The sequence below is a fragment of the Gossypium hirsutum genome, chromosome D06 (genome assembly GCF_007990345.1).
Source record: "Gossypium hirsutum isolate 1008001.06 chromosome D06, Gossypium_hirsutum_v2.1, whole genome shotgun sequence".
Taxonomy (NCBI): domain Eukaryota; kingdom Viridiplantae; phylum Streptophyta; class Magnoliopsida; order Malvales; family Malvaceae; genus Gossypium; species Gossypium hirsutum.
In genome coordinates, this window is record NC_053442.1 from 56,397,108 (window position 1) to 56,469,196 (window position 72,089).

The window sequence follows — 72,089 nt, forward strand, 5'->3', positions numbered from 1 at the left end:
AAACTCACTAGCTAAAGCTGAGATTTAGTGTCTTGCATTTTTTCAATGAATATGGGTTCATTCATCCACCATGTGGATGATTGTGATATTATATGATTTTGGTAGATGCATCTATAAAATAATCACATGTGTTATCAACTCGCAACCTGTCACTTGCGAGATTGCTTGTTTAAATGATTAATTTTAGATTATGCAATTGAAACAATTCATCTTGCTAATTCTAGTGAATTTACGTCCCAAACTTTCAATAATTATTATATGTCAATTGGGATAAAAGTTGAACATTCTGTAGCCCATGTTCATATATAAAATGGTTTAGTTGAATCGTTTATCAAACGCCTCCAACTAATAGCTAAACCATTATTTATGATAACAAAGCATCTTATTTCAAAATGAGGTTATGTTGATTTACGTGTTGTAAAAATCAAGCCAATAAACTATAAATATTCCCCTTTACAATTGACTTTTGGTCATGAGCTAAATACTTCATATCTTAGAATTTTTGGATGTGCGATATATGTTTCAATTGCTCCACCACAACACACAAAGATGGGTCCTCAAAAGAGATTCGGAATATATGTTGGGTATGAACCTCCTTCTATAATTAAGTATGTTGAACCATTAACTGGAGATTTATTTACTACACGATTTTTTTATTGTCACTTTGATGAAACAACATTCCCAACATTAGGGGGAGAGAATAAAAAACTGGATGAATAAAGTACTTGAAATGAATTATCATTGTCTAAGATCCTTATACAAAGCAATATGAACCAGAAGTTCACTAGATAATTCATTTTACAAATCAACTGTCACATTCATTTACTGACCTAAAGAGAATTACAAAATCTCACATACCAGTTGAAAATGCTCCAACACGGATTGATGTCCCAATAAGGCAAACTCTTAGTACAAAAGAAAGTAACCCATGCTTAAAGCATGGAAAACCAGTCGGTTTCAAAAATAAAAACCCTCGTAGAAGGAAATGAGTAAACATTCAAGGTGGTCATATAGTGGAGGCAGGGGTTCCTGAAGAGACCTATGAGATAACTAATTATAAAAATTAAGAAGAGATTCAAGTACCTGAAAGTGAAAATAAAAATGATGAAACTAAAGAAATCTCGATAAGTTAAGTCAATACGAGAAAAATATGGAATCGAAAAAATATAGTTGCCAACAACAATTTTGCTTATAATGTTTCTGTTGAAATAGGAAAAAAATGAGGATCCTGAGGCTAAATCTTTTGAGGAATGTAAAAATAGAAAAGATTGGCCAAAATGGAAAGAAGCAATTCAAGCAGAATTGAATTTTCTAAACTTGAGGTTTTTGGGTTTATAGTCCAAACACCTAAAGATTTAAATCCAATGGGATATAAATGGACATTTATGTGAAAACGAAATAAGAAAAATAAAGTCATAAGATATAAAACACGACTTATAGCATAAGGATTTTCTTAAAAGTCTGACATTAATTAGTAAGAGGCATATTCTCACGTGGTGGATGTAATCACGTTTAGATATCTTATTAGTCTGACAGATTGATGCTATTACAACCTATTTGTATGGCTCACTTAATACTGAAATTTATATAAAAATCCTTGACTGATTTAAAATCCTAGAAGGATATAGAGTTCCTCATAAAAATTATTCGATGAAAATTTATCCAATTTGTCCATGTATCTTTATAAAAAGGTCTGGATCAAATTTTGTGGTCATTTCTTTTTATGTTAATGATCTAAATATTATTAGAACTCTTGAAGAGCTTCAAAATGCATTAAATTGTTTAAACAAAGAATTTGAGATGAAATATCATGGAAAAATGTTTTTTTTTCTTGGCCTATAGCTCGAACATTTAAAAGATGGAATTCATGTCCATCAGTCAACTTATACGGAAAAGATCTTAAAGAAATTTTACATGGATAAAACGCATCCATTAAGTATCCTGATGGTTGTATGATCGTTAGACGTAAGTAAAGATTAATTTTGTCCTTGCAAGAATAATGAAAAATTTCTTGGTCCTGAGTATCATATCTACGTGCCATAAGGGCATTAGTGTATCTTGCAAACAACATAAGACCTGATATAGCTTTTGATGTAAACTTGTTAGCAAGATTTAGTTCTTCTCGAACATGTAGACATTGGAATGAAATTAAACATGTATTCAGATATCTCATAAGGACCATTGATATAGGATTATTTTATTCAAATGATTTAAAATCTCTATTAGTCAGCTATGTTGATGCTAGATATTTATCTGATCCACATAAAGGTCGATCTCAAATGGGATATTTATTTTCATGTGGAGGTACTGTCATATCATCGCATTCAATAAAGCAAACATTAACTATTGCCTATTCAAATCATACAAAAATAATTTCAATGCATAAGGCAAGCCAAGAATGTGTTTGGCTAACGTTATTGACCCATCATATCCAGAAGATATGTAATTTGTCTGTACAGGAAAGATGTCAATTATCGTATATGAAGATAATACATGTATAGCTCAATTGGAAGGTGGTTACATCAAAGGCATTGCCAACCACAACATTTGAAAGACTAGTATACAAGATTGAATGTGTCGACTCAAAGATGTAATGTGATGTTGCCATTAGGGGGAGTCTAAAACAAATTGTACTCTTTTCCTTTAACCAAGGTTTTGTCCCACTTGATTTTCCTAATAAAAGTTTTTAACGAGTCAGCTTGCAATAGAAGATTGTGCATTCTTTTTCCTTCATTAGATTTTTATCTCATAAGGTTTTTTATAATAAAGTTTTAACAAGACACATTTTCATTGATGGACATCTAAGGGAGAGTGTTGTAAATCCATTGATAAATGGATGTCCATAACCCCCTCCCCCCCCCCAAATTATCCTATTGTATCGCCTAAAAAATAAATATTCATAGCTCCTAAATTTATTATCTTATAACCCCTAAATCATTTATTAGGTGCCTTAATATTAGTCTTTAATACTTTGTAACTTTTAGTTTTTGAAGCACTATAAATAAAGGGATTTTACAGATTATTGAATGTCAATGTGAAAGTTGAATCATCTTCTATACTTATTTTACATTTTATAACAACATTTCTTAAAACAAATATTGTTTAGTTTATTAATATGGAAATGATTGTTTCGACCGAAAGGAATTTTAAAAGGATGAGATTCCCCTCTATATATTCTGTTTCCATCATAATTTATTGCGTTCCCCTTCTTTTTTCTCTATTATTATGTTAATTTAATCATTATTTTTATTCCCATTTAAAAGATTCGTCAACATCGCATCCAACCCTGTCAGCATAACAGTATCTTTTTGGTGTTTTCTTAATCTTTTTTTAGTGCTGATACTGTTTCTTCATTATTGGATGTCTGCCCAACTCCTTGTCTAACTCCATCTATTCAAACAACCTCTGCTGAAATTTATTTATGGTTAAAAAGAACAGGAATTTGAGATGAAGAAATTACTTTGGGTTCGATTTTTACAAGTAAACTCCCGAATGCATGAACTCCAAATAAGAAACTGCACTCCGAAATGAGATTAAGACTCTACAAATTCTAAGATACCCTCGATTGTCACCTTATCAGAAAAATCTCATGTAGTTCCAAAATTGTTGCTTTTCTTAAAGAAGAAGAAAACCGTGGAATGAAATATGTTAATTACACTATGGGAGTTTTTGCTTAAATTTGTTCAAATGAGATTCTGTAGTTGCTAATGAACAAGAGTTAGGCTAAGATAACTTTATTTAGTGTAGTTTTGGTTCCGCCAATGATTGTTGTTTAGGCTTTTGTCATTCTCAGCTTTTTTCTCTTGGCACTAGCTTTCCATGCCAATTCCAAGCTCCAATTCTTTATTTTTGTTTCAAAATATCTGTCCTCTCAATGCGCATATATGGACATGAAAATATGATTCGTATTCGATACTCATGTTTAAATTTCTCCTCCTGCATCAGTCACTTGGCACCCCAAGCTTTCTTCAGTGATTACTCATACTAAACTACTGAAGCAGCAGAGATTATTGTTTAGCTTTTGTTCTCTTGTTATGGAGTTCTCACTCTTTGTGCTAGAGATGTGTTTCACAATTACAGCATTACTATGTTATCCAGTGTGTCTACAGGGGAATCCAAATGCATCCCCGTTCCCCAGTAATTTCCTGTTCGGAACAGCCTCTTCATCTTATCAGGTTCCTTTTTTGCTTTTTATCAGTCTCTTTTTACAGTTTGTTTTTAGCCACTAATGGATTGTTTATCATGTTTTCATACAAAACTTTCTCCCAGTTTGAAGGAGCATTCTTGAGTGATGGCAAAGGCCTAAACAATTGGGATGTTTTCACTCACAAGCCTGGTTAGATTTACTCATATTATACAAAGTTCAATGCACATGTGTTCTATCTGTTGTTCCTTTGGTGCTCAAAACAGCTATGTGGGGGGGGGGGTGTTTACAGGCAATATCATGGATGGAAGCAATGGAGATACAGCTGTTGACCATTACCATCTATATCAGGCAATAGTTTCAAAATAAGACTGCATTTTCTTCAAATATCTAAACATGTTCCATGAAAATGAACAAGTTTTATATGATTTTGAAACAGGAAGATTTGGATTTGATGCAAGACATTGGGGTCAACAGCTATCGCTTCTCCATCTCATGGGCAAGAATCCTACCTAGTGAGTTCTGTTTCATGAAAACGAATGAGTTTAACATGATTCGTCATGGCTGTTTCTTTTAAGTCTCTTAATCTCAAAATGACTTGTGCTGAGGGAAGATTTGGAAGTGTTAATAAAGCTGGCATCCATCATTATAACAAGCTTATAAACAGTCTTCTCCTTAAAGGTCTCTCTCTAGTTCCCCTTTATGTTACTCAGGTACGGGTTTCTCCCATGTATTTGGAGGATCTAACTTTTTGTGTCACAGGGATCCAACCCTTTGTGTCATTGACTCATTACGACATTCCTCAAGAACTTGAAAATAGATATGGGGCATGGTTAAGTTCCCAAGTACAGTAAGTGGCAATCAATTTCCTACAATTCCTTGTCTTGCTATTCTATCTTCATTTGGCTACCATCAATATAGATTTGAACATTTTCAGGGAAGGCTTTAAGTATCACGCAGATATATGCTTCAAATATTTTGGAGACAGGGTGAAGTATTGGACTACCTAATGTTGCAGTAATAAGGGGCTATAGATCAGGGATTTACCCACCTTCTCGTTGTTCAAGCTCATTTGGGAATTGCAGTAATGGGGATTCTGTAAAAGAGCCTTTCATTGCTGCCCACAACATCATCTTGTCACATGCAGCTGCTGTTGATGTTTACAGAACCAAATACCAGGTAAATTCAATTACTCAAACCCTGAGCAACAAAGTTCAATGTTAAAAACCATAATGTTTCATTGTAATTATGTAGAAACAACAAGGAGGTAGCATTGGAATTGTCATGAATGCCATCTGGTATGAACCTATAAGCAATTCCTTAAAAGACAAACAAGCGGCTGAGAGAGCCCAAGCTTTCTACATGAATTGGTAAGAAATCAAACATTCAGAAATGAAATTAAGAGCTTTCAAGCCTTGCTTTGACTTTCTTTACAACTTCAGGTTCTTAGATCCAATCATAATGGGGAAATATCCTAAAGAAATGCAAGAAATCCTTGACTCCAATTTGCCTTCATTTTCAAATCATGACCAGGAGAAACTAAACAGTACTGGACTTGATTTTATTGGTATTAATCACTACACCTCTTTCTATACAAAAGACTGCATGTTTTCAGTGTGTGAACAAGGACCAGGAAATACCAAAACAGAAGGTTTTGCCTTAAGAACAGCTACTAAAAATGGGGTCTTCATAGGTGAATCAGTATGTAACTTCAACATATACCCAACTTTCCCGTTTCCTAGAAAAACACTAATTTTTGCATTTGGTTCGATGTAGACTGCACTTGATTGGCTATTTGTTCATCCTCAAGGAATGGAGAAGATAATAACATACGTAAAAGAGAGGTACAATAACATCCCAATGTTCATTACAGAAAATGGTGAGTTGAAAAACAGAACTTAAAGTGTTATCATTAGCATTAAACCAGTACATTTTTATCAATGATTGTGGTTGTTCTTTCATTAGGGTTTTGTGAGAATGACAAGTCGGATAGCCTTACAGAAGAGACAGTCAATGATGTGAACAGAGTGGAATACATAAGTGGCTACTTGGTTGCCCTTGGAGCAGCTTTGAGGTAATAATTTTGTCGATATTTTCAGTACCATACTACACATCTTAAGAATTGCAAACAAACCCAGGATTTGAGATAAATTATCCTTATAATTTTTACATGTTTGATGGAATAAGCAGGAAAGGAGCAGATATACGAGGGTACTTTCTGTGGTCCTTGTTGGACAATTTTGAATGGACATTGGGATTTACAATTAGGTTTGGCCTTCACCATGTTGATTTCTCCACTCTCAAGAGAACACCAAGAGGATCCGCAACTTGGTACAAACAGTTCATTGCCAACCATACTGCTGAGAAGATTTTAATGCCTCAACATTATCCAGGGAATCAACTGGGACAACATTTCAATATCAATTGAAAAACTTTGTTCAAACTTTATCTTATTAGAATTGGTCCATAACCAATGATCATGGCTGCTGATTTCTGAACCCTGAGAATTATTTATTGGAAATCTAGAGTCTGCTATTAGTGCTAAAGAAGACAAAAAAAGGGTGCTAAATTCTGTACAAAGCAGATTATTTGGAGATAATATGCATCTTATCATCGAAGTTTTCAATTTCACTTTCCAATCCCATCAATATTGCTTTGAAATTTTCCTTTTACCCACCAAAAAAAAATACATGAAAAGAGTTTGAAAATCTGAATATATTCACACTCAAATTTAAATAGTATAAATAAACAATCTTAATTAAACTGATGTGACAATAATATCATATCATATATATTATAATAACGACAAGTGACGTATAATTTTTTATTTTACTTTTTATATTCTTTAAAAATAATTTTGATAATTAAATTTAATATATTTCAAATTTTAATTTTAATTTTAATTTTTAAAAATTATTTTCAGACAGGTTATCTTAAAACTTAAAATATAATTAACCAAATTTATTTTAAAATTTCAAAATTATACTTTTACTTTTTTAAAAATACACTATCTAAATAAAAAATATTTTTATAAAAACAAAGAAATTATTAACCATTATAGTTTTTTAAAATATTGTTAATTATTAAACAAATTATTACTATTCTTCATGTAACGACTTGAAGGTCAGTGGTGTCGAAAAATGTTGTTACGAAATCTCATTTTCGATGTTCAAGCCTGTAAATATTATTATTTAATATTTACGAGGTTAATATACAGGTTAATTAAGGTTTGATCCTTTAATTTTGTTAATTGGATAGTTAATTGTGGTATAAAGATTAAATTGTAAAAATTATAAAAGTTAATCGTTATGGATTTTTATTTAATTGAGGGACCAATAAAGCAATTAAACCTTATTTATAAAGCCAATTGGTGGTGGATGACAACTTTCATCCACCAATATAGTTAATTGTCATTATGATTTGTTAATTAAGGTTTAATTAAATAATTTATAATTAATTAATTATTAATTAAGGTATATAAGTTAAAATAAAAACAAAACAACATATTTTCTACTCATCTTCTTCATTTCACGATGGAATAAATGGAGAAAAGGGTTTTGGAAGCTTTAACAATTGTCCCTCTATTTGGTATGATTTTAAGTTATTTTCTTGTAATTTTTATGTTTTTTAGGTTCAGAGAACTTGATTTAGCTAACCAATGTACCAATGTGTAAAATTGTTTGTCATTGATGAGTTCTTGACGAAATTGCTATTAAATGGTTAGATTTAAAGCTTAGGTATGAAAAATGACTAGCTTGTATAGTGAAAATTGTTAGTTATGAATATAGGGACTAAAGTGTAAATATTTTGAAATTGGTATGAAATTTCTATAATTATAAAAACTAGAGGGTCTTATAAGGATTTAATTGAGATCAATTTCAAAAATGAAACTCACATTTAAAAGTTATAGCAAATTCGGTTTTAAGGACTAAATTGAATAAAATGAAAAACTTTAGGGGCATTAAAAAATGAAAATGAACTAATACATACTTATAATAGGATGAAATAAGAGAATTGGAATTGATAAATTTAATTGAATAATTGTGTAGATCAAGAATTGAACCAAACCGGGGTATACGGGGAAAAGGCAAAATTATTGATTAATCCTTGAAGATTTGATTATTTTTTGTTTTGATTAGGTAAGTTAATATAGTATGATTGCATTTAAATTATTATATATTTGAATTATGAATTTGTGTATGTTTGATAGTAATTTGAATTGTTGCAATTTGGTACAAAATGTGAGATATGGACTAAATCGTGAAGAAATGATCAATTGACTAATAAATTGAATATGACTAATTGAAATTTGATATATTTAATAATTTAATAGTTTATTATGACTAATCAAATCATATTGGTGTGAATTTGATTTATTATTGATATAGAGGATTAAATTGAATAAATTTGAAAATAGTATAACTTGGTGTAATTGTGAAATTGGCTTGGAATTGAGATGAATCGTGCTATGCTATGTATGAAATGGTATATTGATTCATGAATTGATGATATTGAGATCGATAGAATGAGAATCGAACTTATAATAATATTTGATTATTGGTTACCCTATTAATTGTTCCGGTAGAGTTAGATATAGTTGGCATGTAATAGGAGAGTTTAAGTATAGGTTATTTCGACTATATGTTGATGAGCATTGGGCACATTTTTCTTTCGAACGTTCTGACGAGAGCTAGGCACAATTATTATTTCAGTTAAACCGATAAGTGTTAGGCGTACTTTTTTTTATTTTAAACGTTTTGATGAGGCACTGGTTGCCAAATCAGTGTGTTGATTGGATCTGTGTATCCATTCGAGTCTGAGTCAAGTTAATAGGGATTTAAAATGGAAAGTTGATAATGTTATATGAATTGAATTGCTTCTGAATAAGATTTTTTTTAATTGGATTATAAGTATGGAATATTGATATGACAATGAGACGAATTAATCGATTCGATTCAAAAAATGGCATGTTATTATGATATATTCTTAAATTAGTTAATTGAGCATGTTAGATTGAATTATATAGCATAAATTATGCATTTGGCATGATAGTTTGCAATTGATATAAATGACATATTTGTTTAACTCACCTTGTTGATATGTGGTTGTCATGTTTAGGCAAACTTGTCAAGTTAGTAGCTTATCATATTAAATTGTAAATGGAGGTAAGTTATTGTTTAATGCCTATGAACTTACTAAGCATTTGATATGCTTACCCCGTTGTTTTCCCTGTTGTTTTCCCTTTCTCTATAGATTACCAACTTGTGAAATGTGTCAAGCGGATCGTCGAAAAGCTCACACTATCTCGTTATTGATTCGGTAGTCTTTTCATTATTTTGAAGCTCAGTTTTTGTGGCATGTATATTGGTGATATGCTTTTGGTTAACCTTGAATGTTAGAATGGTTGGAATCTATCATATGATTGAATTGGAAATATAAATGCCTTATTGAATTGGTTGGCTTTGGCAATTGAGCTTGAATTATGTTTGGTAGTTTAAAGTAGTATGTTTTAGTTTGAATTATCATAGTTAAGATGATGGTAATGAATGGTGAAAGATATGAAAGATCAAGTTAAATTGAATAAGCTAAATTGGTATGTTTGATGTTGTTAGAGTTGTGTGACTTGAATCTTGTTAAAGAAATAAAATACAGTGGCTAAACAAGGGGATCTGTGTAGGGCTTAAGGCCAAGGGCCGAGTAGAATCCGTATAGAACTACACTTATTCTATTTTATGTTGATTAGAATAGAGTTTTTTCAACCTTTTAAATAGATGTAGTCGAAACTTCTCTTGTATCATTTGATCTTCAATATTAGTAAATTTTCTTCTCCTCTGCCTGTGATTTTTCTCGAAAAGGTTTTTCACGCAAAATCTGTGTTTTTTTTCTTTTCTTATTGTTTCATGATAGTTTCTATTGTCATTATCAACGTTAGTTTTAACAGATGTTCAATCAAAGATATCTTGAATTAGTTGAATTGCGATGATATGGTGAGATGTTGGTGTGTGTTTTGACATATTTTGTGCTAGAAAAATGTTGTGAGAATTACACAAAATGGTAAGATTGGAAAGTGGCAAGAAATAGGCACCAAAATGTAGATTTTGCTCTGAGGTATCGATGCCTTGGAAATGGTATAGATACTTTAGCAATTTTTCTTAAATTTTCAAAACATTGAACTTTAAAATGGTATCGATATAAGGGTAAAGTATCGATACTTTGAAAAAAGTACCGATACCTTAGGGTAAATATCAATACCTTTGGTTTTAATTCAACTTTCTGAAACTCCGAAGCTCAAATTGGTATCGATACCAAGTAGGAGTATCGATACCTAATTTAATATTTTGAAAACTTTATAATTTACTCTTATTTCATGCTCAGGTTGACAAAAGAGCTTTCGTAAGCTTGAATTGGATTGTATGACGTAATGAAAATGTGTTTAACATGTAAATGTATGTTTGAATGATCTATGATTGCAGTTGCTCTGGAAAATGTGGCATCCCATTGCTTGGATCTAGAGATCGGGTCGGGTAAAGGATGTTACACTTCAAATAATGACCGAAAATTTTAAAAAATTGTTAGAATATTTTTAGCTTATTAAATATAAATAAAAAAATATAAACATAAAAATATTACAAACTAAAATAAAATTTTAAATAGTTTTTTAAACAATCATTTAAAAAAATAAAAATACTATTTAAATATATTTTAAAAGTTTAAGATATTATTCATAAATTAAAAATGTATAACTTTTAGTTGCTTTTTTGGCCATTTTTTTTATTTACATTAGAATTTTAAATGTTTTAAAATTTTTAGATATTAATACTAATACACATACATGTTTATCGTACAAATGTAAAAGAAATAAGAATATAAACTTTATAATTTTCTCTTTAATTAATTTTATTAGTTGTGAACAAAGTTTCTATTTTTAATAGATTTTTGGACATGTTTTAATTTTTTAATTTGTTTCACAATTTAATTTTTTTAAATAAAATTTTTTTGACTAATAAATAAAAACTTGGTTTCATTATAATTCATGCTAAATGAATTTTTATTCTAATTGTAATTCATTATAATCATTTTTTATTAAAATAAAAAATTATAATTATTTATATTAAATATATATTTTTAAAATTTAAATTTTGAAACAAATTTTAAAAATTAAAGTTTCTATGTTATAGTTTATGCTAATTATATTTTTATTATAAGGATTTTTATGCTAATTGGATATTATTATAATAAGGGATGTTTATGGGATTGAGTTTAAGAAAAATAAAAAACATTTTTAACAAAATTTAAAACATTTAGTATTAATATATTTCATAAATGAAAATTTAGTAGATTCCGTAAAACATTTCATCTATGTTTAGTCTAGAAAATTTTATATAGCATATAATTATTATAATTATAATAATAATAATAATTTAAGGTAATATTTTTATTATATAAACTATTGAGTTATAAAATATGTAAAAAATTATAAGATTATTTAAATATTTTATATAGATAAATTTAGTATCGCCCTTCAATAATTTGTATATACTATACAAGATATGAGATAAATTGAAATGCAATAAAATGTATTATAATAAAATTAGAAAACAACATAACTCAATTATCAAATTGGTAAGGAAGTGAAATTACAAGTGTATGATTTGCCTGATACTTTTAAATAATATGAATCAAGTCATAGTAAATAATTTAAAAAATAATTTGTGGGTAATTATAAATGTATGATTTGTCTTAACTTGAAAGGAACGGTGGTTAAAGTTCTTGTCAGACTCTTGTTTGGCATGGGTTCAAACTATATTATCTCAATCCCCTACTATATGCAAGCTTTGTCTGGACAAAGTATGTTGAATAGGCTTTTTGTCTACTATTTGTGTTGGGGCTTAATTAGTTTTCATTCCTTGTTTGTTCGCTATTTTTGACTTGTAAGATTTAGTGAATGATACTTATCATGATTTTTATGCAGCAAAATAGGTACATTTTAAAAACAAACTAGAATAATTATGGAGTTATGAGAGTCCTTAAAATATGAGATTTTATCTCTTTCATTCTGTGATTATCCTTTGACTTAAATGAGGAGATTTTTCAAGAGATTATTTGGAAAGAGGTTATGATCGGATTATGAAGGATTCTTATGGAGATTTTCTGAATATTATACTGGAGATTTACTGAAGTAATTACCAGCTCTCTACAGCTATTCTACACACTTATGAAAAGGTAGAGTTGATTCCTTCATATGTATCAAGAAAATTTAACTAGAATTGTGCGAGCATTATTTTGTTTTGAGACTTCCTTTGTGCTCTTTGTGAGAGCATATTTTATACATCTTTAAGTATGTTTGTTAGCTTTTTCTGGGGAGGTTTGGGTTGAGAGTTATTGCACACAAACTATATGATCTTTGTGGCTTCAATTATCTGTTAGTACAAATCTTCGATGATAAAAATCTCGAACACACGATCGGAACACAAACAACAACTCGAATAGAAAATGAAGAAATAGGACAAGGCTCCAATGCGTGTATTATGCCACTATCTTTAAGGTTCTATTTGCCCCCACCTATACTCGATGTGCAAATAAGTTTCAAGCAAATGAACCTTAAGGATACAATGAAGCAAGATGACTATTTGCATTTTGTACTAACGAAAATAATCCACTAAACACTGAGCAATGTATAACAAGAAAATCAATTTCTATAAATAATTTCTACAATAACTCTTTATAGAACAATCTAATAATATTAGAAGATGTGAGGAAAGATAGAAAGAACTTTTAGAACTTATTGATATGATTTCCAAATGAAATCTCATTCTTATTTATAGGAATTTTCATGTCTCTTCATAGAAAAATCTTTCAATAGGTGTCTTTTCTAAATAATAATATCTTTAAAAGAGACATAATTATTCATCTAATATCTATTGATTAAACATAACTATTCAAATAATATTGTTTGAATAGTCGTATAACCAAAAAGATATAACTTTTGATTAAATACACCCTTTCATTTATAATTTTTAGAACACCGTAAATATTGTTGAAAATTTTCCAAAAATTTTCCCCCATTTTCAAAATATTTTAGATTTTTATATTCTTGTAAATCAATTTGTATAAATGAAAGTGTCTTACAATTAAACCTTCACTAGCTATTCCATTTTCAAAACATGTTAAAGTTAACCGAAATTGCATGGTAGACTAAGCTTTGAACTAGCTATTCCATTTGATTAACCGAATACATCTCACACAATAATATCAACGTCGATCAATGCATAGTTACCAATGACACTATTATGGCCATGTGTCTGCGTTCTTTTTTCATGAGTGTTGTCCGAACCAAGCCTTTATGTAACAACCCGTTTTTAGTAAAATCAGAATAGTGGTTTCAGGATCACGAATCCAAAGTCAAAAAAATTATTTTAATATTATTTTAATATCTACAGAATGATAATATGATAGTATAAAAATTTTGTTAAGAAATTTTACTGTTTGTATGCTCAATTTGTGAAAAAGGACTAAATCGCGTAAAGTGAGAAAGTTGTGTTCTAATAGCTAAAGGTAATAAATAGCTATAGAACTTTAAAGTGGAGTTCCTTAGGTGGTAATTAGACCATTAAATGAGTTAGTGGATGTGCATGGCTTGGTAATTGAGTAATTTTTAAAGTTAGGTAAGGGTAAAATGGTAATTAGGTAGTTACAGACAAAATAAGCTATCATCTTTCTCCCATTTCATTTTCTCTAGCCAAAAATCACCATTAAAGGAGAAGTAAATTTTGGCCAAGCTATTTCCTTTACATGTAAGTGATATATTGTCCCGTTTTTGTTTATTTTTATGTTTTCAAGATAGTTGTAGCTTAATCTAGCTAAATAGGGGACTAATTTGCAATATGGTTGAAAGTATAGGGTTTTTAAATGAGATAATTTTAGTTTTTTCTTGAATTTTAATGGAAGAAAATGAATTCTTGTTGTTAATTAAACAACTTTTGTTAAGTAATTTTTAATGAAATTACAAATTATGGGTTAAATTGATAAATATGAAAATTGTGTGTTAAATGTGTGAATTTGTGAAATTTATGGGCTTCTATAAGCAGATATATATAATTTGGCTAGGCTTAGATGTGGATGAAATTGCATGAATTTCATTTTACGAGCCTAGGGACTAAATTGTAAAAAAGTTAAAAGTATAGGGGCAAATTTTGCCATAACATGAATTTTGAATTGAATTGGATAGAATAAAGATTAAATTAGTTAAATTTGATTATATAGATCAAGAAAAGTAACATTCGGAATTAGATTGGGGGAAAGATAAAGTAGTGGATTGATCGGTTGATTTTCTCTATATTAATTCGAGGTAAGTTCGTATGTTAATAAGCATTAAATTATATGTGTTTTAAATGCTTTATTATTATAATTGTGATAATACGACTCATATATATGTTTGACCATTTAGGTAAATGTTGGAGACAAATTTTGGCATGTTATAAATGGTCTATTGAGGTACCTATGAGTATCACAATTGTGTATAATATTATAACATGTTATAAACTTCATATTGGTTGGTTTTGAATGTTTATTTATGCCATGATTGTATGTACATTGTTGAGATTAGGTTAGTACCAATTTGGGTGAGAAATATGGCGTAAAAAATGGTCTATTTTTGTCCACACAGGCGTGTATCTCAGCCGTGTTTGACACACGGCCATGTCTCCCCTGATACTTCTATAGAAATCAAGCTAGTAGGTTCACATGGCCTAGTACATGGGCGTGTGGCTTGGTCTTGTGGTAGAAGTCAATATGCCCTTCAGTTTTTACACGGACCCCAAGTCAGTGAGTTACACGGGTACGGACATAGGCTGGGACACGGCCGTGTGTCCCCATTTCGAATGTTTACATGGTCTGGCCACACGGGCGTGTGTCCCCTGCACATTGAAAAATTTCACATTTTTCCTAAAAATTCCTTAAGTACTCGGTTCAGTCTCGAACCATTTTTAATGTCTATTTTGGGCCTCGAGGGCTCGTATTAGGGACTGTATGAATGAATTTGAATGATTTTTGTTTTGTATGAGAAATGAATATGAAATGCATAATTGTTTGATTAATAAATTTGGTAATGCTTTATAACCCTGTTTTGGTGTCGGATATGGGTTATAGGTGTTATATTTATTGGTATCAGAGCTACGATTTAGTCAATTCTCGGACTAAGTAACGTATGTGAGTCTAGCTATGCCTGCCATTTTATAACCTTTGATAGTGTGATGTCTCCTGACAATTTAAATCATGTTTTTGTATAGTAATGGATTCCAACTGAGCAAACACCAATGATGTAGAAAGTAACGCGCCAGCCTCCATTCGCGGAGCAGCGTCATCTGGATCAAGAACCCTATCTGAGGGTCGTGGAGGAGAGGCTAAAGAAGCTTTTTTCCAAATGATGAACGAGTGGTTCGCTGAGTTTGTCCGAACAAATTCGGCTGATCGCAACCTCCACTCTTACCTTTTCCCCAACTAGTTCCCGTAACTCCTTAAGTGCTAGAACCTGAACGCATGAGCAAACCACTAGTAGATAAAATTTGAAAATATGGGGCTGAAGAGTTTAGAGCCAGTATTGATGACGATCCGAAGAGAGCTGAGTTTTGGCTAGAGAATACAATTAGAGTTTTTGATGAGTTGTCTTGTACGCTAATAGAATGTGTCAAATATGTTGTGTCTCTTCTGAAAGATACTGCATACCAGTGGTAGAGCACGTCAATTTCTATTGTACCGAAAGAACGGGTCACATGGGAATTCTTTCAGACGGAGTTCAGAAAGAAATATATAAGTCAACGGTTTCTTGATCAAAAGCGCAATGAATTTTTAGAGTTGAAATAGGGTCGTATGACCATAGCTAAGTATGAAAGAGAGTTTGTCAGACTAAGCAAATATGCCCGAGAGTGTATTCCAACTGAAATGGTTATGTGCAAACATTTTGAAGATGGATTGAACGAATATATTAAGCTTTTAGTAGGAATACTTGAACTGAAAGAATTTTTGGTTTTAGTTGATAGAGCTTACAAAGCCGGGGAGCTTAGCACAGAAAAGAGAAGAATCGATTCTGAGGCTAGAGATTCGAGAAATAGGTCAACAGGTAAATCATATCATTTATCGTCAAAGAAATCAAAGGATTTCCATAATCCCTCGACAGCTTCGGTAGGGTATTCTAACAGAGATCGTGGAAAGCAACACGTAAGTCCAAAAGCTCAAGCCACTTCAGTAGCGAGCGTTGGTAGTGTTAAGGCCAACAAACCTGAGTGTCAATAGTGTGGTAGACGACATTTTGGAAAATGTCGAATGAATGACAGAGCATGTTTCAGATGTGGCTACAAGAGCATTTCATTCGAGATTGTCCTGAGTTACCTGAGAAAGATAAACTTCCGACTGCTCGACCAAGCAATAAGCTGTAAGAGGGAACCACCCCAAAATACTGGAAATATGAGTGGTAGCTGAGGTGCAATGAAGGATTTTGATGTGAGATCTGAGGCACAAGCGCCAGCTAGAGCTTACGCTATTTGTGCTCACAAAGATGCATCGGCGCCTAATATTATCAGCGGTAATTTTTCTCTTTATAACACTGATGCAACTGCTTTGATTGATCTCGGATCAACCCATTCTTATGTGTACGATTTTAGTTTCTAGTAAGAGTTTACCTATTGAGATGGTTAAAGTGTCAAACCCTTAGGTCAGTATGTCCTAATTGATAAAGTCTGCAAGAATTGTCCTTTGATGACTTGAGATTATAGTTTTTCGACCAATTTAATACTTTTACCATTTGATGAGTTTGATATGATTTTGGGTATGGATTGGCTGACTTTGCATGATGTTGTTGTAAACTGTAGACGAAAGATTATTGTGTTAAAATGTCAGAACGGTGAGATACTTCGTATTGAATCTGATGATTCGAGTGGTTTGCCTACTGTGATATCGACTATGCTAGCACAGAAATATGTGAGAAAGGGTTGCAATGCTTACCTTGCATATGTACTTGATACAAAAGTGTCTGAATCAAAGATTGAATCAGTGTCAGTGGTTTGTGAATATCCAAATGTGTTTCTAGAAGAGTTACCCAGGTTGCCACCGATCAGAGAGGTTGAGTTTGCTATTGAGTTAGTACCGGTAACATCACTAATATCGATAGCTCCGTACAAAATGGATCCTACAGAGCTGAAAGAGTTGAAACCTCAGTTGCAAGAGTTAACAGATAGAGGTTTTGCACGACCGAGTTTCTCACCTTGGGGTGCACCAGTTTTGTTTGTAAAGAAGAAAGATGGATAAATGAGATTGTGTATCGATTATCGGTAACTTAACAAGGTTACGATTAAGAATAGGTATCCATTACCGAGAATTGATGATTTATTTGATCAACTGAAAGGTGCAACTATATTTTCAAAGATTGACTTATGTTCCGGTTATTTTCAGTTGCGGGTTAAAGATTCGAATGTGCCAAAAACTGCGTTTAGAACTAAGTACAGGCACTATGAATTTCTTGTTATTCCATTTGGGTTAACTAACGCTTCTGCAGTATTCATGGATTTGATGAATCGAATCTTTAGACCGTATCTGGACAGATTTGTTGTTGTGTTCATTGATGATATCTTGATTTATTCTCGAAATGAGTCTGAACATGTCGAGCATTTGAGAATTGTGTTACAAACTTTGAGAGATAAACAACTATTTGCTTAATTCAGCAAATGCAAGATTTCACTCCGAGAAGTTGGATTTTTGGGACACATTGTTTTGGCAGAAGGCATCAAAGTTTATCCGAGCAAGATTTCAACAGTTGTTGACTGGAAACCACCAAGAAACAGATCCGAGGTTAGAAGTTTTCTAGAATTAACGGGCTATTATCAGATATTTGTAAATGGATTCTCAATTATAGCTACACTAATGACTCGATTATTGTATAAAGATGTAAGGTTTGAATGGTCTGAGAAATGCCAACAGAGTTTTAATCACTTAAAAGCACTGTTAACCGAAGCACCAGTTTTGGTTCAAACTGAGTCAGGTAAACAATTTTTTATTTTCAGAGATGCGTTATTGAACGGTTTGGGATGTGTTTTAATGCAAGAAGGAAAAGTGATAGTGTATGTTTCTAGACAATTAAAGAAGCACAAGAAGAATTATCTGACACACGACTTAAAGTTGTCTGTGATCGTGTTTGCATTGAAAATTTGGTGACACCATTTGTTCGGTGAAAAATGCCACATATTTACCAATCACAAGAGTTTAAAGTATCTGATGTCCCAAAAATATCTGAATTTGAGACCGCGTAGATGGCTCGAACTGTTGAAAGATTATGAGTTAGTGATTGATTATCATCCGGGAAGGGCAAATGTAGTCTCGAATGCTTTAAGTAGAAAATATTTGTTTGCCTTGAGAGTAATGAATATACGATTAACATTGTTTGACGACGGGTCAATTTTAGCCGAGTTAAAAGCTAAACCGTTATTTCTTCAGCAAATCTGCAAAGCTCAGAAATATGATAATGATTTGCAAGCTAAAAGAGTACACTGTGAGTCAACTACAGATTCAGAGTTTCAGATCGAATTCGATGATTGTTTGTTGTTCGAGTTAGAGTTTGTGTGCAGAAAAATATAGAACTTATACAGAAAATTCTACACGAAGCTCATAGTGGCAGCTTATGTGTTCATCCTAGGAGTAACAAAATGTTCAGTGATTTGAGATAGACGTACTAGTGGTCGGGTATGAAACACGTCATTGCTGACTTTGTGTCCAGATGTTTGATTTGTCAACAGGTCAAAGTCAAACATTAAGTGCCTTCAGGCCTATTATAGCCAGTGATGATTTTAGCGTGGAAATGGGATAGAGTTACGATGGATTTCGTATCGGGATTAACTCTATCTTTGAAAAAAAGATGTTATTTAGGCCATTGTTGATCGTTTGACGAAGTCCACACATTTTATTTTGATACGTACAGGCTTCTCACTTGTTAGGTTAGCTGAAAGTGAAGGTGATTCGTGACAGCTTGAAAGTAGCTTCAGATCAACAAAAATCGTATACGGGTTTGAAACGTAAAGATATTGAATTTCAGATCGGCGATAAAAGTGTTTTTGAAAGTATCGCCTTGGAAAAGAATTCTCTGTTTTTGTCGCAAAAGAAAGTTAGAGTCCACGATTTATCGGACCGTACGAGATTATCGAGAGAATAGGGCCAATAGCATATCAACTTGATTTACCGTCAGAACTTGAGAAGATTCATAATGTGCTTCATGTATCTATGTTACGACGGTACCGATCGGACCCTTCGCATATAATTTCTCCGATAGATGTTGAGATTCAGCCCAACATGTCGTACAACGAAGAGCCGATCAGAATTTTAGCATGAGAAATTAAGGAGTTAAGAAACAAAAGAATAGCCTTAATGAAGGTCCTTTGGCAACATCACAGGATTGAGGAGGCTACTTGAGAACCAGAGGAAACCATGATAAAATAATACCCTAACCTATTTTTTGGTAAGATTTTCGAGGACGAAAATTTCTAAAGGGGGAGAGTTGTAATAGCCCGTTTTCAGTGAAATCAAAATAGTGGTTTCGGGACCACAAATCCAAAGTAAAAAAATTGTTTTAATATTATTTTAATATCTACAGCATGATAATATGATAGTATAAAAATTTCGTTAAGAAATTTACCGTTTGTATGCTCAATTTATGAACAAGGACTAAATCACGTAAAGTCCAAAGTTGTGTTCTAATAGCTAATTGTATTAAATAGCTATAAAAATTTAAAGTGGAGACCCTTAGGTGGTAATTAGATCATTAAATTAGTTAGTGGATGTGCATGGCTTGGTAATTGAATAATTTTTAAAGTTAGGTAAGGGTAAAATAGTAATTAGGTAATTAAAGACAAAATAAACAAAATAAGCCATCATATTTCTCTCATTTCATTTGCTCTAGTCGAAAATCACCATTAAAGGAGAATAAAATTTTGGCCAAGCTATTTCCTTTGCATGTAAGTGATATCTTGTCCCATTTTTGTTAATTTTTATGTTTTCGGGATCGTTCTAGCTAAATCTAGCTAAATAGGAGACTAATTTACAATATGGTTGAAAGTCTAGGGTTTTTCCATGAGAGCATTTTAGTTCTTGAAGTTTAATGGAAGAAAATGAATCCTTGTTGTTAATTAAACAACTTTTGTTAAGTGATTTTTAATGAAATTACCAATTAGGAGTTAAATTTAGAAATGTGAAAATTGTGTTAAATGTGTGAATTTGTGAAATTTATGGGCTGCTATAAGCATATATATAATTTGGCTAGGCTTAGCTGTGGGTGAAATTACATGAATTTCATTTTACGAGCCTAGGGACTAAATTGTAAAGAAGTTAAAAGTATAAGGGCAAAATGGTAATTTTTCCATAACATGAATTTTGGATTGAATTGGGTAGAATAAAGATTAAATTAGTTAAATTTAATTATATAGATCAAGAAAAGTAATGTTCGGAATTAGATTGGGGGAAAGATAAAGTAGTGGATTGATCAGTCGATTTTCTCCGTGTTAATTCAAGGTAAGTTCGCATGTTAATAAGAATTAAATTATATGTGTTTTAAATGCTTTATTATTATAATTGTGATGATACGACTCCACGAAAATATTCGACGAAGTTTCGATGACGTAAGGATCCCAATTGATCTTTAGGAATAGATAGGATACAAATGATATGTCATTAGGGGTTACTGTGTTTTGGGTGTTGTTTCGTACGTCCTATCAGTGGCTAAGTTTTTGACATGTGTTGCGGTTACTTTACAGCTTGTGTGAGCAGCACCGTGTAACTAAATCTTGACTGACAGCCTGTGTGAGCAAACCTAGTTATGGCTCGAGAGAGAACATTGATACGAGATATGAGATATTGATGGTTTTGACCATGTATTAGCACTTAGTGTGTGAGATACTCGCGTATCCGATAGTATACCAAATGTTTCAACATGTACAGTATTGTTACGAGGATTATACGAGTTCAGTACGAACTAGTATAGGTATTTATGTGAAATACGAGAAGTGGTATATATTGACATATGAATTCATGGCTAACATGGTTAATGATTATGTGTTAGGATTTTGAGCCAAATTGAGTTGTATTATGCTTTAATATTGTTTACCTAAATTGTGGTTGACTGGTAAGCTTAATTTCTTATTTTGTTTTATTTTCCATGTTTTATAGTGCTTCAGTAGCTCGTTCGGTTTGGAAGTTGTCGGAGATTGCATCACACTATCAAACACTTATTTTGGTACTTTGGACTTTTTATGTTGGTTAAATGTCATGTATAGGTTATTTGGCTAATGTAGCCTATATGTTTTGGTCATGTATTTAGCCATTTGATTTGGCTTGTTTTGGTATACTTTGTTATGTATATATGAATAAATGGCCTTGTCATATTGATGTATGTTTTTTATGTGAATGCCTTAGTTGTGAATTGGTATTTTAAGTACCAAATGGTTGAAATTGAGAAGTGGCAGACATATTAAGTTTTAGGTACAATGTCTCATATATATGTTTGACCATTTAGGTAAATGTTGGAGACAAATTTTGGCATGTTATAAATGGTCTATTGAGGTACCTATGAGTATCACGATTTTGTATGATATTATAACATGTTATAAACTTCATATTGGTTGGTTTTGGATGCCTATTTATGACATGATTGTATGTACATTGTTGAGCTTAGGTTGGTACCAATTTGGGTGAGAAATATGGCTTGGAAAATGACCTATTTTTGTCCATACGGGCGTGTGTCTCAGCTGTGTGTGAACACGGCTAGGTGACATGAACGTGTGTCCCTTGATACTTCTATAGAAAGTAAGCTAGTAGCTTCACACGGCCTAGCACACGGGTGTGTGGCTTGACCATGTGGCACAAGTCAATATACCCTTCAGTTTTCACACAGCCTAGCACACATTCTGGCACACGGGCATGTGAGGCCATTTTGAAGGGTACATGTGTGGTCTATCCATGTGACCCAAGCCAGTGAGTTACACAAGTACGGGTACGGGCTGGGACACGACTGTGTGTCCACATTTCGAATGCCCACACGGCCTGAGACACGGGAGCATGTCCCCTGCACATTGAAAGATTTCAAAGTTTTCCTAAAAATTCCTTGAGCACTCAATTTAGTCTCAAACCATCTTAATTCCTATTTTGGGCCTCAATGGTTCGTATTAGGGACTATATGAATGAATTTGAATGGTTTTTGTTTTGTATGAGGAATGAATATGAAATGCATGATTGTTTGAATAATAAATTTGGTAATGTTTCGTAACCCTATTTCGGCGTCGAATATGGGTTAGGGGTGTTACACTTTAAGCTCCTAAAAGCGGCCACACTCCCACTAACATAAGTAGGCTCCATCAAGAGTGTTCTCGTAATTATAACACTCTAACATATTTATGTTATGGGTCTATTAAGAGTATACTACTCATCTTTCCCTTATCATTACGGGTACCTAGCACTTTAATCTTAGGATGAATTTATTTATAGTGCTAGCAATCACATACTAATCATGTACTTTGTCTCATTGAACTCAAGACTTGACGTTATATCAAGTGCTGATTTCGATCATAGGTGACTCTAATTAATGGACTTGAGTCCTATCCCTTTTGAGGCCTTGTTGACTACATCTCTAGCAAGACTTTTTGTCAAAGGATTTGCCAAATTTTCACTTGACTTCACATAATTAATAGTGATCACTCCATCAAAGATTAATTGTCGGACATTGCTATGTCTTAATCTGATGTGAGACTTTCCATTATATACTTGGCTATATACCTTTGCTAGAGTAGCCTCACTATCACAACGAATAGAAATGGTGAAATTGGTTTAGGCCATAGAGGTATATCATAAAACAAATTTCTTAACCATTCTGCTTCTTTAGATGTAGCAGCTAATGCTATAAATTTGGCTATCATGGTAGAATCAATAATACATGTTTGTTTATTGGAATCCCAAGAAATGACTCCTCCACTAAGAATAAAGATCCATCCACTGGTAGAAGCATGATCTTCTAAACTTGTAATCCAACTAGCATCCGAATACCCCTCTAAAATTGAAGGATATCCATTATAGCACAACCCATAGTTAATAGTTTTCTTAAGTACTTGGATTACTTGTGTACTTACTCACTTTCTCAACAACATATGCAATATCTGGTCTTCTACAAGTCATTAAGTACATAAGACAACCAATTAGACTTGCATATTTCAATTGATCAATTTTCCTACCAACATTAGATGAGGATCCATGGTGTAGATGCTAGTATACAATTGAAAATATCAAACTTTTTAAGCACCCTTTCAATGTAATGTGATTGTGCTAAAGTTATAGTGCTTCCCTATCGGGTTATTTTAATCCCAAGAATAACATCTGCTACACCTAATCCTTCATACCAAAGTTGTTTGACAAGAATTTCTTTGTGTTTTCTATTTGTTCCAAATCTGTGCCAAGTATGAGCATGTCATCTATATATAAGCAAATTATGAAACATTTTCTATTTTCAAATTTGCTATATATGCACTTATTAGATTCATTTATTTTATAACCATTAGATAAAACAACCTTGTCAAACTTTTGGTGTCATTGTTTTGGGGCTTGTTTAAGCCCATATAAAGATTTAACAAGCTTACATACTTTATGCTCCTGTCTTGGAACAACAAATCCTTCTAGTTGTTCCATGTACACTTGCCTCTTCTAATTTATCATTTAAAAATGTAGTTTTAACATTCATTTGGTGAACAACCAAATTATACATTGAGGTAAGTGATATTAATAGTCTAATCGTAGTGATTCTTGCTATTGGAGCATAGGTATCAAAGTAATCAATACCTTGTTTTTGTGTAAAACATTTCGCTACCAACCTTATTTAAATTTATCAATGGTTTCATCGACCTTCATTTTCTTTTTGAAGATCCATTTACAACCTATTAGTTTGGAACCTGGTCAGATTGGGTAAATTAGATAGGTTAGCAAAGCCTGTACTATGAAAGTTTGTATAGTTGACTCGTTCATTGGGCTTACAAATGTAGGTTGTCAAACTAAATTGTGTAAAAAAATCATCGGTCTCCTTATTTTATTTATCTTGATGTTGAATTTCACATTACAACTACCAGACAAATTTTAGGTTACAACACCGGTTGTATTTGACGACTAAAAGAGACTATTTACCAGACTTAATCAACCTTTCAAGATATATTCTATTTTTTAAAACTTAATCAACCTTCCAAGATATATTCTAATTTTTAGTGCAACCATGAACTGTAATGTTTTATTTAGGATATAATTATAAAATGCATTATTTATGATTTTATTTTTAATTATGCTTATAACTCCTTGATGGGTGTCAAATCCACCAAAAGAAAAACTTTTACGCTTAAAACTAAAATTAAATTTGTAGTTATAGAAATAGGGTGGACCCCACAAAAATTAGACGGATCAATTTTATGATTTCTCACAACCAAGATTTGTGTCAACCTATGAAATTAATGAAAAAAAGTTTAAAGTATAACAAAATTAAATAAATAAAATCTAAATGACAATTAAACAAAAAGTAAATAGTAAATAATGAACTAAAGAGATTAAACCAAATTAATTAAAACCCTAGTCACTGGTATAACATTAGTTTTTATTTTGAAATTGATCACAGATTATGGATGTCTTTTCACTCGATGAAAAGCAAACTACAGTGATCATGGAACAACCTCTAACCACTAATCCTTCCTTAATTATAAATTAACTGTAGGAATATCTTGACAATTAACTCTTGTCAAACAAAGCAGCTTCTATGATTTAATTTTTTGACAGCTTAGTGAACGAGAAGAATCTGATTCAAAAAAACGATCTCAATTCTACGAACCATTTAAATTAGACCGCTTGATCTTATGGCGTCATCTAACTGCAAATCCAATTGAACCACGTCAATTTGTTCTTCGATACAATAAATCAACAATTACGAATCAATTTTTTTTTACCATATATTATTCCAAATATCAAACAAGAGGCGTTTCTCGAAACGATACCAAAAGTAATAATAAGAAAATATATATATATATTGAAATTGGAGAAAAAGCAAATACCAAAGTACAAAAGATCGAAGTGCACTTTTAAGTCTTACAACCTAAACACCGAAATTTTATCTACCTTTAACTAGATTGAAATTCAGCTACTTATAATTAAACAATGATGAAAGAAAATTGCTCAAAGGAAATTCTAAATAAAAGAAAAGAAAACTATGGCAGCTCCACCCCCAAAATATATAACAATAAATCTAATATCCTCCTTAACAAAAGTCTGTGACCTCCCTCCCAAAAATAAAGACAATGTTGACATATAAAGAGCCAAGCAAGAAGCATTGACTTGCTCTCCTTAATAAATTCAACCCTAATTGATCTCTTAAAAGAGATCTTTTCAATTAAAAATAATTTTAAAACCTAATAATCTTGTCACATTTTAATACATTAGATAATTATTGTACCTATATAGAAAATGATTAATAAAATATTAAAATTAGTAGACCTCATGTCCAAAATTAATTAGAGTAAACTGTAAAAAAATACATCAATTCCGCTCTATATTTTAGTTTTTTAATTTATTCAAAAACTTTACGGGTGACACGGGTGTGTGGCTAGGCCGTGTGACACACTGTGACTATGTGGAACATGCAGAGTTAAGCTTTAGGGGTGACACGAGCATGTGGGGGTCCTAAGCCGTGTGAGAATCGAACATCCTAGGGTTTTCGGGGAGACATGGTCGTGTATGGGGGTCGTATGGTCCACATGGATAACTCATATGCCCGTGTGGCGCTATCCTAGGCTCGGTTTTGTTTTGATTCACTTGCAAAAATACGCACACCTATCACCAGGGTCTTGAACAACGTCCCTTTCGTTCAAATCTGGTCTAAAATACCTAAATCGAGTCCTTCAAATGACATTTATGCAAGAATTAAATATTATTTTCAAGGTTTGTCAAGATTTGCGAAATATGTGACAAGATTTCGATTAAATCCATTAATCGAACTTAAATATTAAGGCTGGAGATTTATACAGTGAAATTACGGAAACAAATCATAGGATTAAGGTTCACTTACCGTTTCTTAGCAAGAACAAGGGCGTTATTGACAGTAATCACCAAAACAATAAAAAACGGTTAAATAAGAAAAAGGTTCAATCCGAAAGGCAAGAAGAGAATTCTCAGCAATGGAGTAAAGATGTGATGCAAAAGAATAGGAGAAGAGGAGAAAAATAAGATGATAAAGAAAGGGATTGAGAGAAAATTCTAATTGTATTGGGAAAGGAATTAAAATTTTAGGGTAATTAGGAAAACAATGATTAAATACCTAGGGTTTTTAAAATTTTAGGGGCTGCCGAATTTACATTGGAAATAGGAAAGGGTGGCGTGATTCAAACTTGGTGTGTATAGGGAGAGTGGATACTTAACCAATTGGGCGGCTGCCCATACTTAACATATTTTTACACTAATTAATACATATTCTAGTATGGTTTTGATCATAGGTTGCTAAAAAAGAAAAAGAAAAGAAAATGGGAGGAATGTGATTTGAACCTTTGATTTCTTAATAATTTATTTCATCTAAACCTATATATTTTGGGGGTGTTACATCAAGGGTTAGGTTTTATTGAGAATAGGGGCTTTTGTTGTTTTTTTTATTATCATAAATGTGTTGATTCATATATGACTAGTTGTGATTGTTTAGAGTTTGCAAAGAATGTGTTTGTAAAATGTCAGAAAGAAATATTCGTGTGGAAAAGTTGATGATGTAAAGAAAGTGTTTGATAAAATGATGGAAAGAGATGGAGTAGGGGAGCAAATGCAAAAAGAGAATGAGAAACCAAATTGACTTACTATTGTTGTGTTTTGTTGGCATGCTAGCAATCGGGACTGTTAGAATTTTGAAGATGGGATCATTCGTACATTAGAAACATCATAAGATAGAGCTTAACCAATTGATGAAATTTATTCATATTTTTGGGCAAAGATTGTAGTTTATTTTTCTTTTCTTGGTATGTATACACGTTGGATGATTTTTCCAGCTACATTTGGGCTTATCTTGCAATTGATTGATTTTGGGTAAGCCTCACCATTTCTCTTTCTTCTTGGAAGTTATAATTATCTTACCAGTTGTTGAATTTCTTATCTTTGGTTTTAATTTAATTTCTAGTGTGTAATGATTTATCCAGATCATTAAAATTACTAGTATTCCTTGCTTTCTTCATAAGCATAGTATTGTGGGCTGTGTTATTTTTCCAATTCTGGAAACGTAAAAACTCTGCGCTTTCATCCAGATGGCATCTTAAGTTTTTAGTCAGCACAAGCCAAAGATACAAATTATCTGGGATGGAGTGGAACTCACTGTAGCCTTCCCCAGAACTTGTAAAAAAAATTAGGAATTGATAAAACAAAAGAGAAAAAAGAATTGCAAAGATATGAATGGTTTGGTTATTTCAAACGATTCAAAAATGATTTTATCATTATTTTAAGTATCATTTGCCTCCAATTGCCATTTGAGTTGGTTTATGCTCAACTCTATGAGGTCCTCAAGTCTGATGTGGTGAAGTTCGAATTAACTGTGGTTTGTCTTCTTGTAATTTAGTATTTCAGAAAAAATAGGGGAAAGATATCATCTAACTCATTAAGCATGAAAACAATGACAATACTAAATATCAACATATTGTTTGCGCCTGTAACTGTAGAGAATTGGCAAATTTGGGGTTTGTTTTTTACCCGATCATGTCATGTGTACTTGTTATCATTAGTAGCCTCGGATACTGATTGAGTACAATCAACTTGAGCATAGGGAGTTTATCTCTATATCACCCATGTTTTCTTTCTATGTGCCTTATATGATATGCTCTTTGGCTCATGCTCTTTTATCTTTTTGCTAATTTTTCAGTGTCGGCATCTGATTCTCTTTATGGCAGGGCAAAGCATGTCCAAGCTCCATCTCGCTTGTACTTGGTTGCATAAAAAGGGAAAAAACTAGTTTAAAACTTGTTTTGAGATCTTGATAGTAATTTGCTTCTTTTTTCATGCTTTCCAATCAGTTTCTTCAATGGGAAGTTGGATAGTGACCATTTCATTGCCTTCTCTTATTTTTAGTCACAGTTTCAACGATTTTGGAAAAGATGGAAATTCTAGATGTTGAAAAGGTTATAGCAGATTTCGAAGTAATGACCAAAGATGTTGAGAATGTTCAAAGAGAGACTTTAAAGATGATTTTGGAAGAAAATAGATGCGTCGAGTATTTGCAGAATATGGTCCTCAATGGCAGAATTGACCCCGAAAGCTTCAGGGCTTGTGTTCCTCTCGTCACTCACAAGGACTTGGAACCTTATATTTAATGAGTTGCTGATGGTGCCTTTTCCCCGATTCTCACCGAAAAAATAGATAACAACCATTTCTCTTAGCGCCCAAATTTATGCCTTTCAATGATGAATTGATGGAAACTAATTTATGAATATACCATTCTTCTTTTGCTTTCAAAAATAGAGAATTTCCTATTGAGAATGGTAAGGCTTTGCAGTTCATTTACAGTAGCAAGCAGAGTAAGAAAAAATGGGGTTTGTTTGCTGGAACTACAACCACCAATGTCTTTCGCCATTCGCACTTCAAAAAAGAGATGAAAGTAATGCAATCTGAGTGTTGCTTCCCTGATGATGTGATATTTGGTCCTGATTTTCACCAATATTTGTACTGTCATCTTTTATGTGGGCTAATTTTTCGTGGGAAAATTCAATTGGTTTCCTCTACTTTTGCACATAGCATTTTTCTTGAATTTTAAACTTTCGAACAAGCTCGAGAAGAGCTTTGTGATGATATAAGAGAAGGGGTCCTCACAAGTCGAATCAGTTCTCCTTCTGTTCAAATTGCTGAAAGCCAAATCCTGAATTGGCTTATTTGATTGAGAAGAAATGTTCAAGGTCAAGTAATTGGTATGGATTAATACCAGAGTTGTTCCCTAATGTTAAATACATTTATGGGATCATGACTAGGTCCAGGGAACTTTATCTGAAAAATTCAAGGCATTTATAAGTGTTGATTACGGTTCTTCTAAGGGGTGAATTGCAAAAATATCAATCCAAGTCTACCTCCTGAGTTAGCTACTTATGTTGCGCTTCCTAATATTGGGTATTTTGAGTTCATTCCTCTAAAAGAGAATGTTGACGAGCATATGCAAGAAAATGGTAATGTTTCTTTTCCATGGAACCAAAGCCAGTGGGTCTCACTAAAATTAAGGTTGGCGAAGAATATGAGGTTATCATCACAAGCTTTGCAAGTACCATAAATTTTTCACCTGGTGATTCAGATAATTTTTTTGCTTTATTTGTGTATAGCCATTTTAAAGATAGGTTAATTGTAGTTCAATTCTTCTCATTTCTATTCTTTTTGTTTTCGTAACTACTTGCATTGGTTTCAATAATTTTTTTAAACTCAGACATTTCTGATCTAGTTGGTTCAGACCAAGTCGCACCTTGTTCATATAATCATGAAGTAGTTGTATCAAACAATTAAAGGCTAATTTATTTAGCTTTTCGATATATCTTTCTCTACATGCACATGGTTCTTTATTGTTACTTGCCTCAAAACTAGGAAACTGAAGTTCTATTTTCAAGAAGACGCATGTGTGTTGTGCGATATTTCTTGTTGCTTCAAACTAGTTTTAAAGCTCGCTTATTTATAATCACAGCTTCACTTTATTAATTTACAATCATGAACACTTCATTAAGAGTTCATCGATTTACAATCTCAACTTCATTGAAACAGCTCGTTGATTTACGATCACAACTGTCATTTTTTAAAGCTCACTAATTTACGATCATGAACACTTCATTAAGAGTTCGTTGATTTACGATTGCAACTCCATTTAAACAGTTCACTGATTTATGATCACAACTTTCATTTTTCAAACCTCGTTGATTTACGATCACAGCTTCAGTTCATTAATTTACAATCATGACCACTTCATTAAGAGTTCACCGATTTACAATCGCAACTCCATTTAAATAGTTCACAGATTTACAATCAAAACTGTAATTTTTTAAAGCTCGTTGATTTACGATCACAACTTCAGTTCATTGATTTATAATCATAAATAATTCATTAAAAGTTCGTTGATTTAAGATCATGAACAATTCATTAAGAGTTCGTTGATTTATGATCACAACTCCATTCTCACAGTTCGTTGATTTATGATCATAACTTTCTGCTTACGAAATATTAAGAATCTCATGGTCTTTAAAATATTCACCAATAACCTTTTAACTTCTGTACTACACTGTCAGACAACAAAACTTACTCAGTAAAGTTTCGAGTTAAAACTTGTCGAAACCATTTTTTAATTTTTGAAAAAAAAAACAAAAATTTAGTTGTCGACTTTAAAAAAACAAAAATTGGGAGTCGCCACCAATCTTTTATTGAGGTGTGATTGGATCACCTAAAAAATAGTTTTGGTCTACGAGTTTTAAAAAAAGGGATTCGGGAGTTAGTTACGTACGAGGAAGGATTAGCACCCTCGTAACGCCCAAAAATTGGTAACAAATTGATTAATTAATGTCTTAAAGTCGAGAGTTAAAAAAAATACGATCCTTAATTAAATTAAATTATTTATTAAGACTTTCTCATTTTGAAAAAAAAGAAAAATATCACACCCAATGCATTAGGGCACAACATTTTATTCTCTTCAAGATGAGTTAGTCCAAAAAAACTCGTGTAATAAAATTTTAAAAAATATCTAATTGTTTAAAATTTATGAAGAAATCGCAGCCCAATACATTAGGGCACAATTTCCTAAAATCCCAAACATTCAATATTTCCTTTATTTTTTAAAAAAAATCCTTGTCTCGAGAAATCAACGTGTCACATCCAATACGATAGGACACAACATATTGAATTCCCGATGACAAGTTTTATTTTGTTTGATTAAAGAGCAATTCTCGATTGTTAGATTTAACGAAGAAAATCGAAACCCAATACGTTAGGGCTCAATCTTCTCGAAAATCCTAAATACGAGTATTATCTCCATTTTGAAAAATTCCATTTTTAAATTCGAGTAAAAAGATGACGTAATGTTATGTTGAATGTATGAATTGATGCCTCTTAAACAAATATCAATAATAAATACAACAATTGTATAGAAATAATATGAATAAATAAATAAATAAAAATAATGACATGCAAAATATCAAATAAATGAGCAAAATAATAATAATAAAATATAAAAACATAAATTGGGGTTTTTTACAATAATATTATAAAAAAATAAAAATTTACCAAAATATTATAACTTTTTTTTATTTACCAAAATATATAAAAAAATTTATTTACCAAAATATATAAAAAAAAAATCAGATCGATGTGACAATTAACTGGTCACGCCAATGGGATTGGCGGCACCAAAGGTGCCAAAACCATTGGCGGCACCAATGGTGCCAATGCCATTGGTGGCACCAATGGTGCCATACTAATTGGCGGCACCACTCGTATTATAAATACGACCTCTGTCCTGCTGAAGAGAGAAAAATCAAAAGAAAAAAAAGAAGAAGAAGAGTTGGCGCGGAAAAGAAGAGAAAAAGAGAGAAAAAGAGGAGAAAAAGGAGGTATTTTTTTAAATAATTGATTATATTGTTGTTATTATTTTGTATATTTTGTAATATTTTTTGTTTTAGTTTAGTTATTAAGATTAATAAAACTCAAAATAATAGTATTAGTTAGTATTATTATTATTATTATTATTGTTGTTGTTGTTGTTGTTGTTGTTGTTGTTGTTGTTGTTGTTGTTGTTGTTAGTATTAAGATGTTATTAATGTATTAAGATGTAACTTAGTAATATTATTGTTAGCAGAAAACTAGTATTATTATTATGGTTACTTATTATTTTTATTTACGATAATAAACTAGTTAGTAAAAAACTAGTATTATTATTATAGTTAGTTAGTTAGTTATTATTTTTAGTTAAATTAATAATTTTAGTGTGTATTATTTTGAGTATAAAATTATTAATATTATTTTGAGTATAAAATTAATAATTTTAGTGTGTATTATTTTGAGTATAAATTTTTTTTAAGTAATTCAGTTACCGTTCGAGATTTTTTATGAGATTTTGTTTTTTTTATTTGACAGATTAAATATTGAAGATGGATGCTGAGTTTCTTGTATGCGTTTATTTCGATGGAGTCATATTGACAACAAGTGTTGGATGTGTATTTGAATGTCGGCAACAAATAGCAATGAGATTTAATAGAAATGTATCGTTCGATGAAATGAAGGCAAGGATTAATGCAAAAATCCATAGACGTTGTGGGAGAAGTATATCAAAAATTTTCTACAAGTTTCCAGTTTCGACAAATCCAGTCAAATTCGTCGAAATGGAACTTGTAGACGACGAAGACGTGGAGATAATGGTCGATCTCTACTGTGGGAATGCGAGTGAGAAGAATACACCGATTCACTTATTTGCTGAGTTAGTCGGTATGGAGCAAAATGCATCTGATGAAGAAGACGGGGCTGAAGAATCGCGGATGGTGGCTCCAATATCATACGTTGATAGTGAATCAACTATGGGTGGGATCGGTATCGACCTGAATATTACAGCCGATGTTGACATGGTTGGTGGTGAAGAAGAAGGTGGTTGCGATAATTGGGATGAAGAGGTCGATAGTGACGTTGATCCCGATGTGGACGATATACCTGATGATATTGATGCTGAAGATGTCAACAACGATGAAGGCATTAACGCTTCTTCGGTCGGGAGCAGATGCGGCGTATTGTGATACACAATAATCCTGGGCCACACATGTCGCTCATAGACCCCGACACAGCGTATGTATCTGAGTTTCCGGAGTACCCTGAAATAGTTCATTCTCACGGGCTAGCCGTAACATCTGATGATGATGAGTTATTCATAGGCCAGAGATTCAGCTGTAAAGAAGAATGCGTATATGCCATTAAACGGTACAGCATGAAGATATCGGTGGATTATAAAGTCTCCGTCTCTACTCCGACAATATATGTTGGGGAGTGTTGGAAGGCAGCGGAAGGCTGCAATTGGCGGGTACGAGCTGCATTCATTAGAAGTTCTCAGATGTGGGAGATACGAAAATCTGTTGGTCCTCATATATGCACATCAACACGTATGACAGAAGATCATGAAAAACTTGATTCGAAAACTATTTGTACGTGTATCATGCCAATGGTGAAGGATATACCGACCATTAGAGTTTCGGTACTCATTGCGGAAATGCAAGCACGATTCCAGTATCGAGTCTCATATCGGAAGGCATGGGTAGCTAAACAGATGGCGATGGAGCAACTGTATGGGGATTACGATTCGTCGTATAACGAGCTTCAAGGTTGGATAGCTGCTATGCGGGAGTACGTACCGGGGACTGTGATTGAGTGGCAGACAAGTCCATATTACGGCCTGGATGAGCAGTTACAGCTGGCAAAAAGGATTTTCCATCGGATGTTCTGGACGTTCGATCCATGTGTGCGGGCATTTCCCCCCTATTATTAACTGGTGCCGCCAATGGTTTTGGCACCTTTGGTGCCGCCAATCCCATTGGCGTGACCAGTAAATTGTCACATCGATCTGATTTTTTTTTTTGGATATATTTTGGTAAATAAATTTTTTTTATATATTTTGGTAAATAAAAAAAGTTATAATATTTTGGTAAATTTTTATTTTTTATAATATTATTGTAAAAAACCTCATAAATTGATAAACAAATGATTGAAATAAACAAAAAATATATATAAAGAATAAGAGATACATAACATATACATTGAAATTATGAAGAAAAAAAAACAAACACATGATTTACATATAAAATATTGAATTATAAAATTTATATAAATATATAATGCATTTATGAAAATAAAGAAAAGTATATAAATATACATATATCCATAAATTATAAAATATGTCTTAAAAATATAAATAGGTTGTTAAACATTTTTTTTTGAAAATAAATAAAAAAAACATAGATATATACGCATATATATAAATATAAAAGAATATTCATAAAAAATGTATACATGTACATATAAAAAATATATATAGGTTTAAAATAATTAAATAATATCTACATTATCAAAACTAATTAAATAAAAAATGTGTATATATATAAATATGCGAAAAATATTAGTTTGAAAAAAAATATAAATACGTACATAAAAATAAATATACATATATATAGATAAAATAATAATAATTACATATGAAAATTATAAAAATAAAAATAATAATTACATGATTAAAATTAACTAATTTTAAGAAAAATATAAAAAAAGGCTAAATTGAACTGCAAATAAAAAATCTGGGGTAAATCCGTAAATAAATAAAGCCCAAAGGACTGTATTGAACTCGCGTATAATCATGGAGGCACTGGAAGGGCAATTTTCCCTTTCCCTCTAAACGACGTCGTTTGATAGGGACCAAATTGAATTTTAAAATAAATTAAAAGCGAATTTTAAAAAACAAAATAAACTTAATTGCAAAAATATTAAAAGGCGGAGGGCTAAAAGCGCAATTTACCCCTCCGCTCAAAAACACGCGGATCCTAGACCGGATCGGGTCAGATTCGGGTCAGCCTCCCCAAAACGACATCGTTTTAGCACCTGGGGAGGCCTAATGAAATGACGTCATTTCCAAAAGGCTATTTAACCCAAAAATAATTCAAAAATTTTCATTTTTCATTCTTTTTGAAAAAAAACAAAAAAAAACTTTCAAAAAACTCTCCCCCCTCTTCAGTCATCCGGCTTAAGTCCAGCATCGGCCGATCGTCAGCCACCGCGCCGACCGCCGATCTCCGGTGCTGGCGCCGCCGTCTACGGTGGCCGAAAAAAGGGGAAAATCCCCTATTCGGCTCCTTTGGCCTCTCTAAGCCCAAATATGGGCTCAACTCCTTCAAAAAACGTCAAAAACACTCCAAGATCCCTTGAAACCCCTCGAATTCTGGTCATCTATCCTCAGAGACGAGCCTCGGCCGCCCCAACGGCGTTTTAGAAGCGAGCAAAGATAAGAGTTTTTCCTTTATTTTATTTTTGTTTCGCTAAAACAATACAAAAAATGAAAAGAAAATATAATATGAAACGAAACTAAGAAAAATATATCAACCTTCGTTTCCGATTGATTCTCTGTTTGAGTTCTTTGTTTGCTGTGAAAAATACGTGCTTTTTCTCTTATTGATTTCTGGATCCTTATTACAGTATATCCAATGGCTTTTTATAGCCGAAATAAGAATAAAAAATGAATCGGTTTGATTTGATTCTGCAAATATTTGATTTCCTTTCCTTTTTTGTTGTTTGTTGCTTGATGTGCAGGTACGATCGGGTCTTAGCTGTGCGAGGAGCTAGGTGGCTGCGGCGCAAAGGTTAGAAACCCTAGGGTTTCTGGCGTTACTGGGTCACTGTATTTTGGGACGTTGTTCATTTTGGGCCTTACAGGCTTTTGTAATTTGGGCCATTTACCCGAGCCAAAATCGGGTATTACAAAAGTTATGTAGTAAACTCCCAATTATACAATGTATGCGTGTAAGTTTGTCTCAAAAGAGTCACTTTATAACTCTTCTTCGATAAGGTGGGGGACAAATTGTTATAGAATATATCATAACCCAACTCAAAATCCAACCCAAAAAAAATCCCTTTTATATACATATAACGCCCCAAAAATATGAATTTTTGATTTGTTAAATTATGTCATCATTAAGTATCTGCTTCAGTGGTTAAGTACTTTGGGTGTGTGTTTAAGGTTATGGGCCTAAGTCTCTCTTTTGGGAAAATTATGTTATTTTTGTTCCTAGGCCTATCTTTGTTCGTTGGGCTTAAATATTATTTTTGGTTAACTTGTAATAGAATGAGCCTGCTGGTTTAGTGGTAAGGTGTTAACTTACCCTTTAGTCTTGTGTTTTAAACCACATGTGTGCTAGTGGGGGATATTATTTTTGTTTTCTGTCTGTGTTGTTCACTGGTAGTAGTGGGGTCAAATTGAAATTTCAAAATGTAGGTGGTGGTTAGTACTGTTTTGACTTTATCCCTAAGTGGTCTCCTAAAATCCCTCATTTTTATTTTTCACGTTTTTTCTTTTTATGCTACTGTTCTTTTGTTGTTTGTTGTTAATTTCTTTTCCCCAAATATTTCCTTTTCAATTTTGATTTTTCTTTTACCAACTACCAAGCCGAAATTGCTCATAATCTCTGTTCTTCAATTCATTCTCTACTATTACACTCCTGTGTGATTTCGTGGTGTTGGGTAAGGTTTAATTTATATTGTTGGGTATGTATTTTGAGGGAATTGTTTGTTTCTTTTTTATGTTTGTTACAAAGGAATTAGTTGGAAATTTAATTCTTATGTGTGTTATGAATAGGAGAGGATCGTGTGACGGTGGATTCTTCCACGATTTAAGTTCGTTTCAATTGTTGTTACGATAGGAGGTGAGTGTTTTGTTGTTGTGGGGTTCCTTCGTTTCGGTTATTAGGTTTGTTTGTTGTAGGATTTGTTAAATCAATCATTTAGGTTGGTAATTTTCCAGTTATTAATTCATATTATTCATCAATTCAGGTATTGGAATATTCGATTTTGAGCGCGCATTGGATTTTTTACAAAGGTCTGTAACTAAAATCTGAGAAAACAGCGAACGACGGAAGCCGAAAAAGGGAACTATCGATACCACACAGCCGCGTGCCAGGTCGTGTGTGACGGGTTATGTGCTGGACCGTGTGAGACATACGATCTAGGACAATTGGGTCGTGTGGGCTACACAGGTGTGTGTGAGCCACACGGGCTGGCCAAGTAAGCCGCTTGTATGGGCCCAAATTCTAAAATTTAACCTAAGGTTGTAAACATCATTCAGGTCGAACGTAGGCCTTCCGTAGGGTCCGTATGACATAAATTAAGGTTTTAACAATGATCTCTAATTTTCTGTTAGTGTGAAATATTGATATGTGTATGCATGATTATTATGATGTATGATCTGTATGATTTATAATAAGATAAGTCTGATCTATTTTTTGTCAAGCATAATCAGTATCTATTATGAGAGCATGTATGAAATGGATATATGATAAATTTTGTATGTGTATTGGGGTGGGATTTGTGTTTTGGAGGAAATGTTAGCAGTTTAATTATCTGTTGTATTTGGTGGCTCAGCCACATGTATATATGTATTTGGTGATAAATGGCCTATTGATCTAGCAACTATGCTGCAAATATTCTGAAAAGTGTCATACTGATACTAAGTGATGTGTAGGGATGGATAGGTATTTAATACGCTATATGGTGTGTTGGGATGGTCGGAGATGGTGTCTAGCGAATGGGGGTAGGAATATAAATCTGCATCTAATGTGTTCTGTCACTATTTCTGTATTTGAGATATGTATGAAATGATTTCTGTTGGTTTTATGGTATGTTACACACTGAGTTCGAAACTCATTCTCTGTTCATTTGTTACTTTCAGGTAATCCTCAAACCTAGGACGGGTCAATGCGATAGGAGCTCGACTAAACAGTTTTATTTAGTAGCTATTAAAAACTAGTCTATTTTGTTTTAGTATTTTTGGACTGTTTTAAAGTTTGGGTTTTATTTTGTTGATTTGTTTTCTACTTTTAATTATTCAACGTATTTCTTATGATACTCACCGTATTTGCAAAACCATGGTTTTCCAACAACAAATCGTAGTTTACAAAAATTCAAGTTAGATTAAGAACTCTGTTGCAAACCTAAATGCTTAAAAAGTATAAATAATCAGCGTTTTTACCAAATTGGTTAAGAAAGAAATGTTCTCCAATAAACTAGATTTTTACCTAGCAAGAGCTAGCATCATCCTTTCAAGTCAAACGGTTTCTAGGTTTTCAAATGTTTTGTAGTAATATCTCTAGATCTGGTCATGACATCTAGGCCGAGTTTGGGGTGTTACAATACACTTCTAAAGACTCTTAAAGGGGTTTGCTCTATGGAGACTTTCCATTTTTTACCCCATCTCCTTCTTCACAAGAAAACCATGTTTCTCCATACTCTAACCAACTAAATATCAAGGAGAAGATGAACTGGTCAACTCAGCTACCCACTAAATCTTATATCAACAATACCCAACAATTTATGGGCTAATTTCACTTATGCCTCTGTGTTTTATAGTTGATTATTAAGGGTTGTCGCATCTTCACTTTACACAATTGAGGCTTGCATTTTACATCCATATTATATTGCATCCTTAATATGCTATTTTTAATTTAAATATTCTTACTCTAATATTATACTAATTTAAAGTTTACAAATATTATATTGCATTTCACATTTTGAGAGACAATAATAAAGTTGTTGACTGCATAACTAAGGAGACAGGAGGTGGAACCAGTCATTTGATCATCTTGTTGATCCTTCATCATATGTGAGAAGTTTGTTGAAAGAGGACATTCAACATGCAATGCACGAAGTGACTGATAGAACCTAGTCTTTTTGAAATTTTAGTCTAGTGCTAAATTTTATTTCTACCAAAAAAAATATTTTTATAAATATTTTTAAACTAAAGCTTATTTAATTATTATTGGTTTATAAATAAAAATTCATTCCTAATATTTGGAAAGATCTCGGACACTAATTTATGCAGGGATAAGTAAACCATATAATATATATTCTATAGCAAAGTTTTAGAATAAGTAAGGAACCTTTAAATTTTAACAACTAACATATTATATTTCTATTAAATTTTCTTCCCAAATAATTTTAAATATCAAAAATTAGTGTTTCATTATGAAAATTTATTTGCATTAAATCAGAATAAGTAAGTATTTTTAAATTCAATGTACTCGTATTATTTTTATACTTTAAATATTTTGGGTTTAAAATTGATATTAATTCCTTTAATGGATTCTATATTTTCGGTTTTCACTAATTAAAATAACTCGTTATAAAAAATATAAATAATAGTTTGTAAATGAACTGAAGTTATAACATTTCCGATCATTATTTTTATATCAAAATATAAACATAGTGTTATCCATTTGAATTTATTTGGTTATAATATCCCGAAATATTTTCCAACATATTACTAATTAAGGGTCTGTTTGATAGGGGGAAATGATTTTCCGGAAATGGTTTTCTCCATTTTCCGGTGTTTGATTGGAGGAAAATGATTTCCTTTTGGAAAATCAATTCCAAAACACGGGAAAATCAACCCTATATTTCCGGAAAATGTCTTACCCCTTAGAAATCGGTAAGACATTTTCCACAGCTCATCTTCTCACCGTTGAAACCATTTCCATAGCTCCTCATCATCTCTGCCTCATCTCCTCTGCTATTGTTGCTAATTTTACTGTATCCACAACATTATTGTTTTGTTTTACTGCCGACAGTCTTCCCTAACCCTATCTCCCCTCCTCCATTTTTTTTCCCAAATCCAAAATCAAGGCATCAAGCTACCTCCGTCCTCCATCGATCCACCTCCGGTCTACCTCCGGTCCTCCACCCAGTTCCAGTTCCAGAAAATCAAGGGTTTGTTTATTCCCGAATCGCCAACAAATTCGTATTTAAGGTAAACTCTTTGTTTACTCGTTGATGTTCATAATTTGTCTGTTTAGCATCACTTGTTTGTTTAGCTGGTTTAGCTTCTTTGCTAAATGTTTGATTTATCAGTGATTTATTTGATTCATTATTGCATTTGATTATGGTAACTTATTTTAGATTTCTGGGTTTGATTTCACGTCTTTGATGATGCTTCGGTTCTATTCAGCGTTGTTTAATTCATTTTGAGTTTGTTATTAAAAAGAAAAAGAAATGATTGCTTTTCTTGGCATTATTATTGATTTTGGGTAGGATTTTCTTTTTATCTTTTGGGTTTGCATGGATGTGATTCAGATTGGATCGAATAAGGCCAGAAGATTAGTATTTTGGGTCTAACTGATTGTTCGTGTTCTGAATTTCATTTTGGAGGTTCGGTTTTTCTTTTTGGGTTTCTTGTTTTGGAAAATCAATAAAAAAGGAGCAACAATGGGATTGCTAAAGGTTCGGTTAGGTAATTAGTGTTTCATGTAGGAGTGAGTTTCATTGTTAGAATTGATTGGATCATACTATGTGGAGAGCAGTAGAAATTGTTTTATAATAGATTCTATAAAGCTCCTAATCTGATAAGAGCCAACACTCCTATTTCGATGAGGACTACCATCTGAGCGAACTATATTAGAAACTTTAAAATTCTAGCAAATGAGTACTCAGAAAATATTCTGCAACTTCAACTTAAAAGACATGTGAAATGGTGATTTAAAGGGGAAAAAATAACTAAAAATGACTACTCAAATCCCACTCTCTAAAGTGATAAAATTCTTTATAATAATGCCTACTTAAGCACCCAACCTAGCATGCTTCTAAAGGATGGTAGAGGTTGCTGCCAGTGTTTGAGAGACCTAGTTGTCACATTTTTCTGTTGATCCCAATGGCTCTGTTTATCGGTCAAATAATGCTGTTATTTATGCCACCTCAAACCAACTACAAAATCCAAGACAAAAACCATTATTTATGCCAACCCAGAAGAACAATATGACATGTTAGCAAGATCCATAAACAGAATTCCCACTGGGGGTGATGCCTTTAAATATGGAATGATAGGGGGTGTATAAACCAATTCTTATCCCAGAATTTTCTCCTGCCAAAAAATGAAACAGAATTATTCAACTCCCAGAATCTTTACTTCAGAGAACAAAATGTCCTTACTAATGCATCTTACAGTCTAGAAGAGAAAAGTACCTTACAGAAAATTTATGTGATATTATTGAGGAGTTTTAGGTGACTCAAAATCACTATATTCCCTCACAAAGCATCTTCAAAGCTGTGATGTTCAAATAATTGATGTTCAAAATCACTATATTCTGTACAGTAGGAGGGTAGCATAGAAAAATTTGGCTTCAAATAATTGATGTTCAAATAATTTGATTTTTTTCTTAAAGAACAAGAAAAGGTGAAAATTTTGACAAAAAATAGGTAATGTTCTAAAGAAGCAACAGTTTGGTGGTGAGGCTAAAAGCAGAAAGTCCAAAGCTCAGCTCAATGCGTCAGAAAGGCCTGGTAGACTTGGCTTTGGAACGTATAATTCAGTATAATTTTCCCAGCCCTTCACTTCCAATTTATATGGTGATCATCCGTCCCCTCCCTCCGACAAACAATCCGAATTTTCTTCTCATTAGCTTATTGATTTTTCTCTGAATCCAGTTCTTTGGTAGCCCGTACTGAGACCCTTCAGTCACCAAGCATATGCTTCAGTTGAATACAACTGAGGGACAGTCATCGCCACTTAATTGTCTATTGTCTGAGGGGCTATTCAAGCAATCTGAACAATTTCTAGGAGGTTCCTTCTCTCTATTAGCTTTAAGCATTGCATAATCTTTCTCCAACACCTTGGTCTTCCAACGAGCACGTCGGTTTTGGAACCAAATAGCCACTTGCCTTGGCTGTAACCTCAATTCTTCAGCTAACTTCACTTTTCTCTCTGGTTCTAACTTGTTTCCCACATCGAAATTCTTCTCTAAAGCCTTAACTTGATGCATAGATAAACACATTTTCTTCTCTGTTGCTTGACCACCTTCTTCTAAGCATTCTTCTTCATCTAAACCATCTAACATAGCCTGGAATTCCTTGCTATAAATTTGGTGCTTCTTTGAACTCTTCTCCTCTGCATAATTAACTGAATTAAACACATCGAATTTGGGTTAAAGAAACATGAAATAAAGGTGGGAATTAAAGAAAAATAAATGAATAAATGTTGTTTTTGAAAAACTAAATTATAAATATATTAGAGTTTCATTTTTTATGTATTTTTCCTCCATTGGGTTAGTATGTTTTGACACTAATATAATTCTACAGATTGAATTATATGTAGATACTGCTTACGGCTTTTGGATATTTTATATAATAATTGCCTTTAAAAATAAGTTAATTCAAATAAGTTAATTCTTTTTAAAGAAACTAATCATAAATTATGAATAAGTATTTTTCTTTTTACTTCCATTCACACGAGCGAAGTTCACATGTTTTTAGCTCATAATTCTACAGATTATTGTTAATATGGTAATGAGAGTTGTTGAGGATGATTAAATATTATATCAGGAATTATGGATGAAATGTTGGAGTTTTTAATTAATATCGATATAAATTTAATTATTATAGAAGTGAAAAGATAAAAACATGTGATGTTGTCTTTAATTATACAAGTTGGATGTAATTGTGTTAAAATAAACGGTTGAAGATGACCCAATTTTTGTATGTTTATTGATTTGGATTTTGATTATGTTTATTGATGATGGCAAGACTGATGTTGTCTTAGCTTCTATTTTTTATTGCTCCTAACGGTTCTAATTTCTTTGTATGCTTGACCTCCAGCTGTATAGTTCTTGCTGTCCTAGCCTCTACCTCAGCATTCGTACTCGTGTTGGTGGCCTTGGTCGATATTTTCATAAGAGGTTTGTGGTGTGCTTGATTTATGATAAGCCTTCTAATATGCATTTGTGGTTGTTATAATTCGGTTCAAGTGAATTAAATGGTTGTTGGATGTGTTTGGGTATGGTTTATTATTGATTTACATTTTTTCTGTAATTTGTTGGGAAATGGCAGTGATGAGCTGTTATATTTATGATAAGACTGATATTTTTGTTAATTATGTCCGAAATTTTAACTGTATATATAGCAATTGTAGCAGTGCAGTTAAACATTATTTATAACATTGTCAAATTTATAATTTAAAAAATTATAAAAAATAGAAATAAATTTTTTTTATAACATTGTCAAATTTATAATTTAAAAAAATTATAAAAAATAGAAATAAAAAAATTTATAACATTGTCAAATTTTTTTGTTTATATTGAAATAAAAAAAGAAAACACACTTGATAGCAATTGAAGTATTTAAAACTCTTTTATATTTTAAAAAAAGAGGCATCAACATTTATAGCTTTTGGGCAATATATTTTAAGTCATGGTAACTTTATAAAAACATATTATTAACTATGATCAATATATAACAAATACATGAAAGATATTTTAAGTCATGGTAACTTTAATACATGATCAATATATTTAAAACTCTTTAAATACATGAAACATATTATAATTTAAAACTCTTTATAAATACATGATCAATATATGTATGTATTGGTAACTTAATAATATATAACAAACTCTTGCACCAATTGAAGTATTGTATTAACTATGATCAATATTTAAGTGCTACTTTAAAAAATTATTATTGGGCAATTATAATTAGCTTGATATGTATGTATGCACTTTTTTAGTCATGGTAACTTTATGTGATCTTATGAAAATCTTGCATCTTTTGTAGTAGTGATCATATATTTGTGTGGCATTATTTTGTGTAGATGGATCGTAATCAAAATCAAATGGCAATTGCCGGAGTTGTGGCTTCAGTTTTAGCTTTTGGGGCTCTTTGGATTAAAAAATTAGAAACTAGGAAGGAAATTGCTTCTCGCCCTCGTGTGAATCGAGATTATGAAAGAGAAAACTATATTAATAGTATTTTATATAGTGGTGACCAGCATTGCATTGATATAATAAGGATGAGACCGATCGCCTTTTTTAATTTATGTGATATTCTTAGTACGAATAATTTGTTACAATCGTCTAAATCTGTCGATATTAGGGAGCAAGTAGTTATATTTTTACATATAATTGGTCATAATGTAAGGTTTCGAGTGATTGGATCTAGATATTATAGATCAATTCAGACAGTTCACCATTACTTTAGGGTTGTATTGAGAGCTATTTTGAAATTGTATAGACTAGTTATTAGATTACCTGATGAGTCAACTCCTAGTGAAATTAGAAACAATCCAAGGTTTTATCCTTATTTTAAAGATTGTATTGGAGCATTAGATGGAACTCATATTCGTGCATCGGTTCCACTTAGCATGCAAGGAAGATTTCGTAGCCGTAAAGGGGGGACGACACAAAATGTATTGGCTGCCATTACATTTGATTTGAAATTTGCCTATGTTCTAGCTGGTTGGGAAGGTAGTGCACATGATTCTCGTATTTTAAGTGATGCACTTTCACGCCCAAGAGGATTAAGAATTCCAGAAGGTAATATTTATCACAAATAGTTCCAGTAAGCTCATAGTTTATCAGTATTAATTACGTATTGTAAAATTGTAGGTAAATATTATCTTGCTGATGCTGGATATGGCATCCGAATTGGATGTATTACCCCATATCGTGGTGTTCGATATCATTTAAAAGAGTTTGGTGCTGAAGAGCCTGAAAATGCAAAGGAACTCTTTAATCTTCGACATTCATCATTACGGATCACTGTTGAACGTGTTTTTGGGATTTTGAAGAAACGGTTTCGTGTATTAGATGCTGAACCATTTTGGAATTTTCAAACTCAAGTAGATATAGTTTTGGCTTGTTGTATAATTCATAATCATATAATTGGAGTTGATCCTAGTGATTTACTTAATCAAGGATTATACGATGAGTCTGAGTTTGATTCGATAATACAAACTCTCACGGAGCGAGAAGAAAGACAAGAAGCAAGAGAATGGTCTGCTAAGAGAGATGAGATTGCAGAAACTGTGTGGACTGATTATATGGCTAGAAATATTAGGTAGATTTAGGGCTTAGGGTTATTATTTCTATGTTATGTATGTTTTAGACTGATGTTTTTTTTTGTAAATGTTGGTTGGATAATAACATTGTCAAATTTTAGATTGTTGGATTTTGATATATGTCTTGAATTTGTTAGATATTGATTATGTTTTAACATTGTTGGATATTGAATTGATTATTATGTTTTAAGCTTGTTGGATATTGAAATTATTGACAATGACAATTATTATGTAGAATGGGTAAGGGCAACAAAGAAGGGACCTCCAAGCAATTCAGGTGGACAAAACCGATGGAACATGTTTTCCTTGAAATTCTAGCAGAGGAGGCTCGAAAAGGAAATAAGCCTTCTAATACTTTCAAATCAGTTTCTATTAATCGAGTTGCTGACGCCATTTCTTCTAGATTCCAAGTCCAATGCGATACGAAGCACGTGGAAAATCATTTGAGGACAGTAAAAAACCAGTGGCAGATTATATGCAAAATTCGAGGTGAAAGTGGTTTTGGATGGGATGATAACATGAAAATGATCACATGTGATAGAGCAACATACGATGCAACAGTGATGGTAATATATGTATATATATGTTAAGTATATTTCAATTGTTTTTTACTTGTTATTCTAATTGTGTATAATATCCAACAGACACACAAGAAGTATGAACCATTTTTGAATAAAAGCATTGATCATTATGATGAAATGGCTGTGGTTGTTGGCAAAGATATGGCAACAGGGAGTTTTGCTAGAACATTTGCTGACATAGATTTGGATGATGGTAATGAAGATTCAATGCCTGTAGACTGCGACAATGAAGAGGCTGAAGAGGTAAGAACAAATGTATCTTCATCTGGCACATCCAAACGTAAAAGAAAAAGTGGTCAAGAAAGTCTCGTTGATGAACAAATTAAATTTGTGGGTGAGCAACTTGGCGAAATTGCTAATGCTTTGAAACAATTTACTGCCGACAAGACAGCACAGCTTTACGAACAAGTGATGTCGATGGAGGAAGAAGGATTTGATGATGAATTCTTGTGTTCTGTGTGTGATTATCTAGGGAGTCATGAATCAGAGGCCAAAATATTTTTAGTTAAAAATAAGAAGCATAGAAAAATTTGGCTTCAAAAATTTTCTCAGGGTTGAAGATATTGATACTTTTATGTGGTGTAATATTATGCACTTGGACAATGTTGTTATTATGTGGTGTACTACTAATTATGTATTTGGATAATATTATTTCTAGTACTCATTATGGTTTCGAAGCAATTTATAATTATTCAATATTCTTACTAGTACTCATTGTGGATAATATTTTTTCAATTTATAACGATCAATATTGTAGCTTATTATTGAGTATTATTATAAATAAATCATTGCAATATATGTAAAAACAATTTAAAATATAAAAAAATTATTAATATATATTAATATATGTAAAAAATAACTTTTCCGGAAAATATTTTCAGGAAATCTGTCAAACAGCGGAAAATATTTTACACAGATTCAATCAAACACCAGAAAATATTTTCCAGTAAGTCATTTTACAGAAAAGTAAAACATTTTCCAGAAATCATTTTACGGAAAACATTTTACTGCCAATCAAACAGACCCTAAATAATATATACGATTAACCTGCGAGCGGGAAATAAAATTAGTATACATATATGGAATAAATATTAAATTTATACACGAATTTTGGTTTAATGTCTAATTTCATACATGAATTTTGATTTGGTCCAATTATACACATTAAATTTGAATTGTGGTTCATATGTATAAATGAAACTTTGATTTTGATTTAATTTGTACACATTTAAAGAAATGAATGTATACATTTATTTTCATATCGAATCAATATAATTGTTTGTGTATGCAATATATTAACATAAAATGGTGGTAATTCAATAATGTTAGTGATTTGTGAAATTTGAATCAAATCAAAATTTCATGTGCAAAATTGCACAAAATCAAAGTTCATGTATAACATTACACATTGGACCAAAGTTCATGTACAATTTTTATATTTATCCATATTTATAGACTAAAATAGCATATTGATGCAAACATAAGTAGTTCGACATAGTTAAATGTGCGATAATTGTCACATTCTGGTTAGATATGCAATTGGATTATTACATTGCAAAAAATTAAATTAAATTCTCACTATTAATATGATAATAAATTATAGTAATTAATAGGGTAATTATCCCTTCAATAATTCACTTTACTAATAAATAAAAATTGGAAGAAATAAACTTTTACAGCTTCAAATATTTAAAATCTTACTCTAATCGAAATATTTTGATTACATCACTCAATTAGAATTCAAAATTTAATTGATTTTATATTTCATACAAATAAATATTTGGGTAATCAAAATTATTTTCCTTATTAATTAAAATTAATTCAATTTATATATATTTTAGTTTATGAAAGAACTCTATATTAGAATCTACACCACATTACAATTTTAATATTATGTTTGTTATGATACTCACTATTATTAACCCGTTACTGACTCACTACCTGATTATCTATTTGGGTCTACACCCATACTTTACGCGGTTCGCACTTTGAGTTCGCATGTAAGGTGCTCGCACCCTTCTATGAGACCGCACAATGTGGGTTCGCACTACCATGTAGGCGAACCCACATCTAGAAAACACGTGTTAATCCTAAAGTAAGGTACATGTCGACATGGATGGGAATACCTACAATATCACATCCATGAACAGTAACCATATAATATAAATACACAGTTTAACCCATATGAAGGATACACTCTAAATTACTCAACAATTGGTACGGTGAACGTGGACAGACTTTCAATCTTATGATTTCCAGATTGTTAAAAAAACAAAAATGACTCACCCAAACGAGAATTTCCCCACTAATTCCCCATCAGCCCAAGCAGGAGGTTCTGGCACTAGCAATCAACCCAATGAGGTAGAACTTTTTGCTGGTTGGTTTGCTGACCGACCAGAGAATTTAGGTAACTCAGTCCATGCAAGTGCTTCCAACTCTTTCAATCTCAATGCTCCCTTTGGTCAAGGACCGTCATTTCCCTCTGATAAAGGAGCATCGCCACAACAATTGTTTGGTTTGCAATAGTAACTAAGGTTGATGAAGGAATAGATGGCTTAACAAAGTGCTTGGTTCGAGTAGCAACAAGTGTTTCAACAGCAACTGCTAAGACAGAACAAAGAATTAAGGAGAAAGATGCAGTTTGATAACTTTGATATTCAAGATCGTGCCAGGCCTACCTAGTAGGAGGATGTAAGGGCACATACAAAGTCATGGAAGAACGAAATGGATGCTTTGCATAGAGATGTTTGAGCATTACATCCTGATGTGCAAGATATGGACTGGTTGTTTTGTTCTAACAACCCATTGTCTTCTAAAATAACAGTTGTGAGCCTACCAACTGAGTTTAAAGTTCTAAAAGAAATGTTTAAAGGAAGAAGGGATCCTCGAGCACATCTCATGCAGTATTATGATTATATGAATATGCTAAGGGCTTCTGATGCAACAAAATGTAAAGCTTTCTCGATGACCCTTAGAGGAAGTGCAAAAGATTGGCATTTGTCTTTACCACAAGACTCTATTCAAAGCTTCTTGCAGCTGGGCCAGATGCTTTTGGGAAGGTTTCGAGCTTATAGAGCAATAATAAGCACTTCTATGAGTTTGATGTTAGTGAAATAGAGGGATGAATAATCTTTGTAAGGTTATGTCAAACAATTCCATGCAACGTTAAATACAAAAAATTTAGAAGACCAATGGGTCATTGATACCTTCATCATAGGAGTCCAAAATGAGCACGTGCAATATTTGTTTACTGATAATAGGCCATAGAGTTTGGTAGATTTGTATGAGGGCTCATAAGTTCACTGAAATAAAGGAAATTAAAAGGGCAATACTTTCTAAAAGGATGACAGACAATTTAGAGTTGATAGGGAATTTATAGTCATCAGGGGTCATCCTTCTCAAAGTTTACGAGTACAATGTGGGGGACACCAGAGGAACTATTCGTAGAATAAATCTTTGAGGTCATTTCAGATACCTCAAGCTGAGCACACAAGACGGTACGTTTCTCATGGCAAGTTTGAAACTTATACTCTCTTAAATGTTACACATGCCTACATTCTTAGTTAGGTTAAATGTTTGGGCATTTTTTCCAAGCCCTCTCTACCCATGCGGCATAATTAGCCAAGAATCAATTCGAGAGACAGGTGTAATTTTCACAATGACGGAGGACATAAGACCGATGACTATTTTTATTTGAAATATGCTATTGAGGAGGCGGTTAGAAATGGCTAGCTTAAAGATTTTATGGCTCAAGATGCAACATCATTAAGTCAGAGTTTGCGGGGTGCTAACAAAGGTAAACAAGATTTTAGAGGCACAATACATATGATAATTGGTATAGATAAAGAGTGGACGACCTCTAACACAAAAAGAAAGGTCTATCTTAGAAGTGTAATATCAGTCAGTTCATCGAAGAGACTGCATCAACAAGAAAAGTAGAAGGTAGAGTTTAATGATAAGGATGAGGATTTGGTATGTGATGAAGAAGGAAATGATCCAATGTTCATGTCAGCAACTATAGTTAAGAGAATTTTGGTTGATAGTGGAAGTGTTGTAGAGGTGTTGACTTGGGATGCATACCAGAAGATGAGGCTGAAGGAGCAAGCTTTGAGGAAGGCAAGGCCTTTGTATGGTTTTTTGAACAATACAATTGAGGTGAAGGGATGCATTACCTTACCTGTTACCTTGGGGGATGGCAAACAAACCACCGCAGAATATATTCAATTCTTTGTAGTAGACTATCCAATGGCTTATAATGTAATTTTTAGATGTCCCATTATGAGATTGGCTAAAATGATGGTTGCAAATTTTTGTATGAAGATTAAGTTTCCCACTAGGACACGAATAGGTTTTATGAAGTCAGACCAGTGAACAGTTAGACAGTGTCATATGTTGTTAGTCAAGCAAACATGTGAATAGGTACCACAGGGTCAAAGTTCTCAACAGACAGAAGTGGCTACTTAAGTTTTAGGTTTGGATAGTTTGCATGCCAAAAGTGCAGAGAGAATTTGCAAGTAAGAAGTAGTAGAGGTCACGAAAACTTTGCAATTGTTTTATGACAACACAGATAAGTTGGTAAAGACTTCATCAGTGTTGGCAAAAGAAGAAAAAGAGGACCTGGTCCGATGTTTAAGAGAATTTAAACATTTTTGCCTGGTCAGTTGCAATCATGCCTGGTGTGGATCATCAAGTGATTGTTCATAGGTTAAATGTGTCTTATGAGGTCAAACTAGTCAAACAAAAAAATAAGGCTCGTTCTGCAGGTCGTGGAGGCAATTAGGCAAGAGGTAGGAAAACTACTTTCAGCGGGATTTATTAGGGAAGTGGCGTACCCAGAATGGGTATAAAATGTTGTGATGGTGAAGAAAGCCAATAAAAAGTGGAGAATGTGCATTGATTTCAAAAACCTTAACAAAGCTTGACTGAATGATAGTTTTTATTTATCCTTGATCAGTAACCTAGTAGATGCATCCTCGGGCCATAAATTTATGAGTTTTATGGATGCATTATCAAGTTATAAGAAAATTTCCATGGCTCTAGAAGATCAGGATAAAACAACATTTTTCATGGAAGAAGACTAGTTTTGCTACGGGTTATGCCTTTCTGCTTGAAGAACACAGGTGCAACCAACTGGAGATTGGTTAATAAGATTTTCAAAGAACAAATTGGTTGCAGTGATGAGGTCTATGTTGATGACATGTTGGTAAAAAAGATCTACTTTGAGGGGGGAATATTCAAGATTTGTTTGAAGCTTTTTTTGTTTTGCGAGCCTATAGCATGAAGTTGAATGTAGAAAAATGTGCTTTCGAGGTGAGAGCAAGAAAATTCTTAGGCTTCTTGGTTTTAAAAAAGGGTATTGAAGCAAACCTTGAAAAGGTCTAGGCCATTCTAGATATGCCTCCCCCAAATATCATTAAAGACATTCAATGCCTAACGGGGAGAGTGATCGTACTCAATAGGTTCGTCTCCAAGATGGTAGATAAGTGCTTACCCTTCTTTAAAGTCTTAAGAACTTTTAGTGGAGGAGACTCTTTATCTTTATCTTTTGACCTCTATAGAAATGGTAGTAACAGTTTTGATTAGGACAAAGGGGGTTTGTCAATTTCTAGTATATTACATTAGCAAGGTGTTATAGAACAATAAACAAAGGTACTCAAAGATAGAAAATTTCATTTTTGCTCTAATAGTGGCAACTCACAAGTTAAGACTTTACTTTGAAGCTCATCCCATAACTGTCATGACGAATCAGGCTATCAATGATATTTTGTCTAGAGTCGATACTTCAGGTAGAATAACCAAATGGGGAATTGAATTGGCAGAATTTGGAATAGAATAGGCCCCGATAACAGCGATCAAGGCTCAGGTCTTAGCTAATTTCATGGTGGAATGCTCTTTTGACAAATCATCAGACCCTGCAAGTAACTTTTAATTTCAAACACTATTACTCACATAAATGATATGGTAGCATGTCACACAAATTATTGGAATTTTACTTGACAGATACTTATTTTTTCTTATGATGTTTTATTACAAGTACGTATTTGATTCTAAAATTTTTTTATGTTTATTACACAAGATGTAGTAGTTAACTCATCATAGGGGCAAACGAGTTCAGTTGTAAAGCCAAAGTGTTGGACAGTTTATGTTGATGGCTCAACAACGAAGACAGAGTCAGGAATGGGTGTTTTTCTTATAGATTCTAATAAAATAAATGGTAGTATAGGCTATCCTTTGACTTCTAGGCATCTAATAATGCTGTGGAGTACTAAGCATTGATTTCAGGATTACAAATGGTTTTACTGCTAGGGACGAGGGAATTGATCATACAAACTGATTCTCAGCTCGTAGAAAAGCAGATGAATAAGAATTATGAAGTAAAAGAGTCAAGCTTAAATAAGTACCATGCCATAGCAGCCTAGCTACTCGTTCAGTTTGATAAGGCACAAGTAAGACAACTATCTAGGATGGAGAACACCAAAGTTGACGTTTTATCAAAGTTAGTGTCCACTATTACTATTGAGCAGAGAAGAAAAATCATGTTAGAGCATAGAGCCCCCCAAGCTGTGACACTTATCAAGTGCTCAATATGTACCAGGAAGAAACGTGGATGACACCCATTGTACAAGCACTATAAGGGGAAACTTACCACCTAAGCAAAAACAAGCTCGCCAAAATTTAGCATAAGGTTGCAATGTATGATGTTATAATTTACATTTAATATATCCTTTTATCTACAGGTTACTCATTTCTCATTCAATTAAAACCATTTAATTTATCACCTTTAGATATATCCTACTAGAGGGCGTGCTTTATAAAAAAAAGGCTACTCTCAACCTCTTTTAAGATGTCTCGCTCCCACGGAGGATGAATATGTTATGAGAGAAATACATGTGGGAATATGTAGGGATCATCTAGGCGGGAGTTTATTAGAATAGAAGATTTTCAGGCAAGAGTATTATTGGCCAATTGTACAGAAAGATGCATATCATATGGTTCACACTTGGGCACTTACAATTCCTGCCAAAAGCATGCCCTTAAGAAGAAATTTGCAACTAAGCCTCTGCAAATAATGTCTAGCCCTTAGCCATTTGCAACTTGGGAAATTGATATTTTTGGTCCATTTTCAATAGCCACAGCTCAGAAGAAATTTATAGTTGTAGTTGTGGATTATTTCACTGTGTAGATAGAAGCTGAAGCTCTGGCTACAATCATAGAGATAAAAATTGAGTTTTTTCTTTAGAAATTCATTGTTTTTAGGTTCGACATCCTACATTTGATCATAACAGACAATGGAACCCAATTTCAAGGAAAATTCAAGAACTTCTGCAATGACCTACAGATTGCTCTCGCTCAAAGCTCTATAAAAACTCCCCAAACAAATGGTCAAGTAGAGGAAATGAATAAGAAAATTCTAACGGTTCTAAATAAAAAAATTGATGAGGCCAAAGGTGCCTAGTTAAAAGAGCTACCAGGAATTATATGGACCCTACGAACCTCACCTCATACAGCAACTGGAGAGACAACATTCTAACTCGTATATGGGGCAGAGGCAGTAATCCCTACTAAATAGGTCTACGGTCTCACAAAACAACTCATTTTGATGAAAATGCCAACCAAAAGGCCATTTGACTCAATTTGGATCTTATTAATGAAGTTAGGGAAACAACGAAAATCAGGAGTGTTGTACGAGCTTAACAAGTTGCTCGATACTATAATTCCAAAGCGAATACCAAACAGTTTCAAGTGGGTGATCTTGCTTTAAGAAATACTGAAGCTAGTTTTTTAGCATTGCAACAAGGAAAAATGGCCCCTAATTGGGAAGGACCCTACAACGTTGTAGAAAAAATAGGCTATGGAGCTTATAGAATAGCAAAAATGGATGGCTCTGTCCTACCTCGTACATGGAATGCACGCCATCTAAAGAAATATTATGTTTGAGTAATCTATCCCCTTTTTTCAATAAAGATACACTATTTGCAAATGTTTTTTGGTCCATCTAGCATGAATAATTATCTTTGAGCTAGCTGATTTAATACCGCTACTCTAAATAGCTCACTGATTTAATATCACAGCTAATAATGTTAAGCTTCGCTGATTTAATATCGCAACCTAAGTTCATTCGATTTAATATCATGAAAAATCTTATCTGAGTTAGCTGATTTTATATCACTACTCTAAATAGCTCGTTGATTTAATATTGCAGCTGATACCATTAAGGTTCACTAATTTAATATCGCAACCTAAGTTCTTTTAATTTAATATCATGACCAATCTTATCTGAGTGAACTGATTTAATATCGCTACTCTAAACAACTAGCTGATTTAATATCTCAATTGATATCGTTAAGGTTCGCTGATTTAATATCACAACCTAAGTTCATTTGATTTAATATCATGAACAATATTATCTGAGTTAGTTGATTTAATATCGCTACTCTAAACAGCTTGTTGATTTAAGATCGTAGCTGATATCATTAAGGTTCACTGATTTAAGACAACCTCTCTTTTTTTGTTCAAGCACATACTCTTACTAGGTATTGACCATTCAGTTGGAAAATCAAAGCTAACTTTAAGCTTGTACTTAACCCATATGTACTTTCAGTAGTTTAGGCGAAAGTTTGAAAACCAGTTCGAGATGATTGATTCTACGTTTTCACGATGAGAGAAATAAAACAAACCCACCGAACCTCCTCGGTTGCACACTTTCATTTGGTACAATTTCTAGAAAACAACGACCAATGGCAATTCCTCCTGCCGACTACATTTAATAAAATATGCCATTGTGACCCATCATGAAAAGTCAGATAACTGTCCCAGAGTTATCTTGTATTTATTGAGAAGATGACAAAAGAAAGGGTGGAGTGGTAAATGGAAACTTGCTTCTATCACGTGCAATAGAAATAGGAAACTTCCATTAGTGGTGTCGCTTAATCGGTTTGATCCTTCGACGATTGAGAATTTGTAAGCGAAATTGGGTAGTTGAATTCCCCGAGCAGCCAAAGCACGCCTCATTTATTCCTTTTTGGTGGTGCAAGCATAAGCCTTTGCCTTCACCGGAGTACTCACTTCATAACATTGTAAAGAGATGCCCTAAATAACACTGCCGTTTCCTCTCATCCTAACCATTATGTTCTAATAAACCCATAAAAAATCACAAGAATGATGGGAATTTTAAGAAAATTACCTCTGAAGTTGTTCTTCTTTACAGCGGCTCCTTCTTCAAAGTCTTGAATTCAAATAATTTAATTTTTAAGGCTCAGATAACCTCCTTTTAAAAGGGTTTTACACTTTAATGATTCATATATATGAAAATAAGGGTACAATCAGTTGTGTACATTTGTATCACTCCTTAACACGTGGCAAAGGGTAAGTGACAAGTTGAAGCACAAAGCGTATTTAATAAGTTTCTCCTTATGTGACCTCTCATCTCGCGAAACCAAGTTCTAAGAAGAGTCACTTTATAAATCTTCTTTGAACCAAGTGGAGGACAACTGTTATGATACTCATTATTACCGACTCGCTACCCGATTACCCGATTGGGTCTTGACCCATACTCTACGCAGTTTGCACTTTGGGTTTACATGCAAGGTGCTTGCACCCTTCTATGAGATCGCACAATGTGGGTTCGCACTACCATGTAAGCGAACTTACATCTAGAAAACATGTATTAACCCTAGAATAGGGTATGTGTCGACATGCATGGGAACCTACCTATACAGAGGTGAAACTAGGGAGCTAGAAGGGGCCCGGCCCCCTTAAAATAGAAAATTTTCCATTTATGCCCTTTAAATTTTTTAAAATTTTAAATTAGTAAATGTAAAATTACACTTAGGTCCCCCTTAAAATATAAAAATTTGATTTAATCCTTTAAAAATGACAAAGATATAGGCTATTAAATGGTGAAATTGCATTTTTGCTATCATAAAAATTATACTTTAATTTCGACATCCTTTAAAAAAATTTCTAATTTCTCCCTTGTAACTATAATATTACATCCATGAACAATAAGCATATTATATAAATACAGAGTCTAACCAATCTAAAGGACACACACTCTAAATTACTCAACAATGTTTTATTTGTTTTAACATAAAATTATGTTTTACTTAGTATAATTAATTAACACAATAATGTTTTAATAGTACAATCAACTACTATATGTATTTTTAATAAATTAAAAGTTTTATAAAAAGGAAATTTGCGCTTAGATTGTCACTATATGTCGTAAATTATTATTTTTGATGGATTTTATGAAACATCACACATTTTCCTTTTTAATTTTCAATTTTAATTACAATTTTCATTTATTATAAGTTGTCAGATAGAAGAGAATCTTTTATGTAATTACTAGAAATTACGTTTTAATTTAAACCATATTTGGTGGATCTGTTTTAATACATTAAAATTTGCTATGTATGTTTTGAAGAACTACATAATCATATATATATATTATCTTCATCCAACCATCCTTCAACCAAGGTAAACATGGAAATCAATACTAAAACATATTACTATTTTGTAACAGAGGATAATGCGTTTTAACGTATTTGAACTCACGTCCTTCTGTATTAATAAAAATGTACATACCAACCGAGTTAAGACTCAATCGGCATTGCTTTCTTTGTTAATAAATTATTCAGATGTAAAAATATCAACCTTAGTCCTCTTTGTTTGTTTCTCTTAAAATTTGACATTAACAAATTGATCTTATTTGCTGGCATTTAAATCCCTTGTAGAAAATGCTTATTTTTTTTTTTTAGAGAAGAAAATACCAATCTCTTTATTCAATTGTATTTTCACTTCTAAATCTATATTTAAGAATTTAAACTAAAATAAAACACTAATTATTTATTATATGATTTGTGTGTGATGTATAATAATATAAGACATGAAGTGATGTTGACAATAAAATTCACAATACTCTTTTTATAAATTTTATTTAATTAGTATACCCAATACAATTACGGCTTTTTCCTCTCCTTAATTTGTTTCTATTTTATTATAATAATAATAATAATAATAATAATATTTTATTTTATAGTTTAAATATATTTAAGTTTTAAAATCTAATTCTCTGGAATTTAATCTCTTTAATTTTTTAGATTTAAAAATCAAATTCAAGTGTGAACACCATTAAGATTTTTCTCTAAATCCAACGTTGTTTTTCTGTAACATGTTTATCAAGAGAGTCTTTTTCAATTCCAAACATTAACAGATAAATTTTAATAATACTTAAAATTTAAATTTCGAAATTTCTAAAATACAAGTCAAAGCAAACATTTAAAGAAAAAAGGGAAGCCCCCAATTACATTTTCAAACCTTAATATCTATGGATGAATGTTGGGTTCAGACCTTGACGAAAACGCCAATATGTCCAAAACCGCCCTATAAATTTTTCTCCAATCCTATATTTTATTAGCAAGAAACTAGTAAAGTATGGTCGAGTAGGAGTGCGATTCTCTTTTGTCTTTTTTTTTTATTATTTTAAAAATAATAATAATATAGTTATTATACATAAAATTAAATAGTAAATTACTTTTTCAAGTTAAATATTTTTATTATTAAAAATTAACGTGGTTGATGAAATAACAATAAAGTTACATTTAACATGTTACTTGTACCTTATGTCAATGTATAAAAATTAATTTTAAACTATAAAAATGGATGAAATTTTTAATATTATGTCCAATTTACTCTTTAATTTAACATCTAGGTATTAATTTACTTAATTTTTTAAAACGAGAAAAAATAAGTTCACTGTGGTACATTCTCAAGAAATCATATATCTTAAAAAAAAGAAGCTTAATGCTCAATTTAGCCCCAAATTAGGCATATTTTCCCAATTAGGTATTTAAATTTTTTTTTTGTCTTAGATTAATACTTAAACTATCATTCTGTTATCTTATTCAACTTTTTTTTAATGGTGTTAAAAAATTAAGTTGCCACCTGACACCTTTCAACCAATAAGAATGTGCCATATGGTACTTAGGTTTGTTTATTAATATTATATATAATATATTTTTTAAAATTAAATAAAATCATATATAATATATAAATAATTCAAAAAAATTTTAAAAGGTAAAAAAATCTAGAATATATAAATATAAATATATTATATTATATAAAAATTTAACATATATCATAAAATTAAAAAAAAAAAGACTTTAGATTTTTTTTAAAATTTTCAAAATATATCTATAAATTTTTGCATTTTTAGAATTTAGGGTTTTTGAATTTTTAAATAATATTTTGATATTTAAAAGGGTGATGTGTCATGTTCTAGTAGCGCCACATGGACCAAGGGCTTAGCTAGGGGTGGTAGGGGCCCAGTCTCCGCTAAAATGAAAAAAAACTTCATTTAAGTCCTTTAAAATTTTTTATATTTTAAATTAGTAAATGTAAAATTACACTTTGGCACCCTAAAAATAAAAAAATTTGATTTAATCTTTTAAAAAATATAAAAATATAGGCTATTAAAATGGTGAAATTATATTTTTCACTATCATAAAAATTATAATTTAAATTCGGTCCCCTCTAAATTAATTTTCTGGCTTTGCCCTTGACATGGACAATCAAGGTCGGCAACGTCTTGTCAATGATGAGTAAATTCTTTTATTTTAAATAAATACAAGTGCTATATGGCACATTCTAATTGGTTGAAAGGTGCTACGCGACGCATTCTAATTGATGTCATGTGATAATTTTTTTTTTTTACGTTGTTAAGAAAATGACTGAACTGGGTAACGGAATGATAGTTTAAGTACCAATTTAAAATAAAAAAAAAGTTTAAATACCAAAATGAAAAAACTACATAATTCAAAGGCCAAATTTAAAAAGAAGAAGAAAAAAACCTGTTGAATAATATTTTTATGATTTGTGGTCTTCAAACTTTGTTTGGCTACACTGTTCATACAACCAAATTAAATCATCAAGAAGATAGATTCAATTTTGATGAATTGAATTTTAAAACCTTTCTTTAATTTATTATAATACTTTTACAATTCAACCCTCCAGTTGGTATTTTGTCAGTGGTCAAGGACGGCATGCAACCAACATTTTCATCTTATCTTCTCCATATCCTTTCTACAGTAAACTTTCTGCATCACTTGTATTTGGTCATAGCAGCAGATTTGGTATATTGGATTCTCCATGCTTTGCATTCTTTTCTTTGCCTTCCAGATGTTCGTGTTATTGCCTCTTCCGGTTTCACCGGAGCTGTTAACGCTGAAACAAAGCCTGGGTAATGGTAATAATAACAATCCATCTTCATTTCCTCCAAACTTTCTCTTTGGAACGGCCTCCTCTGCTTACCAGGTTTGCTTCACCACCAGTCTTTCAATTTGTTTATCCTATTGAGAACAAGCAGATGTAATGAATGGTCTTTTCATTTTGGGCAGTATGAAGGTGGTTACTTGAGTGATGGGAAAGGTTTGAACAATTGGGATGTTTATACCCACAGACCAGGTCATAATTCAACATCGAATTCCTTCAAACTTGCTTTTTGTTTAAAATGATATTCCCATCTTCAACAACAACAAATAATTTATTGCAGGAAAGGTCATTGACGGAAGCAATGGAGACGTAGCAGTGGATCATTATCATCGCTATTTGGTAAACTTACTTCGGATCCATGTAGGCTTCTGCACCGCGTTTCTTTCTTTTCCAATTTAGCTGAGGTTCACCCCTCAGTTTTTTTAGAAGGGTAAACTACGTCACCCAACTATAGGTCTGTTTCTTCTTCTTCTTTTTTTCGTCACTTAACTAAACCAGATTTGTAGTCCATTTCCATTTAGTGCCGATAAGTGTTTAACTCGAAGGTAATATAGTGGTTGAAAAATTGATATAATGACAAATTTTATGTCTTTTTATTATTATTATAAATTTTTTAAATACCATGTCCTTTCGTCAAACATTTAAAGGTTGGGTCAGTTTGAACGGTTCGATTTTTTTATACCAAAAATCAAATAAATTGAATTATCCATATAAGTTGAATAAATCAACCAACCTAAGGAGTAAAATCGAATAAACTGAATTAAAAATTTTCAATTCTATTTTTTTTCTTAATTGAGGTACTTTAATTTTTTTCAAATAATTTTCTTCTTTCTTCAAATTAGTATATTGTATTACTTTTAATTTTATTTTTATTTCAAATTCATTATAAAAATATTAAAAATTAAATCAAATAATTTTTAAAGAACTCAAAAAATATTTAATTTCTTGCATGGCCAACATACAATTCCCAAGTCTTCTATGGTTCTTAACGGGTATATATTAATTTGCGTTTTTTTAATATATTAAATGATGAAAAATAAAATGAATACAATAAAAAATTAAACTATCAATTTGGATTTTATATATTAAAATGTATTGGGTTTTAAATCTTAATGGCTTCCGGTTTTTAAAAGTGTTAAGTTTTAATGGGTATTTGGGTTTAGGTATGTAAATAGGTTATAGGCTTATAGTTTTATAGATTATGGCCTTAAACGGTTTATTCGGTTTAAAATGTCAAAATTAAAAGTCAACTAAATAAACTAATTAAATCGAACATGAAAACCGATTAAACCAAAAAATCGAATAAACTGGAAAAACAGTTTTTTCGGTTTGATTCACTTTGATTTTTTCGGTTCAGAATTTTAAAAGCACTTAAAGAAAATGATAAAAAAAGTAATCTTAATTAATTAAGCGACTACTTTAAAAAAAATTCATAATTAGGTGATAAAAAAATAGACTAACCTGTAATTTTTAAAATTATGCGCTTTATTCCCCCATTTAGCCTCTAAATTATACTTGTTTTCTTACCGGAGTATTGAAACCATCGTTGTCACATTTTACCTCCAAAAAGTTTCAAAGTAGTAGATGATATCATTTGTTACTTGTCATGTAGGCATTGAATATTTGTATATAAATTAGGATAAAATGATAATTTAAATAGGTTTTTTTTTTGGCACTAAGAAAATGGGAGTTAAATATGAATTAAAACATGATAAAATTACATTTAGTGCCAAAGTATCTTCACATCACCATTTAAAAATAATGTAAAATTATATTTCTCCAAAAAAATAACATAATTTAGTCTAAGTAATATTTTTGTAATTTAATGCAACCAATTTTACAACACTTTTAATTATATATCATTGTTACTTTTTTTTTCTTTTTATATTTTTAATTAATCAAATGGACATATTTGTGGTAGTTATTTTGTTAGTAATATTTTTCATCCTATGTTCATAACAAAAAGATATATTAAAAAAATTAAATTATTACTATATATAGTACAAATTAGATATTTTTTTTATAAATTAATATAATTTTATGTTTTCTTTTATAATATTAAATAATTTTATACATATTCTTATTATTTTAATGACATTTTGATTTCTTAGGTTATAATTCTTTTAGATATTTAATCACAAAAATAATTTATAATATTTGTAAATAGAAACAAATTATTTTGATATTTTTTATATTAATAAAAATTAAATATTATGTATAATGTAATCAGTAACGTTTAATTATAATGCTTTTCTAATGTCCACAATATAGCTATAACATATTTAGATAGCAAAAAATTGTATTGTTTAGTCCGTCTTAGCTCATTTAACAATTAAAGATTTCTTTGTGGATGGAGTCTTAACTCAATTGCTATGGGTGTTTAGGACTATAAATGAATCGAGCTTGAACGGACATGTTCGTTTGTTTATTTTTAAGCTTATTCGTATTCAGTTTGTGTTCGTTAAGAATTTTAAATTTTTGTTCATGCTCGTTTATTTACAATTATGTGTATTCATATTCGTTTGTTTAATGTTCACGAATATGTTCATGATCATAGAATTGAACATTTTCACGAACAATGTTAATAAATAATAAACAAACAAACAAACAATCAAACAATAAATACATACATACACATACATATATTGTTTAGATATAAAATAGTCAAATATAAATATTAATAATTATATTATAAATGAAAACAAATACAAACCAAGATAAATTTATTAATATATACTAACAGAACAATAAATAAGTTTTAAGATAACTTTATTAATATATACTAATGAAATTTTTATAAGAAAATATCATTAGTAAATAAACGAGTCAATAAACGAGCTTGTTCGTGAACATAAACGAACCGAACACACCTCTGTTCGTGTTCGTTTATTTATTAAACGATCATAAAAAATTTGTTCATACTCGTTTATTTAGCTTAATAAATGAACATAAATAAATGTTATACGAACGGTTCATCGAACATTTTGTTCATTTACACCCCTATGGACATTGTTGTCAATGTAGAAGGATATAAATTCGGGTGTACTAAAGTGCATTATCCTCTTATTTATGGATTGAGAAGGGGCTATAGAAAAAGTTAAACCTACATGAAAGTATCTATATGATACTTGTATTATAGGAATTGGTTCAAATTAGTCCTACTACTACTAAAGAATACTAAAGCTTAATAAAGTTAACATTTATCATTTAAAATTGACAATAAAATATTTAAATTGCATAACCATAAAAACTTTTAAAATATTAATTCTATTGAACACTGTAATTTAAAAAAAGCACACTAAATTGATTCATTTAAGGATAACATAGATTTTGATGATGATGATAAATTACAAACAAATTAGGGAAAAAATAAGTAATTGAAATTTTTACATTTTTTTTTTGGAATTAATTAAGAGATTTTAATTTGATATAGGAAGACATTGATCTAATGGAATCACTCGGGGTCAACAGCTATCGATTCTCTATTTCTTGGGCAAGAATTTTACCAAGTAAACCTTTGAATGACAGGATATTTGATGTTTAAATCAAGAGTTATCAATATTGGAATATCTATTCTTCACTAATATGTTCTCCAATTTCCTGACAGGGGAGATTTGGATATGTCAATGTAGCAGGCATCGATTTCTACAACAATCTAATTGATGCTCTACTACTCAAAGGTTTATTTTTATATTTTTTGGCATTTCTTGAATGACTTCTCTTCAAAACATTGCATAAATAATTGCAGATTTGGCCTTTTTCTACAGGGATTAAACCATTTGTAACTTTGACACACATTGATCTTCCCCAAGAAATTGAGGACAGATATGGAAGTTGGCTGAGTCCTGAATCACAGTACAATTATCCTGTTTCTTGTATTCAAATGAAATGGTAGTTTCTGCACACCATTGTCGAGCTCACTAATGGCATTGATCTTTCATTTTCAGACTGGATTTTGCATACTTTGCAGACATTTGCTTCAAGTCTTTTGGGGATAGGGTGAAGTATTGGGTCACTTTCAATGAACCCAATTTCCAAGTCAAGTTTGGGTATCGAGAAGGGACTTTTCCACCATCACGATGCTCCTTTCCATTTGGAAATTGTACCAGTGGAGATTCAGAGAAGGAGCCTTTCATAGCAGCTCACAACATTATCTTATCACATGCAGCCGCTGTTCATATTTACAGATCAAAATACGAGGTATGAGTGACATTACAAAATCTAAATGCCATTGGCTTAATGTAGACTTAGACGGTTTAAGGACATATTTCTTACTTAGAGCGATGAATGTTTAGGCAAAGCAAGGAGGCAGCATTGGAATCGTTATCAATGGAGCATGGTTTGAACCCATCAGCAGCTCCATGGCTGACAAGCTAGCAGCAGAAAGAGCTCAATGCTTCACTACCAATTGGTATATTTCTTCTTATAAACCCTTCTCTACTTCAACTTTTCTATATGTTTCCAATTGATATCTTAAAGATTCTGGTGTAACTGTAACTTTAAGGTTTCTAGACCCGATTGTTTTCGGAATATATCCTCCTGAAATGCAAAGCATATTAGGATCTATTTTGCCTGAATTTTCGAAAACGGAGAAGGAAATGTTGAAGAAAGGGTTGGATTTCATTGGAATCAACCATTATTCAAGTTATTATGTCCAGGATTGTATGTTCACTGCGTGTGAACCAGGAACACGAACCTCAAAGACTGAAGGGTTATGGGCACAAAGTTACCAAAAGAACGGCATCCCAATTGGAGAATCTGTATGTAACCATATTCTTTTGCCTGTTGAAATGTCATAACCGGCTGACCAATCAGGTACTCTCATTTTCCGCAACTTGTCATGGCCACAATCTGTTATTGTCTTCTTTGGACATCCATATCTCATCATTGATCAAATGGAACAAGAGCTTCGGTAAGGACTCCTATATGTAGGAGTTCTTGGATTCAAACCTGGAGTGGTGCAGTTTTGGGTAACAAAACTTTGAAAACATGTGGGTGTCTAAAGAGAACAATATTGAATTGTTTACATGATCCGGTCGGTTGGTCATGAGATACTTGCTCGGAGTAAACGTATAATACACTACTCAAAAAATGAGTAAATTAGTCCTTGTACATTAATTCAAAGAGCAAATTGGTCCTCCTATTAAAGATTTCATCTATTTTTGTTGTTAAAAACTAGTCTCAGTATGTCAAGATGAGGTACCCATGATATGCTATGTGTTACTGTTTGATTATTCTATCAGCCATGCCAATTTTTAATAATATAAATGGCTGAATTTTTTAAGAGAAAAGACCAATTTACTTTTTTATCTAAAGTACAAGGAGTAATTTATCCTATTTTTTGAGTATAGAGGACAAAATATAATTTGACTCCTAATACAATAGACTTTATGGTTTTTACCTGCTTGGCAACTTAAACCAGAGGCTAAATCTTTTTGCTATGCAGACTGATGTGGACTGGTTGTATGTTTACCCTGGAGGAATGGAGAAGATCATAACCTATGTTAAAAAGAGATTCAACAACACCCCAATGATCATTACAGAAAATGGTATAAAGAGACAAAATGTTTCGTTTAAAGTTCATTGCAAAGCATTTTTCCACATTCATAATTGTATTTTGTTTGGTGTAGGATACGGTGAGGTGACCAAAGCAAATTCCACCATTGAAGACTCCTTACAAGACGTCAACCGAGCCAAGTACATGGCTGGATACTTGGATTCCCTGTCAACAGCAATCAGGTGAAAAGCAAATGAGAAACAAAGAACAAACCATCCATTACATTGCTTATGTTTCTTGCCTATTTTACAAGTTCTAAAATACTTCTCTGATTCTTTAATTGTGAGAGTGTAACTGACGAGTTTGTGTCTGCCGTTGAATGCCATCAGGAAAGGAGCAGATGTTAGGGGCTACTTTGCCTGGTCTTTGCTAGACAACTTCGAATGGGAATATGGATTCACAAGAAGATTCGGACTTCACCATGTTGACTTTAAGACACTGAAGAGAACCCCAAAGTTTTCAGCAACTTGGTACAAAAATTTCATTGCAGAAAGTAAAATACCAGACAGCTGATCATCTTCATAAACGATCTTACTACTTCTACTAGCAAATTTCGTTATCTTTGCTCCCTTAAATTTGTACAGTCAATATAAAATTTGTCCATACAAATTGTTTCTTAGAAATCTAATGAGACCTTTTACAGCAAGAGCCAAATGTGGAATAATAAGGGGGAAAATTTGTAATTTACAGTTTCATCTCCTCATGCCGCCATATATGGCTTCATAAAAGTGTTGACCACCATCCCATGAAATTTGACATGCTTGGAGACCAATGGCAACACTTGGCTCTTTTCTATGCTAGGCAATCATTCCATCTGTAATGCCATTTCTTCATCATTCTCACTACTGTACTTGTATAGATTAAAGCCCAGGACAAGCCATCTCAGCTATAGCTGCTGGCATGTATAGTACTATGAATGGTTACCTTTCAGTGAGACCAAAGACGGGGGAAATTTATACTCCTATTTCCATAGCACTAGAGTTGTTAAGTGACAATTTCCATATTTGAGCATTGTCAATTGATTGAATGATTTAAATAGGATGTGCTCATTATTTGAAGGATATCTATTAATGATGGTTGTTGGGGATCGACCCGATTAAGCAACGAACAAGTAAAAATAGCGGAAGAAATTGAGAAATTAAACACACAAATTTAATGTGAAAAAATCCCTTCAAAGAGGATAAAAAACCACGGGCAAAGATAATTTTACTATAATGGCAAAAGAACGAAGTGTTACTATAATAGAGATAAAAACTAAACCCCGAAAACCCGAAAATAAAGAACCCTCAAAACGTAAACACGAAATTCACTAAAAGTGTTACAAGTTCTAATCTCTAATGGGTGTATTTTCTAAGGTTGTAAGAGCCTATTTATAGGCTAAATTCATAGGTCAAATAATAATAAAATAATCTAGACTAATCAGAGTTTGATTAAAACAAATAAACAGAGTTTAACTAGAAGATTATTTCTCAAATTTGACTGAAATAGGAGTCATACTCAACAAATCTCCACCTTGACTCATATTGCCACAACGCCATCTTTGTTAAAGTCCGCCACGAGTCTATCTTGAACTTTGTAGGGAATTAATTGAGTCGAATTTGTGCTTAGAAACTGGAAGACTTCTAGCCTTCGACTTGTACACTGCCAAATCAAAACTAACCCGGGCCTGATTTTCCCGAACACGGTACCTTAACTTTTCATAACCTGCATCCAAAATAGAATATCTCTTCAACAAAACAGTCATACATTTTTCCTTCCTATGACCAAGTTGTCTCCACTCCAAACGAGTTGACTTCGACTCCCTAACGGACGAGGGATGTCCAATTTCACTGGTCACTATAAAACCTTCCAGAATATAAAAACTACTGGTCATTTTACGTTTTAACAAAACAAGAGCTCCACAAGATACCTTAATGTCGCTCGACTCGATGTTGATTCTGCATCCTTTCAAGTCTAAAATACTCAAAGAGATGAGATTCTTCTGTAAATCAAGTACATACTTGACATCTGAGAGTGTCTTAATCGTCCCATCATGCATCCTAATTTTAACGGTACCAATACCAATTACCTTACTAGATGAATCGTTTCCCATGCGCACAACACCACCTTTAACCGAACTATATATGGAGAACCATTCTCTATTGGGACACATGTGGAAAGAACATCCCGAATCTAAGATCTACTTAGACGTAAGCTCGGAGCTTTCGCTCGTTGACACTAACAAGAAATCATCACCGCTTTTGTCAGCCAAATTAGCACCAGCTATATCTTCCTCATTACTCTCAGCAATCCTTTATTTCACAGTTTATAACAATCTGCTTTGACGTGACCTAACTTCTTACAATAACGACACATTTTGTCTCACTTCTTTAATGTTACCAAAACAAAAGCTTTCCTATTTGCCTTTCTATCTGAACCAAACTCATTGTCGAGTTTGTCCTTACTCAACAAATGACCCTTTATATCTTCGAACAAAAGTTTATCATTGTCATAAATTAGGGTCTCCTTGAAAGACTTGTATGGAAGGGATAGAGAGCATAATAATAACATAACCTGATCTTAATCATCAATCTGAACCACAATGTTCTTTAAATCATTTAAAAGAGTAATGAATTGACTGATGTGATCTTTAAGAAGCTCACATTCGTTCATGCGAAACTTAAATAGACATTGTTTCAATACTAAACGGTTAGCCAGAGACTTAGTCGCATAAAGAGTTTCTAACCTTTTTCACAAGGCGAATGAGGTCTTCTCTATCAATACCTCATGTAATACCGTATTCGCGAGGCACAACTGGATTGCTGACAACGCTTTTTCATCAAGCTCTTCCCATTTTGTTTGATTTAGGTTCTTAGGTTTTTTCCCAGTAACAACATTTTTCAAGTTGGTTAGAACTAGAATTGCCATCATCTGAATTTGTCACCGATTAAAATTTGTAACACCATCTAACTTCTCAATTTCAAACCTTGTTGATATCATCTCTGAATGGGCTGATCTACGAAAAATGAACTAGCTTTAATACTACTTATTGGGGATCAACCCGATTAAGCAACAAATAAGTAAAAATAGTAGAAGAAATTGAAAAATTGAGCACACAAATTTAACGTGAAAAAACTCCTCCAAAGAGGATAAAAAACTATGGGCAAAGATAATTTTACTATAATGACAAAAGAACGAAGAGTACAAAGTATGGAGATAAAAACTAAAACCCGAAAACCTGAAAATAAAGAACCCTCAAAACGTAAACACAAAATTCTCTAAAAGTGTTACAAGTTCTAATCTCTAATGGGTGTATTTTCTAATGTTATAAAAGAGCCTCTTTATAGGCTAAATTCATAGGTCAAATAATAATAAAATAATCTAGACTAATCAGAGTTTGACTGAAACAAATAAATAGAGTTTAACTGAAAGATTATTTCTCAAATTTGACTGAAATAAGAGTCATACTTAACAAAGGTAATATTACTTGAAAAACTCACATGAAAGTTGGGATCAAATTAGATCACCAGAGACGATCACTTACAACATGGACATTAGGATTGGATTAAAACTCAATGAAATTAGTTGCCAAGAGTCCACGTTTGATTTATTCTTTATTGTTTATTGTATTATTGTTTTAATGGGATTGCTATAGATATTCTATATTAACAAGTCTCGAAAATCTATTTAAGAGAGAGACTTGTATAATTTATTGTACTGAGAGTTTTTAACACTTATTTTGTTTAAGTAAGGAACATTTCTTTGACTACAAATTGTTAGTAAAATCATTTGTGTTAAGGTTTTACTTACTGAGTGCATAAGCGCGAACTTAGTGGCGAGAATCATCAAGAAATTAAACTTATAGGTTCTAATCATATCTGTTCTTTTTTATACAATGTCTAGAATTACCTATAACCCCTCCCCAACCCATAAATAGGAGGATAATACGCTTTAGTGCATTTGAACCCACGTCCTCCTACATTGACAGCAATGTCCATGCCAATCGAGTAAAGACTCGATCGATTAATACATTTGATTTAAATGTGTCGTGAAGGTTTTTTTAAAAGTTTCGATATCAAAGCTATTTATATGTATGTAAAATATTCTATTCTACTAACATTATGATGTTCCCTATTATACTTGAATAATTTGAATTTGTGCAGACAAATTAGTTACAAAGTTCATTTCAAAATAAATCAAATTTTCTTCATGAAAAAGAAAAAGAAATTGCAAGCAGAAGTTAAGCATTACAATAACTTATTAAGTGAAGAATCTATAATTATGAAGCAACTTCAAGATGAGATGTAGATTAAACTCAAAATTTTATATTCATTCGAAGCAAATTCATCATATGTAAATTACAAATAGAAAGAAGAATATTCACATATATCAATAAGGGTAAAATACAAAAATAGTCACTTATGTATAGTTTAAATTATGTTTTGAATTTTGAATTTTAATTTATGATTTGGTCACTAATGTTATTGATTTGTAAAATTTTGGATCATTGTGTCGTTTTCCAACAATAGTGGTGTAACGGAAGTCTGACATGGCACAAATTATGTCGTTAAATTTTGACGTATCATCCAAGTCATCACCACATAATTTAAACATGTTTTTTTAAATCAACTTATTTCATTTATTACCTTTTTCTATATTTTCCATTTTTTTCTTAGTTTTTCTTCAACTCATCATTTTTCTCTCGTCTCTCCCAACTTTCCCTCTCTCAAAGCTTCATTCATGGTCACTCGCCCTCTCTCATCATTTTTCTGGTACGAATATTATACTCTGTTACCCATAGAGAAGGAATTTAATTTTTGTTTCTCTATTCATCCTTTTTTTTTCAGAACAAACCTAGTGTGTTCTTTGCTGTATGAAGAAGGTACTAGCCTTTAGCTTGATTAGTAACTGAATTTTTCAAGCCAATTGATGGTAAATTCTTGAGTCTTTCTTTAATTTAATATCCAGGGAATGATAGGGTTGTAGGAACCATTTATACAGGTTTCTATTGGAGGTCGGAGGGAAGGAAACTCCCTTCTAGTTAACATTTGCATGTTTTCAATTCTTGTTTTTACATTAAAGTTTAGTTGCTTATGTATTTAATAGAGTGTTTAATTTTATTTAGCTAAAGAAACGGAAGAAGGCCCGAGTGCAAAAGGAAAAGAACTCGTAGAATAGGCAAAGCTTTTCTGGTGATCTCTGGTGAGCTCTTTTCACTTGTGTTCCTGTTAAATTCCAGCTAATTTTGTGATAATGTTGTCTTCCAGGTAAGTCTATGTAAAATCAGTTGTGCATGTCTGATTTAACAACCTAAGTTGATGATAATAGTATATGCATGAATGGTTGTTAATAGACACTCTTCCTTGGTGCACAAGATCTGTATTCGGAATGGTGGAAACTGATGAGATGTGATGGGAGAAATGTATGGCGATTATGATATGATATAAGATTTACCTCCGGTAGGGCATGTAAATGCAAACTGCGATTGGTGCCCCGACCTTGTTAGGGAATGCGTAAGTGTTCGAAACAACAAGAAGGATTTGTGGAGGTTCGGTTGGATATATGAAATACCGACTCAATGGAGAAATACTGTGAACATGAAATCGTGGCTCTTCAGAGCAATATGTGAATCAGAAGCTAAGCCATGAACAGTCTATAAAAGTATCCGCGTGATTTGTGCTTAACAGAGAAAGGTATCTGCATGTGAACTAACTTGGTTGTGGTGTGAAATTGACTGTGTTTGTGATTAGACATAACTAATATTCGCATGAAAATTTAAGTTACTAGTGATTGCATTTAGAGGCAGATAGTATCTGCCAACAAACCCTAATTGTGTGGGGGTATGAATCCGCCAACGGATCGTACACAACTATATTGGCGTATTTGTGTGTAATTTGTTGGTATTACAAAGTGTGGTAAAAGTCTAGCTAAATTTCACTTTCTTGAAAACCTTATCCGAAAGTTTATTTATTTATTCTTGGAACTCACTAAGTTCGTTACGAACTTACCTAGTTTCCCCCTACCATTTTAGGATCTGTTGAGATAGTGGGATTTTGAAGGGACTTAGCCAGCCAACGGACTCTTTTGTGAGCCATCCTTTGTTCTGTTGTAACATGTATATCAATTCGGGTGGCCTGTGGTCTAAGTCTCTTATAATTGAACTGTAAAAGCAAATTTGAATTTCTTTTATTGAATCATTTGTAGATAACGAATGATGGCACTTTGCCATTTTATTTACTTTTGTGTTATTTGAATTAAAGCTTACTCTTATTTTCCCTTTTGATTTGTGTGTTAGATATTTAATCCATTGAGCGACAGTTTGGAAAATTTTATCTTTATTTTCCTTTAGTTTTGTTTTAAAATATGCTACTTCGCCAAACATCATTTTAAGATTGTTTATTTAAATCATATTAATTGACTTAACTACCAAAACCAATGTCTTTGTCTTTATGAAATGATTTCTATTTTCTGGTACCATCCTCATTCACCGATTAGACATTCGAACTAGGACGTTATATTATTTACCAATTAAGGGAATTAAAATAGATGAAATAATTATGGGGAGGAAAAGAGTGTAATTTTTTTTGTGAAAAGTTTTAATTTAATTTGATTTGATTTTTATAATTTAATTTAAATCTATTCTTTTTTTAATTTAGTTTTATTTTAAACATATACGTTTCAATGATTGGTTAAGAGTTTTTCCTAATTTAGGTAATAAACCACTTTGTGTAATAGAATATAGTTTAAATATCATTTATAAGTAAAAAATTGAAGTAAAAATTAATTAAAAATATATAATTGTTTAACCTTTTGCTTATATATAAAAGACGACATTGCAAAAAAATGAATTAGGAATGACTTCCACAAAAAAATGGCAAATAAAGAGGGCATAGCCATGTGCTTTCATTTTGGTCCCATATCTCCAAAGTTCAATTTTTCTTTCTTATCACAAAACATAAATTAATATCTAAATATAGTAGTACTGTTTTAGAAAATAAGAAATGAATACATAAAATAAGTAAAGCTTGAAAGTTTTGCATATGGTTCATTAAAAGTTACAGGTAAGCAGCTCCCTTACACATTAACTCCCGGTTACCATTTTAGGTCAGGCAAGTTCACCAATGGTTGCCATCTTACATTGCTGATAGCCACTGCCTACAATGTCACACCAATAATCTTTTCCCACCTAATCCCTATTTTAAGTTTTTTTAAATATATATATATGTACATAAATGCAATCAAACTATAATTAAATGTGTGTACATGTACCAACTTTATTACAAATTTATAATACATACTTGTTGGGATGTTTAAGGTTTGAGGATTATCTATATTTAACGCCTACTTTATTAGTTAATTAACAAACTCCAAAAACCAACTAATCCCCTCTATAGCCTACGTACCCACATCCACGTAGGTAGGCATCCATCCATTATTGCTATCGGATTCCCTCAATACTGAGGTCAATTTATGATCAAACAAGTAACTAACTAAATCAGCACCTGCACAACTAAATGGCCGAGCAATTAGCACAAATATTGGTATTATCACATTTATCTTCCTTCGTCTTCACATTAATTTTGTTCGGATATTCAGAAAAGTAATTTATTTTCGCTTTTTTTTTTAACCGTTTGTTAGTGCTCAAATATATATGATACACTATTGCCATTGATTGATAAAATTAGCTGTAAAATTATAAAATATGTACTTGCCATTGCCATATTATATTTTAGTGTTTGTTGACTGTTATAACTTGACTTGTATCTGTTCACATTCAAAACGATAGAAGAAATTAATATACAGATAGCCGGTGGAACGATTTCATTTAATCCTCACTCTCTTTTCATCTTCTATAAAACCTACCACGAAATTTTCATTCCCTTGTTGCATACTAGCCACTCCCTTTCCTCCATCCCC

General features: G+C 32.1%; 3 protein-coding genes and 2 pseudogenes across 5 annotated transcripts in view; all 5 read left to right on the plus strand.

Annotated features, from left to right (window-relative positions):
- Nucleotides 1–3,430: 3,430 nt before the first annotated feature.
- Nucleotides 3,431–6,775, plus strand: LOC107901941 (beta-glucosidase 46-like; annotated as a pseudogene).
- A 20,727-nt stretch (nucleotides 6,776–27,502) lies between these two features.
- On the plus strand, nucleotides 27,503–29,557 carry LOC107900178 (jasmonoyl--L-amino acid synthetase JAR6-like; annotated as a pseudogene).
- Nucleotides 29,558–32,978: 3,421 nt separating this feature from the next.
- Nucleotides 32,979–45,611, plus strand: LOC107888617 (uncharacterized). Its single transcript, XM_041095605.1, has 6 exons — nucleotides 32,979–33,167; nucleotides 33,384–33,626; nucleotides 39,444–39,710; nucleotides 42,548–42,627; nucleotides 45,019–45,349; nucleotides 45,582–45,611. The coding sequence occupies exons 1-6, from the start codon at nucleotides 32,979–32,981 to the stop codon at nucleotides 45,609–45,611; spliced, it is 1,140 nt and encodes a 379-aa protein (XP_040951539.1).
- Nucleotides 45,612–58,286: 12,675 nt separating this feature from the next.
- On the plus strand, nucleotides 58,287–65,155 carry LOC107901943 (beta-glucosidase 46). 3 transcript variants are annotated; one of them, XM_041095918.1, is made up of 12 exons: nucleotides 58,287–58,452; nucleotides 58,544–58,678; nucleotides 58,762–58,828; nucleotides 58,917–58,975; nucleotides 62,244–62,316; nucleotides 62,404–62,491; nucleotides 62,584–62,836; nucleotides 62,932–63,047; nucleotides 63,295–63,451; nucleotides 64,083–64,185; nucleotides 64,267–64,375; nucleotides 64,523–65,155. In XM_041095918.1, the coding sequence occupies exons 1-12, from the start codon at nucleotides 58,408–58,410 to the stop codon at nucleotides 64,704–64,706; spliced, it is 1,389 nt and encodes a 462-aa protein (XP_040951852.1). In that variant the 5' UTR covers nucleotides 58,287–58,407; the 3' UTR covers nucleotides 64,707–65,155. The 3 variants fall into 3 exon arrangements, with proteins under 3 accessions (XP_040951852.1, XP_040951851.1, XP_016683617.2); XM_041095917.1 differs by having other exon boundaries at nucleotides 58,288–58,452; nucleotides 63,141–63,396; XM_016828128.2 differs by adding an exon at nucleotides 62,070–62,174 and having other exon boundaries at nucleotides 58,407–58,678; nucleotides 63,141–63,396.
- Nucleotides 65,156–71,738: 6,583 nt separating this feature from the next.
- Nucleotides 71,739–72,089, plus strand: part of LOC107900179 (cytochrome P450 77A2) — a 2,049-nt gene continuing 1,698 nt past the window's right edge. The window contains exon 1 of the mRNA XM_016825872.2: nucleotides 71,739–72,089. This exon is cut by the window's right edge and continues 1,698 nt beyond it. The gene's annotated coding sequence lies outside the window, so the exon portion shown is untranslated.

What these genes read in the sequence shown, in the direction of transcription:
- LOC107901943 (XM_016828128.2), top strand. Translation starts at nt 58,514, where the DNA reads ATGCTTTGCATTCTTTTCTTTGCCTTCCAGATGTTCGTGTTATTGCCT. An exon ending in TTTACAGATCAAAATACGAG is followed by an intron (nt 62,837 to 62,931) that starts GTATGAGTGACA and finishes ATGAATGTTTAG; the next exon opens with GCAAAGCAAGGAGGCAGCAT. An exon ending in AATGATCATTACAGAAAATG is followed by an intron (nt 64,186 to 64,266) that starts GTATAAAGAGAC and finishes TGTTTGGTGTAG; the next exon opens with GATACGGTGAGGTGACCAAA.
- LOC107888617 (XM_041095605.1), top strand. Translation starts at nt 32,979, where the DNA reads ATGTCGCTCATAGACCCCGACACAGCGTATGTATCTGAGTTTCCGGAG. An exon ending in AGATATCGGTGGATTATAAA is followed by an intron (nt 33,168 to 33,383) that starts GTCTCCGTCTCT and finishes CCAATGGTGAAG; the next exon opens with GATATACCGACCATTAGAGT. An exon ending in TGGATGAGCAGTTACAGCTG is followed by an intron (nt 33,627 to 39,443) that starts GCAAAAAGGATT and finishes CCATTTCCATAG; the next exon opens with CTCCTCATCATCTCTGCCTC.